The sequence below is a fragment of the Chrysemys picta genome, chromosome 9, assembly GCF_011386835.1.
Source record: "Chrysemys picta bellii isolate R12L10 chromosome 9, ASM1138683v2, whole genome shotgun sequence".
NCBI lineage: Eukaryota > Metazoa > Chordata > Testudines > Emydidae > Chrysemys > Chrysemys picta.
Genome location: NC_088799.1, coordinates 99,396,102 through 99,464,915, shown reverse-complemented (window position 1 = coordinate 99,464,915; position 68,814 = coordinate 99,396,102). Strand labels below are relative to the sequence as shown.

The 68,814-nt window shown below is 41.8% G+C and overlaps 2 long non-coding RNA genes across 2 annotated transcripts in view; one reads left to right on the top strand and one right to left on the bottom strand.

The window, feature by feature from the left end:
- The window catches only part of LOC135973546 (uncharacterized), a 12,226-nt gene extending 1,184 nt beyond the window's left edge, over positions 1 to 11,042 (top strand). The window contains exons 1-2 of the long non-coding RNA XR_010590443.1: positions 1 to 5,184; positions 10,870 to 11,042. The exon at positions 1 to 5,184 is cut by the window's left edge and continues 1,184 nt beyond it. This is a non-coding gene — a long non-coding RNA (uncharacterized LOC135973546). The remainder of the gene's footprint in view (positions 5,185 to 10,869) is intronic.
- Positions 11,043 to 45,008: 33,966 nt separating this feature from the next.
- On the bottom strand, positions 45,009 to 51,463 carry LOC112058709 (uncharacterized). Its single transcript, XR_002887857.3, has 4 exons — positions 51,334 to 51,463; positions 49,629 to 49,698; positions 49,240 to 49,321; positions 45,009 to 47,153 (listed from the first exon to the last, which is right to left on the bottom strand). It is a non-coding gene; the product is annotated as an uncharacterized LOC112058709 (long non-coding RNA).
- Positions 51,464 to 68,814: the final 17,351 nt, after the last annotated feature.

Below are 68,814 nucleotides of genomic sequence, written 5' to 3'. Positions count from 1 at the left end.
CATCTGCAATCAGTGTTAGACACATTCTGTGCCATGCTGGTTGAAAAAGACAAGCAACGTCTTTCAGCTTTAAGAACAAAATCTAGGAACAAATTGCACAGTCTCTAAAGCATTAGGTGTAAATGTCCTGTAATAATACTGAATCTTCACCATTTAGTGATTAGTGAATATTCTATTTTCTGTCAGTAAACACAATTTAAGCCCTTAGCAGTTAAGCTTCTTAGGATTCATAGCTGATGAGGGAGCAATTAGGACATGATTTTAATGAATACACACAAACTCAGGTGTTCCTGCCAGGAAGAAAGGCTAAGCTGAAGCTGTCTTTTTGTTTTAATTTGGAATAGTGTTCAGAGAGATAAATGAGGGTAAAACACAATTAAACAGGAGCCCTTAACTTTTGGACTAATTATATTAATCTTTTCCCCCCATTATGTCTGTTTATCATCTGACTGTCAAACACACACTATAGCTCAAATTTTGCCCTTTGTTACCTCTGCAAATGCACTGAAGCTAGTGCGGCTGCAGGTGTATAACTTAGGGCAAAATTCTGCCCTCAGTGTCTCTAGGTATTTCATGCATGTACTTAGTAAATTCACTGATCAGCTGTAACCGCTAGAAACCACACACAGCAAACCTGGCTGATTTATTAGCTCTGACATCCAGCAGGTACCGCTTGGACAGTGTATTTGTTGCAAGTTAGAAACTAAACTAGCTTTAGCTTTTGCAGGTTTAATCTCCAGTGGAATTGGAAAAGAAAACATATGCAAGGATCAACTTTCCAGGTGACTATCCTAGCTCTTCAGTGCTCCATCTTGGCTATTTGGCACCCTAATTCTATTCTATTTAGGTTCAGGTACAACACCCATCATGATGTCATCTGAGTCCATCTCCGTCAACTATTGTGACCTGTTTCTGTGGGAGTATTTTTGGCATTGATATGGCAGAAACCCACCACTCGATTCATACAGAAAGGAGACTATTGAAGAAAAAAGTATAATACAAGTTTTAAGTCTGCTAATTAGTATAAGAACGGCCATACTGGGTCAGACCAAAGGTCCATCCAGCCCAGTATCCTGTCTACCGACAGTGACCAATGCCAGGTGCCCCAGAGGGAGTGAACCTAACAGGTAATGATCAAGTGATCTCACTCCTGCCATCCATCTCCACCCTCTGACAAACAGAGTCTAGGGCCACCATTCCTTACCCATCCTGGCTAATAGCCATTAATGGACTTAACCCCCATGAATTGAATGACTATTGAAACAACGCAGCACTCATGCTGAGGTTAGGAAAATGAGAACAAGGATGCAAGGCTAGCTCTGAACATAAATATCTGCCAACGTGCTACCCAGGTGCAATGCCAACATGCCATCTTGTGAGCTTGGACTGTGATGAGGAATGGGGAATGGAATGAGGAAGGAGCTGGTGACCATCTGTGTCCATAAGGTATTCAAGTCAGTGTTCATCATACACACTAGTTCTGAATGTACTAGAGATGATTAAGCAGGTGGGTGCATCAATACCTATGACAGTGCATAGGTGTTGCCACAACAAAGGAGTTGTACTGGTGTCAAGAAAAAATAGATTTGGGCCATGCTGTAACAACGGATGGGGTTGAGGCAGGACTAGTTTAAGACTCTAAGCACCTCTGTGGCCTTTCTCTCTGTAGTGTCTGAAGCCCTTGGAGTCACAGAAATGGATCTATTCCTTCTCTAGTTCTATGTATCTTTTAATTTGTTTAATGAACATCTGACTTGAAATTTTTAGGCAGGTGAACTGCTGAAGCAATTAGAGGATTTTTCTGTGCTCCCCGCCGGCAGAGACAAGAACCATGGCAGAAGGGGCCTGGACTTTCTGGAGAGACTAGCCCTTCTGCCAGAGTTCTTCAGTATTTCTGCTTGCAGGCTGTGCTGCTTTGCTTTTCACGGCCTCCTGCTTTCCTCACCCAGCTTTCAGTTTTTCCAAGCAGTACACAAGTATCTTTCCTCTCCATCCTCCTCCCTTTTTTTTTTTGGCACTGTTGTATTTGCATGTAACCTGCTAATTATCTCAGGTTAACAATCTCTTTCTCTTCCAGGTAATGACATGCTGTTTCTCTCCAGCCTCAGCTGAGCTGTAGCTCTATTACAATAATTTGTAATATTTCCTTTGTTAGAGAAACATTTTTGTCTGTGTTCTCCTGTAAGATTTGATAATTAGAGTAAGGGATTCAATAATTACTACAGCAAGGGGCTTGTGGGTCTATCTCAGTAGGAGCTATGCTTTCTGTTGGGTTGGATGCAAGCCCATGTGGGTGTGTTTTGATGAAAACAAAGAAGTATTTTCTTCAGCTTCATAAGGCAAAAGCCTCCACCAAAGGGGTGGTGGTGGTGGTGCGGAAGAGAAGTGCTATGTAATTGGTGGGAAGGCAGCAATTTTGATGAGCAGCATTTCATTCCTGCAGTGTTTATAAAACCCATTGAGATTCTGTGTGGATGAAGAGTGCTATATAAATGCAAATTTCATTCATTTCTCTCATTCCATCAGTTCAGGCACAGGTGAATTGCAGTTCATGTACTTGTGAGTAATACAGACACTTAGGGGATGAATGTGTATTGCAGTGCATATAATTGGTGCACTGTGTGTGTGATGAAAATGTTAGCCCTCAAAGCTCTGCACCTCCTGAGCTGATGGAGGAAATGTCTTCCTTTCCCTGCAGTTCATCTGTGCCTTGGTTAGGTCTGGGGACTGCATGGCATTCAACGAAGCAGAGGTGTTGGCACACCCCTATCTGGGGGAGGGTTTGTTGAGTTCTGTGCTAGAATGCAGATTTCTAATCTACAGGCAGAGGGGTTCCCCTTCTGACTGTAGAGGGGAACTTCACACTGCCTTCGCCAGGGAAGAAATGGAATGTCTCACTGCATGGGGCATAAAATGGTTCCAGGGATTAAGATTAGGGTGGGAGTGTTAGAGGTGGGAGGGAAATGATTTTCCCATTCTGCAATAGCTTTTGAGACTTAATTTTTTTCTCTCCTGAATGGTGATGAAAAGTCAAGCTCGGACACTTTCGCAAATTTATAATCTGCAATTTTTTTAGATCGGGTCAATCAAAATGTTTTTGTTTTGATTTCAGCCTTTTTTAAAAAAAAATCACCGTTTAAACACAAATTAACTCTAATTTCAAAACAAAATTGTTTTGAACAGGGATGTTTTGACAACTTTGTGACTTTTTTCAAAATGTTTTTGTATCAGGGGATTTATTGATGCTGACTCTTTCCTGCAAACAGTTTTTGGTATAAATTAATTGGCATTTTCTGGGGGGTAGAGGGGAGAGGAAACATTTAGTTGGAAAATTCCTGACCAGTTCTGAGGCATGTTGCCTAAACATACATGTATATGCTGCTGCCGCTGCTGCTGTTACATATGTTGGGCCAGATTCTGATACCCTTATTCACATAATGAATAGTATCATAGCTTCAAAACAATCGTGGATGGGGGTCTATCAGGCTTTCTCTTGCCCCTGCCTGAGGCATTGCAGCCTGATCCTCCCTGCTCAAGGAAAATCCATTCAGAGTGACTGACAATGAGACGATCCTCCAGAGGCCTAGAAGGGCCAGGAGGAAATACTGACCAATCAAGAACCAGCAGGTCAGTTAAGAAGGCTTATCAGATATTGTTCAGGGGCAGAGGTAGGTTAGATTGGGATGGGTGAGGAGCAGTGGCTCAGGGCTAGTTCAGAACCTTGCTCTAAGCACTTGCCTTTGAAGGGGAGTAGGCAGCCGAATCCTGAGTTGCTATTTTGTTACTTGATTGTTGCTGTGCCCCGAGGAGAGGGTCAAACCTTACAGACAAAGGTGGGGAGTATCTATAGTACCACACATGGTCCTGAAGGGGGCCCTACAGAGCGTGCATGGTTCCCACACAATTCCATTGAAATCGGCAAGGCTACTTGTGGAGTAAGGGGGTTACCCAACCTGAGTAAAGCTATCGGACTCTTCCCACCGTCTGTGAAAGCTGTTGCCTCCACAAACCCTGCTACTGATGTGGCTGCACTTCCTTGGACAGTGAGTTATGGAGAGCTCTCCTGGTCTCTGTATGCAAAGGTGAGCAACATATGCTGGTTCCAAGGTGCCACAATCTGTCTCATAGGGGGGGTATTATCTTCCCACTCAAGGGTGGGGGGATTGTTTTATGTAACAGGGATATACAGCATGTCATGTCATGTTAAAGCTAAAGTGATGCTACCTTACGGAGTGTTGTCTAGTGGTTAAAGCACGTGGCCCACATCGGTGGTGTATTCTCAGTTTTGCTACTGATTTTTCTGTGTGATCTTGGGTAAGTCACATCTCTCTGCCTCAGTTTCCCGTCTGTAAAAAGGAGATGATGACCCTTAATTCACAAGGAGTCATGAGGTTTAATTAAGATGTACTAAAGTGCTTTTGAACTCCTCAGATTGTGGGCCTATGGAAGCGACAGATATTATTAGTAATAATACACTGACAACTGAAGAACTAAAAAGAAGTCTTTAAGTCCTTGACCAACTGAAGTAAACTGGTGCTTTTGTTTAATAATACTTAGCACTTACAGTGTTTTTCATCTTCAAACCATTTTACAAACATTAACTAACTCTTCCTACATCCATGAATCTGTCTGCCAATTTCTCCTCACACTCTATAGCTTCGGTCTCTCTGTCTACCTTCCTGCATCCTTATCCTTTTGATACTCCATTAGTTCCTTCTGGAATTCTTCTCTGCTGATACATTTTATCTAGCTGCAATCCCGTCTGCCCATCTCAGGCTCTTGATCTCTTTGTTCGCAATAGGTTGGTCTGTGCCCCGGACTCCTGGGGCTGTGTGTTTGCCCTCTGGAGGTGGAGGGACCTTGAAAGGAGAAAACAGGGGGTGCTGGAACAATTTGTATAGTGGGGGTGCTGAAAGCTATTGAACCAAATTGCAAACCCTGAATATGATGGAAACCACTTCAAGCCAGGGGGTGTGGCAGCACCCTCAGCGCCCCTAGTTCCAGCACCTATGGGAGAAAGAGAGCCCATTCATGTCTTACCATGATAAAAAATGTTACACTTTCCCCTTCGTGAAAGGGGCTGCTTTAATTCAAGGTCAAAAGATGATACCTTTTATCAATTGGCTGTATTTTATTCACTTCAGACATTCTTTGAAGAAGCACTGAAAACCATTACACATCATGGTAAGACACACATACAAAATTCAGTTGAAATTATTTCTATTCCTTCATTTTCCTGGATGGTGGTGGGTGTTTGAAACTTAACTAGTAGCAATGGCGGTTGAATCCTTTCAGGCAGGGTAAGCTCTGGAGAACATTGATATTCTGCAGGTCCCCAAGTGGAATCATGATATTCTGTTCCAGACCAGTGTAGACAGCCATCTGTGTATGCTAACGAGAGATTTAGGCAAGTAGTGACCAACCAGCACATCTCAGAATGGAGAGGGCTCATGAGTTACAAATGCAGCCCTAATAAGTAATCAGACTGGAAATAAGGCATAGATTTTTAATGGGGAGCGTAACTAACCACTGGAACAAATTTACTAGGGATCCTGGTGGATTCTCCATCACTGCCAACTTTTAAATCAAGATTGGATTTTTTCTAACAACCCCTGCTGCAGGAATTGTTTTGGTGAAGTTCTATAGCCTGTGTTTTACAGGGGGTCAAACTAGATGATCACAATGGTCTCTTCTGGCCTTGGAATCTGAATCTCTTGGTCAATGGTTGGTTTGATCTGCACCAACTATGCTGGAAGGATTGGTACAATGCTGTCACTCCTCTGATAGGTGAAGTTATCCTCTTCCTAAGGTGACCACTTTTGTGGCAACATCTAGGGCAGGGGAATACGCCAGCATTCTGGTTGCCTTCTCTGATCTGCTCTGCCTAGGTTAGAACTGCTCTGCCTGCAGCTGCAGACCAAATAAACTGAGCCCTGCCTTTTGCTTCCCCGTTTTCTATGGTTCAGGCAACCACAGAGAAGATGCAAGTGAACAACTGAAGGGCCACCAAATGCCCAGCCCCTACCTCCCTCAACCCCACTCCGTGAGGAGTCAGAGCTGGGGTTTTGCCATTACTAGATTTGGCTGTTGACTTCTGTGGTGCAATAAATGGAAGGCAGCGGAAAGAGACTGGGCCTGCCAGAGGAAGGAGAGCCTGTCTGGGGATCAGGGGATAGAGAGAGAGGCTGAAGAGAGGGAAAGATGGAGTTGAAAAGGAAAGGAGGAATAGAGAAGAAGAGATGGATAAACTCCAGCTAAATAACCTGGACCAAGATAGTGCTCTTGGCTACACTGGTGCAAATCTAGAGTAACTCAATTAAAAACCCACTGCTGTGGATTCACACCAATGCTATTGGGCTCAATCCAAAGCCCACTGAAGTCAACTGACAGCTTACATTGACGTGACTGGGTTTTGGGCTAGGCCTGTTGAGAGCCATAGTTGCCCATGAAACTTTCCGGGATTTACCCCCAACCAAACCTTTCAAGATACTGCCACTGCCTGTTGGAGGTGATTATTGGCCTCTCTAGCTGGAATTCTGAAGACTTCAAAAGAACACCCAGGTTGATGAAATTGAGAATGAATATTTTTAACTTTCATTTTAAATTCAGAGGATTGCACAAGGTCCTTATGAAAGAATAGGTGCTGAAAGAATACCATATCCTTCTCTTGATTCATGTGTAGCCATGGAGAGCAGTACAACTACTTGTTGCATACGATTTGTCTTAAATTAATTTCCATCATCTGTATCTCCATTTTTATATGAAACTGCCCTTTATCTGAAATTCACTGCACTTCAAACTAACTCTCCCTCCTCACAAAGGGGAGGTAAATCTAAGTGATTTATTTTTTACATACAATGTCTACCAAGGTCACAGGGGTTTTGGGAAGATAAATCCATTAATGTGTGAGGGGCTCAGGTTCTATGGTGGGTGAGGGCCATAGAAAATCCTACAAATAAACCGAGCTATCCAGAAATCTTGGAGGTGACTGATTAATTTGATAGCTCACAGACTACGCATTGGAGTTCTTGAATCTTCTAGATCCAATTAGTAATTTAGAGATTGGACAGGATCCAACTTCTTCATGGATTTTTAAGGCCAGAAGAGATCATTCTACTTAAACTTGCCTCAGTGTGGAGGGATGGACTCGGTGATCTCTTGCAGTCTCTTCAAACCCAATATTTCTATTATTCTGATAATCCAATCTGACTTGTCTGCATGACACAGACCTTGGGTTTCATGCAGTGATTCCTGCATCATGCTCTAGAACTTGTGGTTGATCATCTCTTTTCGCAAGACAGCTAGTCTTAATTTTAAAGAGTCCAAGTGATGGAAAATCCCCCACGTACCTTGAGCTATTATTCGACTGGCTAGTAATTACCTTCCCAGTTTGATGGGGGGAAGATCACCATATATCTAGTTTGAATGTGTCAAACCTCAACTTGTTACTGGATTTTGTTATGCCTCTAATGCCCCAGTCAACTGAGACAATCATGTATGTTCTGAAAGTCAGCAAATCCCTAACTCCTTTCAGACCAAGGTGGGTAGCAGACATGTAACTTGCTGAAAACTACTTGCCACCAGCGTTTTCCTTTTCTCCTGCTCTCCATTTAAACCAGGGAGCTGGCAGTGTGTGAATCCCAAACCTCAAAGGGTTTTTATGTCAAGATCATCACCTTAAAGTTCTCCTGGAAATCAGATAGGAGCTGGTGTAGATCAGAGCACTCCTAAAACTTGTTCCTGCATAACGTGCTGTTTTAAAGGAGGCAGCTGCATTCCAATTGCAGTTTCCGAGGGGTCTTAAGGCTGTGGCAGGGGCATTGCAACAATCCAGTGCTGTGAGAAAGGCACAGGTAATTGGAAAGCCACATTGGCAGCTGCTGCTGCTACCTGCATTTCTAGGAGCAGTTGAAGGTGTAGTGTCCTCTGCCTGTTCTGGCACTATTCCAAGTTAAGTGGTGTCACAGCACTGAAATTCAAGTGCAGGTGCATTTGAACTTACAACTCCAGTATCCACAGTAGAATGAGCAATTTTATTTGTCTCTATGTACGTTGGGCTAAATCTCGTTCCCACTGAAGTCAAAGGGATTTTTGCCAGTGACTTCAATAGTAGCAGAATTGGGCCCTATGGTGCTAATGAGTAACAGCACTGTAGGTAGGGTTCTGCTATATAAACCCACTAATACATGCACTGTTCAAATACCCTCCTCCTGCAGATCAAATAAATTACTGGGCTCGGTAAAATCCTGCAAGCATCCCTGGGCCAGCAAGAGAAACTGGACTGTATTTCTCAATTTGTCACAAGATTCCTGGTATTTGTGTGCAGTAGAAACACAGACTATCATGGCATCCTTCGCCCCTGGAGGGCAGTTTACTGAATGGTTAATGGTTGGTAAACTGACAGGTTTTTTCCACAGTGTGAGTCTGATGTGATTTGAAATTCACAAAATTGTTGATTACAAATCAGGGCCAGGGAAAGGTCAACTAGAGTCCCAGATGGCTCAAAATCTTCCTCTCTGCTCCAGTGCTTTGAAATAGGCATGAAGCAAAAGTCAATTGTCTATTTTAATCAAATCCCACCTGAATATATGGTGTGCTAGGCAGAGTTCTAGAAGATGATGAGAGAGCCTCACGGTGGAAACGCTTCAGGGCCTAACATACCAATACATAAGGAAAAACCACTGATCACTACAATGGAATGAAGCAACATGGTGGTGAATAAGGAATGGGTTTGGCAAGGATACATTTATTCATAGCCGTAGCCATCTACTCTATTACTGTACGCTGCACTATAACCAGCCATAAATTCAGGATGACATCCATTCATTGGGTGCAGGTCAGTGGAACGCCAGCCATCCCATACTGTACTAGCCTGCAGGAGAGTAGAGGGAGTAGCTGTACAGAGGCCCTCCACACCTTTGTGCACTCAGGAACTGGGATCTGGGCGGGTTTCAAATATTCTGGTGTGGAGGGTTTGAGGGTATGCAGATGCCACCAGCTCCAGGGACCGCCACATAGGGAGGCACAGAGGGGCTGTAGAAAGTATTCCACACTAGGGCCTGGAATGGCACCTGAGGAGGGACTTTACATGCGGGTTGGTCAGGAAGGGTGGGTCTTGGATTCTGTCCTCCCCTCCCTCCAAGTTCCCTGCACAAAATCTCTTTCTGTTCTGGGGTTGTGAATTTCACTTGCTATTCATTAGTGATACAACTACACGCCTGCCAGCCTGTATGTGGAAGGCAGGCGAAGCATTAACCCCTCAGAAGGCTGTGTTACTCTTCATTATTCTGTGGTCCCTCAACAACACAGATCCTATCACTCTTCCTACTGCATTTGCCATACATGGGAATTGGATGCTTGAGGAGATATGTGCAGTGAGTTGTGGTGGCATCTATTTGTCTGTCACCAGAGCAGCCTTTTGGAGATGCAGGATGTGACCCAAATGGGCTGAAACCCAAGACTCTCAGCCCTCCATTGAAATGAGAATCCTGTTCATTGCCATGTTGTTTAATTAAAAAAGAAAAATCAATGCACTTGCTCTGAGTCTAGTCCCTATGGATTTGAGCTGCTGAAAATTTAGCTCACGGCTGCAAATCAGATCTGAGATTCGTTAGACTACTTACTTGTTTTAGTGTGGTGATCCAGGGGTGGAAAGAGAGAGGTCCCAGCAATTCACCTCTTTGTCCCAGCTGCAGCTCTTCGTGGTGTGGCACTGCAGGAGAAAAAGGGGCAAACTGTATTTCTACAGAGTTCTTCAAACCCCCAGTGTGTCTTCCCATCTTGGCTTTTTATAAATAGCTATCACACTAGAATAATAAATCTGGCTCACTGAACCTCAAGGGAATTGGTTTCCTGTTTATCTGTAAAAATGCCTCGAAAATGATCAAACTCATTATTACCTTTTTTAAATTATTATTATTTTTTTGTAAAGCTTTGTTCGCTGCTGTTTCTGGCCACTAAAATACCAGCTAGCCCCAGAAAGAAAGTAGGACACTAAGTCCATTTGGTTTAGCCTGCAGTAGCATTATACCATGTGCACAGGAGAGTGCTGACATGCACACTTACTGAAAACTGAGCTCCTCGGTCCTCTGCACAGCGGCGCTGTCCCTGGGGCCAAATTCTCGGGTGGTTTAAATGGGTGCAGTTCCACTGATGTCCATGGTGTTTCACCCCTTTACTCCAGCAGAGAATTTGGCCCACGATGCCAACTTATATGCAGTCTTTTTTTTCTGTGTCTGTACAGCACCTAGCACAATGGGGTCCTGATCCATGACTGGGGCTCCAAGGTGCTGTGAGAATACAAATATTCCCAAAGTGTTTTCAGGTATGCTTATCTATGTACAAACTGCCATACCTATCCTGTAGACCTCCCATTCTCACTTACCTGGGTGTGCCCTTCTTTGAGAATTTGTTTTAATTCATTAAACTTGGTTGAGTTCTTCTTAAATTAGCTTCACTTGCGGGCAGCTTATTTCTCCTATGACTTCTGTGCCTTCCTGAAGGTTTCCTGATGGGTGCAGAAGCTGCTACATCTTAACTGAATAGCTCTGTAGATGTGGCCATAAGAATTGTTCTAAAAAGGAATGACAATATATTTTAGTTGCCTATTCTGGGGTGATCTAACCATTTCTAATCCATTTCTGTGGATTTTGTGGGCTTGCTTGAATTTCTGCTAGTCAGGGTGTTCTCCTCTCTTTTTTCATACGTAGGTGAGAAAATAACTTGTACTACCAACAATTGTTAACTTTTTAAATAAAAAAAGCTAGTAGCTAAAATAACTTGATTATGGTTTAGGTACTCAGTAGTGCAGTGCAAAATACAATTTTGCCTTTAGATGATTGCCAATGATAATTCTATATTTTCTTCCAGATCATTGATAAAAGCGTTAAATAACAGAGAGCTAAGAACAATCCCTGTGGGACCGCATTGGAAACATGCCCACTCAATGACATTTCCCCATTTATAATGACATGTTAAGACCTATCAGTTAGCCAGTTTTTAATCCATTTAACGTGTTCCATGTTAATAAAAATGTTATGTGGTACCAAGTCCATTTGTCCTAATTCAACAGAGTTCAACTGAAACTTCACGAGCAAGTTGGAGAGTGATATCTACCCAGCAAAGCTGTGAAACAGAAAGTCAATTTTTAATGATTATGGTATGATTCTGCAAAATAGCTTTAGTACATGCTTAAATACGACTGATGTCAGTGGACACTTGGACATTTATCTCAAGTTATGTGCTTAAGTGCTTTGGTGAATAGGGATGGACTTAGGTAGATTTTGTACTTAAGTGCTTTGCTGAATCAGGCCTGTATCCTCTGAATGAACTGTCACTGGCTGAAAATACCTTGAGGGCATAACACTTATGCATCCACAAAAAGCTAGTAACAGCCTTCAAAGAATTATTGATTGCTTGTTTTCCAAGTTAAAAATTCACACTATTGTTCTGTTTAGTGGGGCAAGGGAGCTATACAGAGCCATCTCGCTCTTTAATGTTTATAGCTGGGCTTGGAGGGATTAGATTATTGGTAAATGTCAATTTCACTGTTCTCAAAAACAGACAAAAAAAAAAACCCAGTTCAGTGGCTGATAGAAATTTACAGTCAGGTAAAGTAAGAAACATTCTGCTTGGAAACGGATTGGAGTTTGATTTAAGGATATTTACTTTGAATATTTTGACATGTGATGTTGACAGTTTGTGTCCTAACAGTTATAAGACTTAACTTCAAGAATCTCAATGGCTAGGGTTATTAAATAATTGTCCTTCACCTCACCACCAATTCCCACAACCTTGACAGTGTAAATAACCACCCCCCAAAATAAACATCAGTTATCAAACAATAAAAGTCAAATTCTGCCAAGCCTACTTATAGCAAAAAAGTCTTAAAAGTACCGTTTGCCTTAGTTCCTCCAGTACTTGTTATTGCAAAAGTTACCCCTACACCAGTGCTTAATTTGTGCCAGGGCTTGCCAGAGTTGCACCCTAGTACTGCTAGGCTTGGCATTTCAGAGCCCCGGCATCCGTTGTGAATGTACAACTATTGCTTGAGCCCCGGCACCTCTTTCATTACTAATTAAGCATTGCCCTACATGCAAAGCTAAAAACATTATTACTGTGGGAGCCAAAAAAACTAAACTGCATTCAGGTTGGGAGAGGGAAGTAGAGAGCTATAAAGGGGGCAAACATGAAGCCTGACCTGAAGAATCCTTCCTGTGGTTAGTTGTGAAACGATGAATAACGTGAGTGAGGGTTTGCAGGATCAATTCCCGATGTTTCTAACATTATTGCTTTGTACTGTAGCCTGGGTAACACACAGGGTCCAACCCTGTACCCATTGACTTCAGAGAGAGTAGGAGCAGGCTGTAATGTGTACTGAATCAGTAGATACAGTGGTGTCTAACTCCTTCTGTAGAGAGGGGAAAATACCAATTTAATTGTCCTGGGGCCAGGGCAGAAATTTAGGAGTAGATACTTCCCTTGCTTCATAGGGTGCTCCCTCTGAGGTCAAGAGAGGTGTGCTCAGAGATGCTGAGGAGAATATGGCCTTTATTTAGTAACAAACTTTTACTGGCTAATCCTGCACCTGTTGAAGTAAATCGCAAAGCTTCTATTGATGCACTGGTGCAGGATCGAGCCCTTAGGTTTGCACAGTGCTTAGCACTATGAAGACCTAGCCCTGGCTGGAGTCTCTCAGGGCTGTTGTAATATAAATGATTGTCATCATTATTTATTCAGTAAATTATCATCGCATTCAGTGTAAAGTCATGGGAAAATATGCTCATGCTTAAGGCCACTGCTGTGTTCCTAACCTTTATTTCGTTTCCTTTCCCATCCTACTTTCTGTGTGTCTCTTTTCCCTGTCTTTATGTCCCTTCTACTTTATTCTTTCTGCATTTCCTGCCCTGCAGGAAATCCTTATTCCCAACCTCATCCCACCACTAAAACAAGAAATGAAATACTTGAAATATCACCATTAACGATCATTAGACCTTGGCGTTAACACCCCAATTACATGAATGCGGCCAGGGAAGTTTGAACCTCTCAGAATCATAGTCTCAGGCTTTCCGCAGACTCAGGAAGGCTGCACTGAATCAGCTGCTCTTGGGTCACATTGGAATGGTTTTTGCATCCATGAGGACTGAGCTTGATAAGTTTATGGAGGGGATGGTATCAGGGCCGGCTCCAGCTTTTCTGCCACCCCAAGCGGCAAAAAAAAAAAGAAGACGAGCGGCGGCACTTCGGCGGCAGCTAAATCGCGCCGCTTCTTCGTGGCAGTTCGGCGGCGAGTCCTTCCTCTCTTCTTCTTTGGCAGCAATTCGGCAGCAGCTCGAAGAGGAAGAGAGGGAATAAAGGACTTGCCACCGAATTGCCGCCAAAGACCTGGACGTCCCGCCCCAATACCGGACGGAGTGCCGCCCCTTTGAATTGGCCGCCCCAAGCACCTGCTTCCTACATTGGTGCTTGGAGCTGGCCCTGGATGGTATGATGAGGTTGCCTACAATGGTATATGGACCATGTGTGGCTAGCAAATATCTCCAATGGCTGGACATGCAAGACTAGATGGGAAGGGTTGTGAGTTAAAATTCTTTCCTGTGTCTGGCTGCTGGGTCTTGCCGACATGCTCAGGGTCTAACTGATCACCATATTTGGGGGTGGGAAGGAATTGTCCATCGGATCAGATTGGCAGAGACCCTGGGGGAGGGGTTCACCTTCCTCTGCAGCATGGGGACGGAGTCACTTGCTGGTTTGAATTGGAGTAAATGGTGGATTCTCTGTAACTTGAAGTCTTTAAATCAAGATTTGAGGACTTCAGTAACTCTGTCAGAGGTTAGGGGTCCTTACAGGAGTCGGTGGGTGAGGTTCTGTGGCCTGTGAGATGCAGGAGGTCAGACTAGATGATCTTGATGATCCTTTCTGGTTTTAAAGTCTCTGAGTCTATAGTAGTGAATCTTAATTATTCTAAACCTTGAATTCTGCTTCTCAGTCAGTTGGCAGCTATTAATTTTGCCAGCTATTAATAGATGGTTAACTATTCATTTCGTGTTAGAAACTGTATTCAAATATAACCCCAAAAGAGTCCCTCTGATAGCGTGAGAGAGCGCTGCAGTACTGGGGCTTTCCTTGGGGTATGGAAGCACAGGAAACAGAAGGAGCAGCTTCATCTTGTACAGATGCACTAGCAAAGGACTAGCAACAGAGAACTGTCACGCAGCAGCCTTGTTCTGTCCTTTCGTATCGTCCTGAGCTAACAGCACCCGTCTTAGTGTTCACATCTGGACAGGCGGGGGATTGATTGTGTGTCACTTCAGACTGACTTTCACAAGTCAGGACTGACCTCCTAATTCAACAGGGAAGCAAAGGCATGAGTGGGCCGGAACCACCCTTAAACACAAGCAAAGCAAATGGCCACTTGAGGCCTAGGTCCCATACAAGCTCAGAAACTTCCCTGCTTAGCAGGTGAGGCTACAGCTGGAGGCAGTTTATGGCTTGATTCTTTCCCTGTCACTTCTGAGCTACAGCTTGGAGAACCCAGGGGGTGGGCTTTGGAAAAGTAGGTAATGCGTGAAGATCATGCTCTCTAGGACTGTGGCTACTGCACAGGCTGAAGTTAGTCAAAAAACCTTTGTTGTTGTTTGGGTTTTTTTTTTTAATGGGATATTTCAAAATGAAACAAAATTTCTTTTCATTTTGATCCAGATTGAAAATTTTCCCGTTGGAGTAGATTGGAATCAAAATCTCCGGTTCAGTTTTCAAAAACTGGAACAAACTGGAAAATGCAATTTGTAACTAGACAACAATTTTCAGTTTTGTTTGGGGAAAAAACCTGTAGGAAAAAAAAATTAACGGAAAGCAACATTTTCTCACCAAAATATTTGTTCTTTGACAAACTCTAATTTTTGGCCAAAACATGTTCTGGTCGAAAAACTTCAACTGATTCCATTACTGTGTATATAGAGGGTAACATTTCTAGACTTGCAACAAATGTAATGTGGAGTGTAAGAAGAGGCAGTGTGGACCATTTTAAAAGGCCTGTTCTGTGATTGAACAGTGCTGTGACCTGTGTGTTGTACTTGGTTAAAGACAACAAGGATGTTCTAGCCTTCCAGTGCAATAGCACAGATTAATGACTTTCACTGAAACTGCAACAAAAGTACTTGCTTGAAAATGAACTGTTGAATGTTCCTGTAAAGTGATTTTTTTTTTCTGTATTCTAGACCTCTGTTTAACACAGCAGTCGGCAGATCATAGCAACAATTTTAGACCATTCATGTAGTGGTCGTTTACACGCCAGCAGATGTAGTTCTATGTGTACAGTGCCTAGCACAATGGAGTCCTGGTCCTGGGGCTCAGAGATGACACTGCAATACAAATAAATAATGATGTAGTTACACCCTGTCATGTAGCATAAGATCAAAATATGGCTACGTGCATGAGAATTAATGCACACAATTAATTGAGGCCCCAGGCTTAGCTAATTTCTCATGGCCTTAACTGAAAAAATAAAATCTTAAATATTAGTGTCATTGGATTAAACAAGGTGGGAAATGTACATTCAGTCATGATGCAGTCTTGGCTAATTAGTGACTTAGCCAAATGCTGATAGCCCTGATGGGTAAAAGTCAAGCTGCTGCTATTCTTACAAATGTTGTAATATTGCAGCAAAACAGAACACATTTGGATAAGAAATTTTAGCTAGTTTTATCATTCTTCACAAGTCTGATGAACCTGTGATAATTTGTAATGAATTCCCTCCACTTTTGATTCAGCTGGGCAATGTGGAACCTTAGCAGGGGAGGTAGAGAAACAAGTTTGGTTCTTGCATTCAATCCACATCACAGTTTGGACACAACTAACTCGAACTTAAACTTCATGGTAACCAACTCCTGTCTCAAATGAGCAGGCTAAATAAATGCCACTTCTGGTCTATGGATTTATTCTGCAACAGTCTCTCCAGCAATCTATGGGGTTCTTCATTCCTACTGAGCCATTACTGATTTGTGTCATTTTCAGTAGCAATGCTTTAAGTTTCTTCTTTCCACAGTAGGATATCAAAGAGAGCACCCCATTTGCTTCTGGCTTTATCTCTTGGCTTTCAACATCCTGGTCTGTCCATGTGTTTTCAAACTGTCCCCAGGCCTGAAGGAACCTATGGTCAGCTTCTCCTCCTAACATAACTTTGTGGCACAAAGGATATCTCTTCTACTAGACTAAATGGCCAGCGGGGTTGCTAATGCAAACTTAAAATTATTGCCCTGACTATTGGTGCATGCCATAAGAAGCACACAAGATCAACTGTATTTTAGTACTGAGAGTGGTTAGTGGGCTGCTTGCAATGAGCACACCCCAACCTCATAGAGAAGAGAGGGGAAATGCTTGTCTGTGAAAGCCAACTGCATTATCTACTGCTCCTGTTACTGAGAAGAGGGGAAACCGTGCCTAATGCAGCCATTGTGCTTGCTGCCATTTCTGCCCATGCCTCCACTTTTCAGAGACTAACCGAAGCCTGCATGGGGAATGCTTAGGTGTATCCCAGTAACACTGGAAGGATGAGGTTGGTTAGGAATAGACTTTGTGGGATTCTGAAGGTGTTATTCTTGTGGGGTAGACCATTTCCTTGGAAAGCCAACGTATGCCAGGAAATGGTGTGAGAATGAATGGCCCGTTTTCAGATGTAATTCAAGAAAACTCCCTCTCAGTACACAATACTCATTGGTTTGGTATATGTTTCATAGGCTGCCCCAATCTATTTTCAATGTACTGCAGATTTGCACAATGCCGATTTGGGACAATGCCTTAACTGCTGGACTGTGGAAGCTGGGACTTTAGCAGCTGAGTAGGGAGCAGATGGGGTTTTGGCACCTACTTGGGAAGTTGAGGGAGGCAGTTTGGCAGCCAGGAAGCGGTTGAGGCCTTTGGCCTGAAGTAGAGGGGGGTTAGGTGAGTTTAACAGCATTGCTTGGGGATGTGGATTTTTCATACCCCCTGAGTGACTTGCTTGTACTGACCTAATTCCCTAGTGTGGACCAGACTTCAGGTTCTGCAGCACAATTCTGTGTCAAGAGGTGAGTCCTGCAATAAATTTCCCAACTGTGGAAAACAGAGGGGTTTTCATTTGTCTTGCTCACCGAGATACATTACTTAACACAGTAATGATGCTAAAAAGTAAAGATGAGCCATACACCTAAGTTAACATTCTTGAACTCCCAACATTGAAGATCAACTGATGGACAGCCAGAATAAACTGCATGTAGTTGCATTTTAATGGAGCAACAGTGGCCATTTGGACTAATCGTAGAAGAGTATTGTCTTTCCAATATTATATCTACTACTCTAGTCATTTATACGATATAAGGTTAACAGAATTAATCTGACATCATCTCTACTCTGAGTTTAAGATTCTCTGCTAAAGAGAGAGAGACAAAGTAAATGCAGCTTGTATCTCTGATATTCCTTTATATAAAGTGACTCTTACTCATGTTAACATGAAAAACAGCAATATAGCAATTTTACACTGGATTTCTGGCCCTAGTTGATCTGAACCAATAACACAATTTTAGAACAGCATTCAGAGTAAATTGAATATGATAATCAGTGCTCCAACTGGAGAACACGCATTCCTGCACTAGACAGCAGAAGGCGGATGGGAGGAGGGTTTTCTTGGTTGACTTAAGGTTAAGCCTGTGATTGTGCCAATTTATGTTTCTCTTGTAGTGATGATATGTTCCCTTCTGCAATCTTATTTCACTGTCGCATCAGTGTGTGTCATGAATGAACATTAATTCAAATCAAACACGTAGTGAGGCTTTTGGGAATATCCCAGGATTAATGAAGTGAAGAACAATACAGAGCACACATTTTCTGGCTAGTATGTTCTGGAATAAACTCTCTTGTAGACTTCAGCACAAATAAAAAATGACTAATGTCTCATTTTGTGCTTGATCTTTGTGTGTCTTCTTTTTAAAAATTGCAGAAGGTACATGTTCTGTTTCAGGCTTATTTGTATTACATTAACATGTGGAGGCCTCAGATGAGATCAGGGCCCCATTGTCTTAGGTACTGTATGCACACATAGTGTGAGACAGTCCCTGCCCAGAATTGCTTGCAATTCTAAATAGATAAAGGTTGGGCAGAGAAACAGAGGGGCGATGTGACTTGCCTGAGGTCATACAGCAGGTCAGGAACTGAGCTGGGAATAGAATGCGGGTTGCTTGAGCCCTGGTCCAGTGTCTTAGCCCTTGAACCACACTCCCTTTTCTGGAAGTTCTATTCCTGGCTCTGCTATGGACACAGTGTATTATGGGATTTGCTCTCTCTGCCAATGTGCCAGGTCTCCTTGCTCCCACTCCAGTGCCCAATCCACTAGACAGTGTTGCATCCCAAGTTAATCAGTAGTGCATGTTACTAGCTGTGCATGTAAGAGTCTTCCTGAACACAGGTTAGGGGTGAACAAGATGAAAGCCCTGTCAGTGTTTCATTAAAATAATGGACTAGAATCTGTAGAGAAGATGTCTCCATGTGAGGGGAGATCCTTAAATATTGGGAAAGCAGGACATGTGTAATTTGTATTGGGTTAATTTTTTTATTTTACAAGCAGATGACTAAATCTGTAAACACAGATTACATTTTTCTTCTAAGTATATCTGACTAGACTAGCCAAATACCTTGATTTTCCTGGCACAGTTCTGAAATCACTGCAGTGTGTGACCCACGTTGTAGGGCTCAGTCTAGCACGGTTCAAAATTATCACTGGATGGGCTGTGATTCATAAGCGTTAACATGGTTTTGTTTTGATTTATGCCACTGGCCACTTTGCTGGCCACTGACAGGCCAGACAACTATGTGATTATTTGCCTGACGATGTCTAGGAACCTCAGTGGTGGAAGATGTTTGAAATGGGTGAGATGGAGACGTACAAGAATCTAAGGATGGTGTGTTGGTCAAAGGCCCTCTTTTGCCGTTTCCAGTTCTGTAAGGGTAAAAATAGATGAAACTTTGGCTCACTAGGCAATGGATACCTATACAACAGATGACCCCAATGACCAGGATATCAGAACTTGAGGAGATCCTAATGCAGACTTAATATCATCTGTAATGCTTTGCTTCAGCTTTGAACCTCAATGCCTTCTCTTTAACCCTTTCCCCTTTCCTGGCTGTAGTGTAGGTCACTGAAGGGAGATCTTGTTTTTTCTGTATTGCACCTTTGAAAAGTTAGAACATAAGAACGGCCATACCGGGTCAGACCAAAGGTCCATCTAGCCCAGTATCCTGTCTACCGACAGTGGCCAATGCCAGGTGCCCCAGAGGGAGTGGACCTAACAGGCAATGATCAAGTGATCTCTCTCCTGCCATCCATCTCCATCCTCTGACAAACAGAGGCTAGGGACACCAGTTGGGTCTCCCTGGCAACTGCCGCGGTAGTATGACAGAGTGAGAGTAGCCTAGGGCTAGAGTATGAAGCTGCATAAAAGACATTGTAAATAAAGTACACTGTGGTGTGAGCTTCTGTCAGAATGCATGAGGACTGCTTGCTAAGAGAAATCCAGGGCGAGGGAGCACACCCTGTGACAGGTAGCAATGAGACGGCTGCCATTTTGTGTTTCAGTTCAGATGCAGAACGTTACAGAATGAATCTCTCTTCTGGATATTCGACTTATTCAGTTCTTTGCTTGTTGTTTTTCCTAAACTGAAATAAGCCACCTAGACTGAAAAGTGCTTCTCTTCCTCTTTCTGTGTGAGGGAACTTACCACTGGCAAACATAGAAGTAGAAGTCCTACTACTCATGTCTACGTTTTCCCGTATCACACTTATTGTATCCCAAAGGACTCTGAATCTTGTTTAGTGCAAGATCTTATTCCACCTTTCTTTTTCTCCCAAGAGTTCAGTGTTTTACAGTAACTGGCAGTGTTCAAAGTCTTCCTGTTTCTGAACTGCCATTTCTTGTGGGCTGGCATTGGACCACTCCTCTCTTCTAAAGATCTCTATTGACCCCTAGATTGGAGGGTGGCTGTGTTTTTTTTCTGGGTAGCAAAAGTATCAACAGTGGAGAGTATTACCAAGGGCAGATTTTTCTTTTTCAGCAACTTTTGTAGAACAAAGTCCAACTCTTCAATAAACATAGTAAGACTGCTTACAAAGGCTTGCACTACAACCCATTACAGTTGCAAGAAGACATTTTCCTGTGCATGGGTTTTGAACTGTCCACATGAGTAAATATCCATGGATGAATCCAGAGATACTGCTAGTGTGAAATCCATTACAGGTTTTGGATTTATTTTGAGGATATATGACAGACACCAACACAAACGTGTAGATTTCTTTGAACGTTGACATGGTATAGCAGAAAGCAATGATTGGCCCCTGAGGAACTAGTTTTCAGGAACTAGTCCTCCTAGTGGATCAGTACTCTGAAATTATTTGAATTTTGAAAAAATCCCTTTTGATTCTTTCCTGGTTCATTCCATGGGAGAACTTAGATACTTTGTGAAATGGTGTCCCAATTCACTTTGCTTTTTCTGGTAGCAGCTGGCACTGAAGCTCTGCTGACTTTAAAATATGATTCAGTCAAACTAGTTTGTTTGACTTGCTAAATGATGAGACCTGACGGAATGTTTGCATCCAGAAGATCTCAAATTCCCCCTAACACCCAGTGCCACATTGGCAGTTCTGACCTCCAGGGCCATTCTCTTTGAAACAATTACGGGTTTTAATTTTTGAATGCATTTTTTTAAAAAAGCAGCCAAGTACAAAGATTAACCCGTAGGTTTTGCCCTCCTGAAGAATGTGTGTGAATTCATTGCAACATCCTGCCTTTTAACTGGGGAGAGGAAATTCAGATCCTCTCAGACATTGTGCCCTGTATATTTGAGAGCAAATAATGGACCAATAACACAAAAGTTCATCATGTGGTGTTAGGGCCTCTCCTTTAGGGTGTTTGAAATTACTGAAGTGCCTTAGGTTATGATCTACTTTACTTCTGCGCCTTGTTTCTCTGACCAGATTGGGCTAAAAGTAAAAAGTAAAACAGGAGGTGAAAACCCTTACTTCTGTTTGTTAATCTTTCTTCTTCTATCTTTCTTTTTTCTTCTTCTTTTTATTAGCAAGGCTCTTTTTTTCTCTCTTTTGCCTCAATAGAAAGAAAAAAAGTTTTGTCAGCACTCCTGTTTCTTTTGTTGTTTTCTTTTTCTCAGAAGTCTTTTCTGCTTTTATCCTAATCCCAGTCATGCATGAGAGAACAGTTGTGCTCTGTTGTTTGTCTGTTCTGCTAGTTTTGAATCAGTAGGGCTCCTGCTTTGTTCTCTTTATTTTCTGAACACAGAAAGGTAAAAGAGTAGGAATAGTGATTGAAACTCTTAAGAGAAATTTAGATTTAATTCATTTTTGCCATGTTGGTAATAATTAAGGGACTATGACAAATAAAAAACACCCCCAAAAACAAAACAAAAAACTCCTCTGAGATCAGATTTTCCTTATCCGGAACATTTTTTAACTTGTAACCCTTGAGACATTTCGTTTTTACCCACATCATCCAATTTATTCACTCTGTGGAACCAGCTAACGATTTAACATATGCCCAATTTTTTTGCCCACCACTCGGAATTGTTCCTTTGTAGCAACTGTTTTATGATTCAAACACACATATTTGAAAAGCTGTATTAAGCTGCTTTACCTGATGTGATGTCAGCATGATTTTCAAGCCAGAACTGGGTTTTAAGCCATATATGTATGGCCTTTAAACCCATCCACATTCTGGAGAGCTGTTTGTTTGAGGCATGTATTGCAGAACCATTGGCAATTAAAATTTTTTTAAAATTATTTCTGTAATATTTTGACAAAGTTAATGATAAATAGTCTGAATCATTTAACAAATTAAACTAAGACTAAGCACAAATCCATCTGTTTCTGTTTCATCCTTGCAACACAAACCTTTTATGATTTTGGTATCCAACATGTGCTTGTTCTCTGTTGCCATGGAAATGCTATAGGCCTGAAATTTTTCACAGGCTCTTACTATGAAGTTTTTGAAAACTGTTTTGATTAATTTTTCCTCCACTTCAACTTCTCTCTCACTTAAACTGTTTTCTCTTTTGTTTCACACTTGATTTATGGCAGGTCGCTGTCATTTAAATAGATGTGCGTTTTGAAATTCCGTCTTTCTGTTCTAATGCAAAGAAAAAATAACCCATGCAAGTCATGCTCAAAGACTTGGTTATTGTTGCTTGCTGGATTTCTGCTCTCTGTGGTTGTCGGGCCTAATTCAAAGTAATTCAGGCTACTCAGTGGGGGCAGTGCATAGCTCCACAGGAAATTATGATAGCAAAAGTCTTCCTGTAGAGTTCTGCACTTGGCACTACAAAGTGCCTTAGGCTGCAGTTACCTGAATAGGGTTGAATTAGACCAGACAACCGCATCATCCCACTTCTTAATCTATTAGAGCGATATACAAGTGGCAATTGTTGATTGCAAAAATGGGATTAAGAGGCTCTTCAAGTGAATTGATTTTCTTGTGAGAACAAAAAGAGGAAAGAGAAGCCTCGTTTGAATCACACAGCTAGAAAGTTTCGTGAATGGGTTCCACTCCAAATGTTAGAATTAAAGCAATCAGTGTTTCCCCATGGGGTATGCAGGTGAGAGGAATAAACTGCTGGAAAATAGAAAATTATGTCTAAAACTTTAAAAAAAAAAGTTTGTGGCATTCTTGCCACAAGACGTGCCAAAACCTGGAACTATTCCCCCCCCCCCGACAGCAGCCACAAATCCTTGTTTTAACTGTGGCACACAGGAATTTGTTGCTGTTCATCAGTCTCCATTTATTAGTCTTTAATCTTTCTTTTCACTGGCATATTTTTTTTTTGTTTTAACTCAGGTAAGTTAAAGGGAGCAAAGGAACTATTTTAGTTTCCTTGACACTTTTTTCTAAAATCTTACTTTGCATTTAAAACTTTTTTTATGTACCATGACCAAAGAAATCTTTGCTCTCTAGTATGAGGCATCCAAGGTTTGGTATAGCTGCTGCTCTAGAGAAGAGCCTTTTAGGTTATTTTGAATTGTATCTTCAGAATGTGATAGTAACTCTGCCTTAGCTAATATTTCTGCCATCTCCTGAAGGTCTGTTTAAAAAGAAAAGTATTATTTTCCCCTGTGCAACCAAGTTTTATTAGGGTGAATAATCCAAATCTCTTGTCACTCTTAAAACTGACAATTGGAAAAGTAATTTGGCTGTAATTGGTTTAATGTACAGGCCTTTGCAAAATGAACACCCCGTATTTGTTTTCAGATGACCCTCAATGAAATTGGAAATCATTCTCCCTTGACTAAAACGCCATTGAAAGACAATATACATGATGTACATTCACTTGCCTATGATAATTTCTAAAATGATATTTAGCTCCACTTGGAAGTTAGCTGGTTTGTATGGCATATCATGCATCGCAAATGTATCTGGAATGATCACCTATCTCACAGCTTTAGCTGTCAGAAGTTCCAAGAGTGTGGAGAATAGAAATGACACACTGATGCCAGCTGGGGAAAAGGAACTGACCAGAGCAGATGGAGGGAAGCCTTGTCTTACCTCTGGCTTTAGGACATGTCACATACCAGCTAATAGTAAATTTCCAATTCTTGGACACTGAAATTAGTGGTTTAAGCATTTGCCACATTTAAATAGCATCATGTGTGTGGTCATGATTATAGCTCTGAATGTGAAGATGAAATCTTCACATTCCTGAGACAACTCAGAAGAAAACTCTTGGAGATCACATAAGAGAGAAGTGTGTAGCATTAACTCACGGGTTAGGAGTTGCAGTTAGGAAAGGAGATGATAGGTGATGCCACCTTTGTTTACAGCCATAGAAAGGAGACTGTCTCTTCCATCTTCAAAGATCTTTTGGGGGAAGGAAGAAAGAGGTACAATTTAGCCATTCAGTGCTCCCTATGCACACTGATGTGCCTGTTCTTCTATCAGCACCGCTGGCTAGTGTTTTTTAATTTGTCATTTTGCTTCCTAAGCCCTGGATCCTTATCAGCAAACAGCTCTGTAAGAAATGTATTGGAGCAGAAACATCTGATGGAGTCATTACCGGTTTGCAACTCTGATGGCAAGCAGGGAAGGATGTAGTTGATCAGATCTTGACCTGTGGGTGGCACTGCATTCAATAAGAACTTTGTAAGAGGGGCTTCAGGCGAAAGGGCAGAAGCAAACTCCGAACAAAAGAAAGGCGTCTGGGCATTAATTGGTAATATTTTATTTAAGAAGTTGACTAAATTAATTGATTGCAAAATCTTCACATTAGCAGATGGGGATACATATTTAAAAAGAAATGGTGGCGTTTTGGCAAGGAGAGATCTTTTCTGCGGCAAAAAGAACCACTGAAATTATTTTTGTAAGAGCTCAAAGTTTGAATGACATAGTAAGACAAAATATGTATCTCATAAGGAAAAAAATTACCTACAGTTTTGTTATTTACGTGAAAATGTGATCACAATCAGCTACGGTAATATCCTTCCTGTGGTATTCAAGGCTGTTTCTTCTGCTTCTGTTGTTGCTTCAGTTGTAATAGCCTTCCTTAGTTTAATTCCAAAGATGTAATTTTATTGGGGGCACTGCTTCTTCAGGTGAATTTTTCCAAAATCTTTGTCAGGTGGTGAAAGAGGTATTGGCCTGCAGTTCTGCATCCTACATGGGATACATTGGAGGATAATTGTCTGTTTGTAATAATGTTGCTTTCTCTAATTACTGTACATTAATTGTTCCATATTTAATTACCTAAAATTGCATCAGACTTGAGTAATGTCTTTGCACATGCTATCAATTATGTCATAATAAATTAATTTACTTTTCAGGATTCACCGTAGCTGATTGTTGGGCTTCTGTTCCTGCTTGACTGTTCTGACTCTGAACAGGTTTATTCAGCTGTTGTCTGCTAAGCTCTACAGAAAAGAACAATGGCTTCTGATCTGCCTTTTATGGTTTATTGGAAACTGGTGGTCCGCACTACAGCTTTGGTCAGTGATTAACCAGAGTGAAAACAAACTACACAAGGCTAAGTTGATGTTGGAGGAGGAATGAGCCCACTTCATTAAGGCTTTAAGAGGAAACCTTTTCTTCTTCAATGCTTGTTCAAAACTTTTCAGGTCTCTATTTAATCACGTAATTCTCTCTAAGTAGCAAGAGAAGCTTGCTGCACAGCAAGAGGTCTTTTGCCACATGACAACTTAGAAAGATAAATTATATATAAATATCTTCATGGTTTTGTGCAGAGGAAACCAACTTTAGTTTTACCGTGTGAAACTAATTCACTTCTTTCTTTAAGGGGAAGAGCTAGGTACTTCCTCATGTCAAAATGTACAAGGAAAAGCCTTTAATGCCATTATCTCTTTTGGCATCTATATGTAAGGTGAGCAATTCATATTTGGCTAGAGCTTTAGAAGAGGAAAAAATAAAGAGGCAGCAATAACCACAACACTTTAAAAGGACAGTGGTGCAGATGTAGGCTGAGCTGAAACCAGAGTGCTTACTATGAGGTATCTGATTCTGACTTCATGAGAAATCAAATCCTCCAATGCCACTTCAAGGCTTTTTGTGGGCTGAAACTGTAGGCAGCCATAAGCCTGGGAAGTTATGTATTACAAATATTGTAGCGGGTATGAGATGGATTGATTAGGTGCTATCCGTCTTCATTTCTACATGTGCGTGGTGCATATCCTCCTCAGCTGGCCATGAGGTCCATTCTGGCATTGTGCTGAGAAGTCATACAAAGTGAATAATGATACAGTGGACCACATGCTTTTCTGTACATTTATTTTTTTAATCTGGCAGTTCATTATAATTTGGGGAGCATAAGACTGAAACTCAAAGCAGAGTGATGATAAATCAGCTAGTTTGCATACCCAGGTCATCTAGCAATAGGCAAGCACCTTGCTATGACTGCAGACCCCCTACATTAGCAGCACTTAATCACTCAAATAGCCCACTATAACAAATTGTTGGTGAACGTTACAGAAATAAGAACAAATGGTGAGTTGCTGTACAGACATATTTAAAAAGTCCTTGAACTGTTTTTTTTTTAAACTTTGCCGTCCGTAGCAGGCATTTAACAGCTTATGATTAAGGCTTTGATTCTGCAAATACTTGGAAATGTGAATAGCTTTACAGATGCGAATAAAGGTCATAACTGAAACCCAAGGTCCTAATTCAACAAAACACTTGAGCAGGTGCTAACGTGCTTTGCTAAACTTTGGCCTGCGTTTTGCAGTGTGTTATAAATGTTGAGCAGGTGGTTGGGTGTTCTTGCCGATGAAGGCTGATATTTTGATTTGTGATTTCGCTCTTCTGTTTTGAGCAATTGCTTTTTGAAATGAAAATGGAGAGCTATAAAAAATACTGTCTATAAATAAACCATAGGGGGAAAAAATTAACACACATCCCTATAACCACTAGAGTTTATATGGTTTGCTTTTTGACCTGGGTATTTCAAACTGTTCAGAGACTTATTTGTTAGGGTTCACTTTAGCCCTCCCCTTCCCCATTTTTCACATGAACTTAATGTTTTATGGCATCCATAGATCAAATAAAAGATTTTTCTATGCTACCATGTTAATATGGTGCTTCCAAGTTTGGCTGGAGGCCCCTACTAGGGGGAGAGGGTAGTTCTATTGCTACACCCATTCAATCTTTGCTTTTTCTGTTGAGGCTGCCAGTTGTATGGTTTCACTCAGGTCACCTTACAGATGTGATATAGAAACCACTTTCTGTCCCTGCTGTCATGGGCTGGCTTTGAACAAGCCACCCAGAAGTGAAAAGCATCTTTATTCCGTGACTGATCCTCTGAGCGATCCAATCTCCCCTTGTAAGGTGTTTAAACCACCTGAAAATCTTGGAGGCTCAAATTTAATGCTCTGTTGCTTTTTGAAGGATGTAACTAGTTAAACCAGGTGTAGGGATGGGAGAAGCAAACCAGCTGAGCAAAACATAAGAATGAACAAAAACTGCAGCTCCCACCTGAGCTGTTTGAAGGCTGGGATGAGCATTGCCATATCTGCTCCGAGGTGCCCCAGTGCACCCCTCCATTTTTGTTGATGTTTTGTCAGATAGGTCTCAACAAGTCTAGCTGTCTGCTGGGCTTCAAACCATGCATGCTCCAGGGCTTCCCCAAGGTGAGAGGTGCAGTGTGCACTGGAGGGCACTTCTGATGTGGGGAAAGCGCACAACGGGAAAGAACTGAAGACAGTAGGCAGCCCAACAGGGCAATTATCTGCCTCACTGAATCTCTTGTCTTGGACCCGGTGACTTCCATTCTCTTTCTCTCCATGCTGCTCTCTTCTCCTCGTAACTCAGTACAGACTAGACAATACCCAGGTCTCCTACCAACAGAGTGTCAAACACCTATTCTGACCAGGGAAAATTCAACACCCACCATAAAACAGGCAATCATCCAGCCACTACTAAATAATCCACTGCTTTTGGTAGAGTAGTAGCATTTAAGGCCAGAAGGGACCATTAGATCATCTAGTTCGATATCCCATAAAGCTCTGGCAGGGGCTGGCTGGAAAACAAGAATTTCATTTTGGCAAGAATGTCAAGGTTTTGAAATACGTTTTCATGCCTCATCAGAATGAAAATGTGACCCTTCAAAATGTTCCATGTTTGAGCGCGTGCCTCTCTAGCTGGGTGGTTAGGGGCTGGCCTGGGATTTGGTTGACTTAGGTTCCAGGCCCTTTTCTGTCTGATTCAGAGCAGAGACATGACCCTGGGTGTTCCATGTGACTGCCCGAACCAGCAGGCTGTTCTGTGGTGGATCTCGCTCTCTTTCCACCCTCCAGAAATTCCATCCTGGACCTAAGAAACCTTCCTATCAAAACTGATACGTTCTGTGAAAGTTTGTTTCAATGAATTGGCATTTTCTGATGGGAAAACAAATATTTTGTCAAAGTTCCAGACCAGCTCTAATCACAGACCCTTAAATGTCACCCATGTAACCCTTTGTTAAGCCTAGTAACTTGTGGTGGACTGGAGCATCTACCAGAAAGGCATCCAGTCTTGATCTGAAGAGAAGGAGAATCGACCACTTCCATTGGTAATTTGTTCCAATGGTTAATCACTCTCGCTGTTAAAAATATGTGCCTAACCTCTAATTTGAATGTGTCTGGCTTCAGGGTCCAACCACTGGTTCTTGTTCTGCCTTTCTCTGCTTGATTACTCTGTAGTACTCGGTATTTTCTCCCCATTAAGTGAAAAGCATATATGCTGTGATCAAGTCACTTCTCATGCTTCTTTTTGATAAACTAAACAGATTGACTTCTCTGAGTCTCACTGTATGACATTTTCTCCAGCCCTTGAATAACTTTTGTGGCTCTCTTCTGTATCCTCTCTGATTTTTTTTTTTAACATCCTTTTAAAAAACGTGCACACCAGAACTGTAGCAATATTGCTGTAATGGTCTCAATGCTGTATACAAAGGTCAAATCACCTCCCTGCTCCTTTTTCCTACTCCCCTATTTATACATCCAAGAGTCACACTAGCCCTTTTTTTGCCACAGCATTGCACTGGGAGTTCAAATTGAGTTGCTTGTCCACTGTGACCACTAAAACTTTTTCAGAGCCCACTGCTTTCCAGGATACAGTCCCCCATTCTGCAATTATGGCCTACATGCCTTGTTCCTAGAGGTAGAATGCTACATTTTCACTGCATTAAAACACATTACCAAGCAATTCAGATTGTCTTGTCCTCATCTTATTTAACAGTCCTCCAATTTTTGTGTCATCCACAAACTGTATTGGCGGTGACTTCCAGATCGATGATGAAAACGTTGAATAGTGTCGGGCATAGTACCGATACTTGTGGAACTCCACTAGAAATATCCTGTGGCCCAAAGCCGTCAGGTTCGTCAAAGTTCGTCAAAGATAATGTGTTAGGCCAGGGATCGACAACCTTTGTCACGCAGGCTGCCAGGGTAAGCACCCTGGTGGGCCGGCCCGGTTTGTTTACCTGCCACATCCGCAGGTTTGGCCGATCGTGGCTCCCACTGGCTGCGGTTCGCTGCTCCAGGCCAATGGAGCAGCAGGAAGTGGCGCGGGCCGAGGGATGTGCTGGCCACCGTGAGTAGCCCCATTTGAAATCCAGGCCATAAAATTAAGCACATGCGTGTTTGCAAGATCAGGGCGTATGTATGTAAATGGGCACAGTCCCAACCCAAGTTGGTGGTATGTAGATGGGCTTTTGATAGCAGACAGGAGAAATGTTATCTGTATTTCAGTTCTCTGGTCATGTTTGTTAATAATATTCATAGATTACAAGGCTAGCAGGAACAGTTGTGAGGGATAGTTCAGTGGTTTGAGCATTGGTCTGCTAAACCCAGGGTTGTGAGTTCAATCCTTCAGGGGGCCATTCAGGGATCTGGGGCAAAAATCTGTATGGGGATTGGTGCTGCTTTGAGCAGGGGGTTGGACTAGATAACCTCCTGAGGTCCCTTCCAGCTGTGATATTCTGTGATCTAGTAGCTGCTGTTTAACATCCTCCGGAGATACTAGTGGAATGGAAAGAGTGTTGTCACCATATGATGAGGCTACATCATCTGTTTTTCCTCAAATACAGAACAGAAATATTTCTTGAACGCTTCTGCCTTTTCTGTATTATTACAAATAATACTTTAATTTCCTTCTAGTAATGAACCAATACCCTTGTGAGGATTCTTTTTGTTCCTAATATATTCATGTAATTATTAATATATGTGGATACTGCAGATCACAACAATCCTTTGGGATGGCAAAGGGGAGCAGGATCTGCCTTGTATATCAACAAGAATTAAAGTTAAACTGAAACCCAAAGTGCAAAGACCACCATCAAAGCTGTGGATGTGTCCATTGATTTGCCGGTATCAATTTCCCCTTCTTGTTAGAAGGAGAGAAGCTGAGCTTAGAGCTAGTTACTGTGGGAAGATATGGCCCTTCTCCATGATGTAAAAACAAAATGGGGTAAAAGCCAGCCTACCAGTATTTGTGATGGAATGACCTGAGCTTCCTACTCACTGTAACTAGATCAGGGGTCGGCAATGTTTGGCACACGGCTCACCAGGGTAAGCATCCTGGCGGGCCGGGCTAGTTTATTTACCTGCTGATGCAGCAGGTTCGCCCGATCGCGGCCCCCACTGGCTGCGTTTCGCCGTCCCGGGCTAATGGGGGTGGCGAGAAGCGGCGCGGGCGAGGGATGTGCTGGCCACGGCTTCCCGCTGCCCCCATTGGCCCAGAATGGTGAACCACGGCGAGTGGGGGCCGCAATCGGCCAAACCTGCCGCGTCAGCAGGTAAATAAACTGGCCCAACCCGCCAGGGTGCTTACCCTGGCGAGCTGCGTGCCAAACGTTGCTGACCCCTGAACTAGATAATATTGATGTGGTGTTGCTCTGCCCAGCTTCATTGACAGAAGACTTGGAAAAATCTCATCACACTCCCAGATTTCCAAATCAACTTCCAGAAGGGAAAAGCCACCAAAACTTAGCACTTTAAAATACTGCTCAGCTAACTGATGGTGAGCTGTAATGGAAATGCTATTGGATAGCCACAATAATCCCTAATATGGGTCTAAGGTATGGATAGAGAGAGTTCACAGTGTAAATATGTGCGTGGCACTTTTCCTCCATTATATCCTTGGGTCATACTGTCAGAATCCCTATGGTGTGGGTAGAATAGAGGTGGATCACGTGCGTGTGCACATATTGTATATATTTGTTTCCACTATTTTTACCTCTGTTTGAGGACTGGGAATATTTATACTGCACTGATCACCATGCTATCTAGAAACCTTACCGAGGTTACATAAAGTCAATAATTAAATCCTTAGTTACACTGCGTGTATGATTACAGGTCTAGAAAACATGACCTCACGAGGAAAGATTGAAAAACATGGATTTGTTTAGACTGGAGAAGAAAAGACTGAGGGGGGACATAACAGTCTTCAAGTATGTAAAAGGTTGCTATAAAGAGGAGTGTGATAAATTGTTCTTCTTATTCACTGAGGAGAGGATAAGAAGTAATGGGGTTAAATTGCAGCATGGGGGATTTAGGTTAGACATTAGAAAAACTTCTTACCTGTCAGAGTGGTTAAGCGTTGGAACAAATTACGAGGGAGGTTGTAGAATCTCCATCGTTGGAGGTTATTAAGAGCGAGTTAGACAAACAGCAGTTAGGGATGGTCTAGATAATACTTAGTCCTGCCTCAGAGCAGGGGACTGGACTAGATGACCTGTCGAGGTCCCTTCCAGTCCTACGATTCTATGATTCTGTGTGTATGTGACAGTGATATAAATGCATAATGGGAAATGAAGCCTCTGCTTCATGTTCTCCAGCACAAGCAATACTTAGGTTCATCTGTTCAACTCCCTTGTTAAGAACACAGATACCCTGCTTGATTGTGGTTGCTACTCGATACACCCAGACCTCATTTCAAAAATGACTGCTTGTTACCAAAACAGCAATAAAAAGTCATAGTGTGTATGTTGGGCATGAGTGAATTGTCAATTAAAAATCTGAGGCGATTGGGACTGAAGACATGAACCCAAATAATGGCATTTAATATTGGGTTTAAATTTAAGAACGGTGCACTGTAAAGGACTTGCAAAGGTCTCCGGTGGGGCCTCTCCTAGCTGTCTCATAGGAGGAATGGTGTTTTTAACCCATCCACCCCAGGGCTGTGAAAGGAGACACAACATTTATTCCCCACTCATGATTGTTAAGTGAGGATCACCTCTGCTGGTGGGTAGCTATAGATGTTTTAAAAAGGTCACTTGTTCCAATGTGCCTGGGCTCCTGTGCATCACCTTCCTTGTTTTCCCCACATTTCTTGGCCTCTCCTGGTTTATGATCAAATCAGGGTGACTCCTGAGAGCTTTTATACGTGGGATCTTGCAAATCATTCCTTTGCTGGAAACCTAATAATGCTGGGGATTGCTGTGGAACCCCATAATGTCTAGTCAAGTGGAGGGGGAAGCCAAGAGAATGGAAAGGAAGAAGAGGAGCACTCTGGAAACATATTAATGAAGGCTGATGGCAGCCCTTAATTACACTTAGAGTATTGGGGAGAATCTCCACTGTCAGGGGACAATGGAGAGATGCCAAAGTTTTGGGGTTGGCTGATCCATGAGAACAACACATGAGGTGAGAGCTCTTCAGTTAGGTAGCTCTGCAGTGACTGAAGAGGCCTGTAACTCTTAGCAAAAGGCGGGAGGGGCTGGTTCTCTGGGAGCCCTAGGTGACAGCAAGAAAGTGGAGCAGACAGGAGAGAGAACGGTCAGAGAGAATTACCTTCTCCGCACCATGTAAACTCTGCTTTGAACCGGGAGAGTGTGCTAGGGCCTTGCTGCTGTCGCTCACAGGAAGGATCTGTTCAGATCTTTGGTTTGAAGCTTTAGGGCAGGGGTCGGCAACGTTTGGCACGCGGCTCGCCAGGGTAAGCACCCTAGCAGGCCGGGCCAGTTTATTTACCTGCTGACGCGGCTGGTTCGGCCGATCGTGGCCCCCCACTCGCCGCGGTTCGCTGTCCTGGGCCAATGGGGGCGGCGGGAAGCGGCGCGGGCGAGGGATGTTGCCGACCCCTGCTTTAGGGCAATGTAGTTTTAGTGCATTGTGGTGCAACATATTTACTGAGTACACTGCTCTACAGCCAAAATGCTTCTGAAATAAATGTAGTCAAACTTTACTAATTCTGGGTCACTGACAACGAAAATGATGCTTAAAATTGTTGATTGGCTCTAGTTTTCAAGATATGCTATTGGGTCAGTATATACGACCCTTGACTTGGGAATGGCGGAGGATAAGTGAGTTATAAAGGGAAGGGATCTCAATTTAAACCAGAAATGACTAAAATACATCTTTGACTGGCTCTATGAATAAATCTATGACTGGGTTTGGACAGTACTTGCTTTTTAGGCAAAACAATGAATGATGCAATCTGAAGCTGGTATTGCGTCATACACGATATGAATTGCATCATGTTATTCCTAGAAGTCATGGATGATGCAATCATAACAAAGCTTACATCACTTTGCTGAACAAATTGCCCTATATCAGCTCTAGAAATCACACAGTGTCGTGCTCTCTTATTTGTCAGTGTTTGATTTTGCAAAGGGACACATTTCTGTTTAGCCAAAGCGAGCAGAGATGCCCCGTACTTGTGTGAACAGTGCAGATAACTTCTGCTATGTTTGTGGTGAAGTGACTTTTGCATCACAAAAGTGCAGTATAACCACTATGGTTAAGAAAGCCTATCACCTTTATTTTGGCTGCAAAACTGGAGATCAGGACAAGAGGTGGGCCCCACACATATGCTGCAACACTTGTGCAACAAATCTTCGCTACATCAAGAAAGATTGGCCACTCCAACAGTCATTGGAGCCTGGGAGGAAAAGTGTTCAGCATCCACCACTTGTTGAATCAAGGAAGATTTTGTTGCCACCCTTACACATCAAGCTGGGTCTGATGAAGAACTTTGTCAAGGCCATTGACAAAACACAAGCAGCTTTCAAGTACCTCCATGGAAAATTTCCAAGGTTAAGTGAAGCTAAGATTAAGGAAGGTGTCTTTGTTGGTCCTCAGATTCGTGAACTTCTTCGAGATGATGCATTTGACCATGCACTGCGTGGCAAGGAAAAGACGGCATGGAAAGCCTTCCAATTAGTGGCAATAAATTTTCTTGGAAACAACAAGGCAGACAACTACAGGTTGTTGGTGGAAAACCTCCTCAAGGCATACAAAAGCCTTGGTTGCAACATGTCACTAAAGATACATTTTTTGCACTCTCATCTAGATTTTTTTCCACCGAACTGCAGAGCAGTGAGCAACGAGCACGGCGAGCGATTTCACTGGGACGTTGCAACAATGGAGGAATGCTATCAGGGCAAATGGAGCCCATCAACGCTTGCAGACTATTGCTGGACAGTGACAAGAGATGCTCCATTTAATGAATACAAGAGACAAGCCAAGAAGCGCCGAGTAGACACTGAATAGGACTAAACTATGTACAGAATAGTGTTTTGCCTTTTGTTTCATAATAAATTTTATTTATACAATCCTTTTGCTGATTTTTAAAGTGTTACATAAACAGGACAGGTGAAATATTATCATGTAAAGCAACCATAAACACATGAAAAGACCTAGGTTTACAATTTATGATTAAAACTCTACTATCTACACAATATACATAGACATAAAATGTAAAAACTTAAATATCTTAGAAACAGTAGCCAATCAGTTGTTTTGTCATATTTGAATTCAGCACATCAAAATACATAATAAATAGCACATTTTATCTCTGAAGCAGACGACTTCTCAAAAATTGTAGACCAGTGGTATCATAAGACCTGACTTACCACTGCACATCAGTTCTCATGATAGCTAAATGCATCAGAGACGTGGCCAGCATTTCCTCCATCTGCAGAGTTAACTCAGCTAACAGTACCTGCAGTGGCAGAAACCTTGCATGGGGATACAAAGAGGAATGCAATAACCTACCCACTAAGGCCCTCACTTTGTAATGCAGTTAGCGTGAAACTCACCATGGAGTGGAGAGCCTGAGCAGGGCTCCACACACCATCATGGGAACACCATGGAGATGGTTTGCTTGCCATGCCTATATCAGGTGAGAGGTATCATGATATTCATAACAACACACATTTGGCTGGCCCTGACATCCTGCACAATTGGGGCAGAGGGAGTGTGGCTACTATTCCAGCCTGTAGGCTGGAAATGGGGTGGAGTATGTAAGTGGGTGCTAAGAAGAGCTGTATTGCAGCCCCATGCCCTAGCCTCGGATATGGGTCTTTGAGTTTTGCTCCCCACAACTCCACGCCCCTCACCCATTCTGAAGCCCAGTTAGTTGGTCTCTGTTCAGGCAAAGTGAATTTCACCTGTGCAGTACGAGTGCCCCACCCAGTCCGAACACCCTTCTGATAGGGGAGTAGGAAGAGCAGATAACTGCATCTCTTCCTAAGCAGGCTTCTTTGCTATGGTCCCTGTACTGAATAATGCTGCAGAAGCTGTGATGCTGGGGCATGGGCTTCCTGAGGGGGACATATGTGTCAGTGCAGGGGAAACAAAGCTCTGCTCTAGCTCCAGCCTGAGTTATGGGCTTGATGCAGGAACCACTTGGGGTAATTCTCTGGACTGTATTGTGCAAGAAGTCAGACTGAATGTGGGTCCCTTCTGCCTTACAGTCAATGACAATGAGAACCAGCCAAAGCCCTTATAATGAAACTGAATCAAACTAACTCCCCAGTTGTATTTATGCTATCAGTAACCTTCTTTTAAAAATAATTCTTGAGCGTTTCTCCTTCCTCTTGTCAGGCAGGATGTGGAAATTTCAAAATACCATGGGAGAGGCTAGTCACAGTATGTTTACTATGTTGGGGGTAAAGCAGATGGAAATCACTGTTTGCATACAACTTCTGCTTTAATTCTCCCCTCCTTCAGGATGTTTACATGGGCTAACTGGTATGGGTGAAATAACAGCTGCCTCGAACCTTAGCACCAAACTTCAAGTAACTTTACTGCAACTTAACCAAACTTCTTTTAACTAATAAACAAAACTAAATAATAAATGTCTGGTTTGTTTGTATGCACTTCCTGGCTGTGTGGAAATAGATATATTAGACTGCAAAGGCTTCTGTGAAGAAGCATTTTTGCAATTGTGCATTAGGGTTTTGTTTGTTTGTTTTGGGTTTTTTTGGTATTTCCTGCCTGGATAAATCTAAAAAGTACGGATCTTGTAAGAATTCCTGTCCAGTTTGCAGAAGAAAGAAGTTTCAGATCCAAACAAATATCAGACTTTTTGATGTTTATCCCAACTCAACCAACACTTAGAACCTTTTGACGTGCAGAGACGTGGCCAGCTTCTTGTGAATTTGGGTGGGAGTTTAAAAGCAGTCCTGGTTTTTTTTAATAGGAATAGTGGTTATCCAGAGCTCTTGCTGCTTTTATCCAGTAGCTATTTCTAGCTTTTGGGGTTTTAAATGTGGAATAACAAACTAGCAAAGCCTCTCTTTAGGTATCATCTGTTACATTTTCTGTCTTTTGGAAACAGTGTAGTTGGTGCCAGCTCTTTGCCTGCCTTTCTTTGCTTTATAATTCTATAGAGATAAGAGGTAGGGGTCCCAGCTGCTGTGTGTCTCTCATATTTATAATTTGATGTATTTTGGTTGGTATCTGAGCAGGTTTCTGACTGATGGTTGCTCCTTTTGATTCCTACAAGGACAGAACCTCTTTGTGTCTCTCTATATAAGAATACTGACTTGATGGTGGTTTGACTCAAAAGAGAGCTATGACCAGCCCACTTTGGCCAAATGGCTGGATTGCCATCACATGCGGCCATTTGACAGAAGATGAATGTAGAGGGTGGGCAGTAACTGACAAGATGATCCTTGCAGAAGATATGAAAACTTGTATTTTTTAGAAAATTGAAAAGAGAAGAAAATTGTAGAAGCATCATGTTCTTAGAGGCACAGGTTTTCTCAGATGTACCATTTTTCAGTAGTCCAAGAAAATCAAGGAAAAATACAGGGAAAGTAAATGGGAGTGGGAAGAAAAATCCCAGAAAGAGAATGGACAAGCAGTGTTGTCAGATATCCCAGTCCCTAAGCAGGATCAGCCTGGGGATGAAAAGCAACTGACTGAAGATGCACCTGGGTTAGACAGATGTGGTTTTGGTGAGAAAGAGGGCAATAGAACTTGTTGGAGCAGCAGACATCTTGTTTTGGTGACTGGCCTGTGGTTTATAGAGCTCCCTTCCATAAGACATTGCCCTCAAGCAGTGGTTCTCGACATTACCCATATTGAGATCTCCCTCCTATTTAGCAATATGGGAAGGGCAGGGTGCTCACAATTCTCTGACACCTGTTTGCAACCCCAGTGAGAGTTTTGACCACTCCCTAAAGTGTGATTGACCCACAAAGAGTGCAAGCTACAGAAAGACCCTGTACTGTGTGCTTTGCAGTACTGCTTATCCATGTCAATGCACCAGTATAACACTTAAAGTGAAAGAGAAGGAAAATGGCATTCCTCAAGCTTGGCATCATTACAGGGCAACAGCACCTACCTTACTTTTACTATCTCTCTAGCACTGAGGATTAATAATATTGCTGCTACTGTTACCAAACCAACACATGCACTGTCTTCAAGCAAGAACTACAGGAGGGGAAAGGTCAACTAGATCACCTGAGGACTTTCCGAAGAAAGGCTAGAGGATGGGAGAAACATTTGCCCTTCATCTTCATCCACACTCTGTTGAAGAGGCTCCTGGCTTCCAGGCAGCAAATTCTTCACCATTGCTGTCTTGTGTTTCTGATAGCTCATCAAAGGCATGCTCACGCTCTCAGACGAGCAGCCAAATAATTGCATATCTTTATTTTACAGCACAATATGCCTGCTTTGAGCCTGAGGGAGGTTGAGTCTTTATTTCTAGCATAGCTTCTGGGCACAATGCCTATACCAGGATGCCACTTCTACAATGAAGGGATGCCACCAACAGGGGGTGTATGCATAATCAACTGATAAAAAATAACTGCTTCTCTTTCAAAGTCCAAAGCGGATAAACAACTACATAGGAAACCAGTAGCAATACCTACCTTTCTGGACCTCATAGAGAGGCAAGGATTATGTCACAATATAACAAACAGACCATTATGGATCTCGTTAACAAGATCTGAAAATCCAAACATGCAGGAGCCATGCTTTATATGCAAACTGCATCTTCATTAACTAGAAGTGGCCTTGGACCAAAATAGCAAATCCACACATCCCCATTGTAGTTATTCTATGTTCAGTGTCAGGGGCTGCATCCTAAATGGTACGGCTCAGGCCATTTTGTACCTGTAGCCTTTTCAATGGCAGGGTTATTTAAAACCTAGGTTACAAACTCTATTTACAGGAAAACTAGTCACGGGGGGTATGTACGGTAACACCGTGTCATCTTGACTAACGGCAGGGGAGACCAGTCCACTTATTATGTGTAGCGTTTGATATTGTAGTTACAGGGGTTCCTCTATACGCTAAACCCCTAGGGTGCCAGTCGCGTGCCTAGTGTGCTATGTCTTGGAGGCAAGTACTGGAGGTGCTCCAGCAGCTAGGCCTGCTAGGCATTAGCCCTGGTGGGTCCCATCCCTGCTCAGACACATGGCTAAAGGAAAGGTTTTTACTAGGGCTGGCAGGAAAAGGAAAGGTTGCAGGTACCCTAGGTACAGAGGTTTAAATAGTAGGGTTCAAGATGAGCAATAGCAGTTCCTCTTTGGGTCCCTGGGGCAGTCCAGTTGAGAGTCATGGTCCTCATGCCTGGGGTGATCTTTCCAGTCCAGTGTCTGTTCAAGCAAATAAGCATTTGCGGATTTCCAAGCCAGGTTCAGTTAGTGTCTTTCATTGGGGCCTCTCTGCCCTGGTTCCCTGATTAGCTGCTGTTGGTCCTTTGTAAGTCCCTCACAGACCTGCTCCCATCTTTGATGTCTGGCCATCCCAGCCTTTTCCATACACTGCTCTGTCCACAGTACCTGGGGCTTCTTTTCAGCTCCCTGCTGCCACATGGCTCCTACTCCCAAAGAGCCCAGCCATTTCCTAGTTCAGGACCTTTCCCTGCACCTGGCTGGAGAAGAGCACGTAGACTGGGGAGGTGGCTGATGGAATTCGTAGTCCCCTGTTTGGGAAATCCATCACTCTATATATGCAGTAGCGTTGCAATAACAAGTCATGTATTAAGTTTAGTTTTGGTAGTTTTTCATTTTCTAAGAGCTATAGAATTTAGCCATATAGACAGCCGGCACATCTTCAAAACTGACAGTCTTACTAGTATCACCTAGCCTTGGATAGAGTGGATTCCTCAGTGCTGAGCAGATAGCTGGTATGAAAAATTGAGGGAGACTTTCTCTTTACATGTGGCAGCTATGCTCATTTATGCCTTGGCATCCTGGGAAGAAGCTTGCTTCTGAAATGTCGTGATCTAACATGGTAACACCTGTAGAATCTGTGTGTGTGCAGGTCTGCTTGTTCTTAAACTGGGTCATCAGTAAAGTGAGTCTGTTTGTTCCCCTCTGTCAGCAGCCAACAAACAGGCTTTCAGCACACCCACCTGCCCGCATGTGGACAGTGTTTTGGAGTCTGAGCCCTTTGTAAAACAATCAGACTGAGCAAGTTTAGGAGGTTGTGCCTATTCAGAACACCTACGTGCTTCTGACAAAGAAAGTCAAGCTTTTGGAAACTATCGTCATTTGCCTCCTCCCTAGAATCTTGCATCAAGAACATTGTATCCTGAAGGGTGTGTAGGGCAAGCTACCCTGATCATATTATGTAGTCAAGTATATATTCAGTCACTGGATGAATTATACCCTCTCTGTTCTCTTTATTCATTATTTGAGGTCTGATCCTGCTCCTGTTGAAGACAACAGCAAGACTCCCACTGCCTTCAGTGGGCGTAGGATCTGGTTTAAAGTCCTCAAACAATATTTGGGCCAGTAGAGGGTTACCATTGCTCAAGAGCATATAATAGTATGTCAGTGTGCGTGTACAGAATGTACTATTCCTTCTACATTCTTGTATCCCGGGGCTTTGTTTTGCTTTCTATAAACTGTATGAAAGAAATCAAATGACAAATCATTCCATTCCTTAAATATCTATAAATGTGTAAGATCCACACAAAGAAAAAAGTAATCAGTCTGAGTTATTAGTGGGCTCTAACAAGGTAGAAGCTCCAGAGGGGTTGTATCTAGTGGAAGGCAAAGTATACAGTGTTTTACCATCAGAGGAAATAATGTTTAACTATAAGCATATCCTTCTAATTTCTGCTTACAGTCGTACTTATCAGAAATCCAATTTTGCTAATGCTGGCACTGTAGGGATTTTAATCTCCTTTTTCAGGAGGGAAAAAGTTTCCCTTCTCTGGTTATAATTTCATTCTTTACTATGGTGACTGCACTTGGACTGTTGTGAGACATGAGAGTTCATGCCTCCAGCTCCCACAATGCCCATCTGCACGGATGATCACTTTAATGTCTGAACTGAGCATGCGTGGAGAGTGCTCTGTGTGGGTACTCGGGTAAGAACTCACACTGACAAGGCCACTGCAGATAGAAGTCCTTAAAGGCAAATGTGCTGTTTGACAGATCCCGTCCTCCGTCTAGCTCTGTATCATGATTTATCATAACTAGCTTTGACTAGAGACATTTTGGTATGTGCATTTAGGAAGAGCAAGTGTTGAGGTTACTCTTAGCCTTGCCAAGGCCATGTAGCGTTGGGCAATTATTTCTCTCGGAAACATCTGTAACCCTGAAGAGCTCCCATGGCATGGAACCGAAGTCCAAAAGTCTGGGGCCAAAAGTGCCTTTTCTCTCATCTCCAGGTTAGCAGCCAAGCTCTCAAGAGGTTACGCAGTGCTGTAACAGTGTTCTTGTACTGCCAGCGTCTGAGGAGCTGATGTTGTGTAAAGGTACCACCCTCAAGTTCGGCAAATTAGTATATGTTGGTGATGCTGTTATTCTTTCCTCGTTAGGTTTTGACACCCCACCCATCACCGTGGTGTCCCAAGCAGGGCCAACTCTGGCTTTTTGGCCGCCCCAAGCCAAAAAAACCCCCAAAACACCTGTGGCGCGGCCGGAGCGCGGGTGCAGGGGGACCGGCTGGGGGAGGGGTGGGATTCTCCGCGCCGGAGCGGAACAAGAACAAACAAACAAACAAACAAAAAAAGCGGCCGTGCTGCCCTAGGATTGGGCAGAATGCCGCCTCCAACACTCTGCCGCCCCAAGCACCAGCTTGCTCAGCTGGTGCCTGGAGCCGGCCCTGGTCCCAAGCGCATGTTCTGCACCCACACATAGGGTAACGTTTTTTTAATCTCTTGAAAACTGGCCAATTTTGTAAACATTTCACCTAAGTATAGGGGTCACCTTTCTATGAAAATCTCCCTAATCTCTAACTTCTCTTCTGAAACCATCAGGGTAGATCCTAAAGTAGGATGTATGGTGTTCTATGTGGAAAAGCCAAACAAACTCATTGTTTGCTGTGTGTCACACCTCTCCTGCATTTTCCTTACAAGACAGGTCTCTGAGGGTGAGAAAGTCACCTGTCCGGTACATGCCAGTATCAGCACTCTGTGGCTCTCTCTGGTGTGCAGCAAAAGAAACAGGCTTTACAGTGGCTTGGGCCAGTCCTGGGTGAACATTGTGCCATGTATCTTTCCTTCCCCATGTGCAGATTTCCCAGCACTCCTTACTCAGAGCCCAGCCCTGCAGAACTTTACACTAAATCATGAAGTGGTATTTTGTTCATACAGGCAGTCTCACTGGAGCCAATGAAATAGCTTGCCTCAGCAAGGGCTAATCACATGAGTGAGAATGTGGCAAGTAGGGTGACGAGATGTCCCGATCTTTGGGGCTTTATCTTATATAGGTGCCTATTACCCCTCACCCCTTGTCCTGATTTTTCACACTTGCTATCTGGTCACCCGAGTTGTAAAGTTGGTTTTGTCACTGTTCTACATGGAGGTGAAGTCCCTTTGACAGCAGTGGGAGTTTTGCTGGAGTATGGGGTGCAGAATAGAGCTGTGACACCGCTTAAATAAAGGGGAGCAACACTCATTGCCTATATAATTCTTATAAATCCCACCAATGCAATCCTTCAGTAATGAAGCATGTGTTCCCCACCATCTGGAGAATCTTCCTGGAGCTTTGATGTGCCTCACGGTGTTTTTTCGCAAGCTTGACCCTTGTCAGCTTTAGGGTCTGGCAACTGGCATAAGTGGGCCTGGTGCCACCCAACGTACGTGCATAGTGCAAACCCTGCCAGAAAGTTAAAACAGACATTAGGGACCCGGACCCTCTGTGGTGAGGAGTGCAAGAGCGGAGAGGGAGCAGCACTTAACAGGAGCGGGCCTCAAATTTCAGTATTTGGTTTGTCAGATTCCCATTGAAAATCTCAGCTGGTGCAGTGCCGCATGCCTATGATTAAGGGGACATTGCAGCGAGACCTCTGCTCGGAGCTGGATTAACTTCAAAACCACAAAAAAAAAAAAAAAAAAAAAGCCCCTTCTATGGCCATGTAAGGAGAGATTCTGGCTCTGGTGAATCAGGATTAGTGCTCTACAAAGGGAGGAGAAGACTATTATAGTGAAATCTAGACCCTGAGCAGCTCTCCATAGGAGGCACCCACAGATCTCTGCAAAGGAGAGTGGGGGCGGAGGGGGAGAGCATCTGTGGCCAGGCCAAGTTTGCAGAGGAAGCCAGATCACCGTAGCTGTACCCCAGAGCAGGTGTAAAACTTCCATTGAATAGAGCGCATGGAAATGTGTTGTCAGTATATGAAAGTAATATTCAATTTCAGCTTATTCATAATAAAATCAATAAATGCACTGGATTGCCCACTGGATCGATCAAGCTGATTAGCTTTTCCTGTGACCCCAAGCAGACAGGAGCAGGGGTGGTATGACTGAGATGAAATAATGTAAATTCTCTCACCTCTTTTGCTATTTGCATGAACATTTTTCCTCCACCTTTACAGTGAATTTTAATTACAAGTGTTTTTGGCCTCTGTAAACTGTATCTATATAAGGATAGTCTATTTGAAACTGTATTTAGCAGCTGCTTGTAGACATGCATTGATGAGCAAATATGACATGTAGTCACACACACACACATGCTAAAAATAATAAATTTTAAAAATCCAAAACAAAAAATGCATGTAATGAGACCGAAAAATCCCAGTGTTTTCTTTATCATGCCCATGTGTAATTTTAACATGAAGTATTATGTAGTAGTCTGTTCTGGCCCTACTCTGCGTAAGCAGATCACATAAGCTCATCTGCATAGTAAACTCAGTGTTGAAGAAATTAAATCTGAAATGGTTAGTGTTTCTCTGTAGTGAATGTGTGGTGGGGAGGGTTTATGGAATGGGTTTACCTGAATTTTCTACGTTTAGTTTAATAAGAAAGAGAATGATTCTATTTAAAAGCAAAACAGCACGGTAAAATGATCAAAGTCATTGGGCCTTATGGTGCGTTTTTTAATCAGGTAAAACTCTCATTGACCCTTGAGGAATGAGGGATAGGGTACGGCCGTGTGTCTCTAGCGGTTAAATCCACTGACTGTTGTCTAAGCACTTCTTTCTCCTAACAAGCTGCTCACTGAAATGTGCTGAGAGGAACAAGGTAACTCAGAAAGTACTGCAAATGCTACAGCTGTCTCTCTCCGGTGCTGAAAGAAACTCTGAAAGTCCATTTTTGGGACAGAGGTAGCGTGGCTATAATACTGGCTAACGCTTTCTAGGGGGATGCTCATTGGGCTAGCCCTCGGGATAGGAGCAAAATGTCCACAAACACTGGCAATATCTTCTTGTGGGAGGATTCCACCTACTTTCTGGACTGTGTTCACCCCACACTAGTTTAGAAAGGTCTCAGGAAAATAGGATACAGTGTTGTGGTGTTTAAAAATTAACTAATCAGGCTTAACCCGCTTCAGTTTACAGTGGGAAAAATGGCAATTTTTAAAAAGGATGAAGCCTCTTTGTGAATAGGGACCTTGGAGGGTAAATACAGGACTGAAACCCAAGAATCTTAATTTTGCCTCAAATTTTGGCGATACTGTTTCTATAGAGACCAAAAGGAAGCTTTGGCTCCCCCACTCAGCTATTAAAGTTTAGTGCATTGAAAACTGTCTTCATGCTGTGATACCCTTTCAAGGAGTAGAATAGGGTCTGAGCTAATCCATGAAAGTTGTCATGCTATGAACTAGTAGTCAAGCTTTTTCCTTTCAATTGAGTCTAAAACTATACTGTACTTCACACTTGATTGGCCCTTCAGATGGCAGGACTCAATATCCCTGCTGGAAATAAGCTCGTCTTCACACAGTGATGTTGAACGTGGAAAGATCTTGTTTCTATGGCATAATTACTGGCTCTACGATATGCAAGTCATAAGGAAAAGATTTTTTGAAAAATTTGTCTAACTATATAAATCAAACTTTTTAAAATGCAAATTTAGCAAGATTTTCAGTTTGCCTGTCTCAGTGACACTGGCGTGCTGTCTGCCAAGAGACTATGGACCTAATCAAACATTCCTACCAACTTAAGAGGCTTTTTTTTCTCAGTGTTACATGCATAAATATAGCAAGGGAAAGCTATCATCTGAATACAAGCCTCTGCTTTATCCCATTGAGTGTACTGTAGCAAAGGTAATGAATGGGTCATTTTATTTACCATCAGAGCTATCAAGATAACGGTATCAAGCAAAAGTCTGTACTATGGCAATTTTTATAATGGAAAACACTGCTTCCTTTGACCTTCAGGCTGCTAGTTTTGTTTGTTTTCACATGGGATAGATCAGTAGCTGGTAACTGTGAGATATAACAACAGGTGGAGTAGCCAGCAACAGTCTAAATTAAGACTTCACAAGTTAAGCACTAATGTATTTTTATTAATAATTTTTTAAAATGGAAAGATGCCTTGAGCTATGCAGACCAAAAGGGGGCACCAGGGTATTAAAAAAAGTTATGGTGCTTTTGGTAGTTAACAAATATAAAATTAAACATAGCTGATACTCTTTTTTGTTTTTTTCCCTGGTGTATTTAGTGAATGAAAAAGAGTGATTCTCCTCAAAAGTGGGGTGAATTTCCAGTGTTTTCAAAACACCAACAAAACACATTGATTCAAAGAATCAATGTATGTATTTGGGTGGGGTTTTTTTAAATATTCTGCAAGTTTTTAAATGCAGAAATTTGGAGTTTATTTTTTCGTTTTTGATAAAATGTTGCATTTTCCTCAAAATCATTTTCATAACAGTTTGTTTAATACATTTTAAAATCTTATCAGCATGAACTCTCTTTTCTTTATCATTCAAGATTTGACCCTGCCAACACTTTTAAATGTAAGTTTCCTTTTTGCTAGATTAACCACTTACTCAGTGTAACAGGATCTCTCTTTACTGGGGTGTGTTTTGAAGCTGAATCAATCAGTATGGTACATTTCCTATGGCATAGTTAGCACAAAGTCTACATTCGAAAAGGCAGCATTTATTGCAAATAGAGGCTAATTTATAGATTATACAGACAACAGCAGCAGTCAGCGCAAGGCACAGACTTTAGAAGAAATTGTACACTTTGAATAGTATGACATGAAAAGTATTCATTCTTATGTTGTGGTGAGGTAAGAATTAAGTAGCATAGGACACATTCTATATACATACATTTGCAATCATCAGACTATAGACAGATTTGTTTAAAAGTCGTCTTTGTGTGAATTAATATGACATAGGTAGTGTGCAGATTAATTGTGTTTCTTGGTTGTTGGTTTTTTTTGCTTCCTTAAATTATACACGTTTTTATTATGCATAACATATAAATCTTAAATTTGAAAAAAGCTAAGTATGTCTACTTGTTAAGCATGAATCAGACTGTTAGAACTATTTTGCCTATACCAATCATTGCTTTTTTTATTTGTATTTTTTGTAGCTATGTTAGTTTAAACATCCTTTCAGAAAATTGGCAAATTCAATTATTTTTAACACCAAATTTGAACAAGTTTGTTTCCCTTATTTTCTGACACCTATTTTATTGGATTTTAAATTAGAATTTAAAAGATGAACATGAAGATTTCTCAAGCATTTGACATAATGTTTTATAGTTTAATTTGTATCTGGACCCAAGCTTTATTTTTAGTTTTGTTATGAAATCCTTATTTATTGGACCATATACTATGTAATGTCAGGCATCTGACTAGCTGTTGTTACAGTAATAATTATGATGCATGTAGCTAATTACTTTGTGTAATCTGGAGAACTAGATTATTTTTTAAATTGTTTATATTTATTTAAAATTTATGGATTTCAACAATAATATTAAATTCCAGTTATCAAAATGCAATTGTTCATATAAATACAATACTTGTAGTTTTATTTTGAAATGTAACCAATTTTATATTTAAAAGGGTAAATATCACATGGATATCTTCTGATTTACTTGAAATAAAGATATAGTGGCATTATGGAATCCATACCATTTATTGTCAATGCTTTATGAAAATTGGAGTACACTAAAATCTAATTGTGATTTAAGGAATGGCATTTGGATCATGTCAGTTATTTTGCAAGAAATGTAAACAAATGCCATTTTGTTAGATCACACTTCGAAAGAATGTACGTTCATACATAAATATAAATGAATGAATTATGAGTATTGAGTTACATAAAAACTATTTTGAATAATTTAGTTGAAAAAACTGCAAATATTCTGTTCCGAGAAAAATATATAGTTGGTGCAGTTTTTTTTCAGAATTCATTTATTCCATGTTCAATGTCCTGCACTCTTTATATTTCTACAAAGTGCAGTTCAACTGTATATTCTGTGAAAAATAATCACTGAAAAGCGGTATAATTAACTTGTCCTATTAATATGATTTCTTTAAAAAAAAATTCTGTAACATGCTCACTCTTTCTGCACTGCACAGTTAATCCTATACTGTGCTCTATAGTCATGTGGATTTATTTTTTTTGTTTACAAAAGGGTAACAATGTTCATCAAATTAATTGCTGGACATTTAAAAATAGAGAGGTCTGGAAACCCACACAACTTTGGTTCCTAGAACATAAATTTCCTCAATCAGAGTATATAGAAGGCTAGTTTCTCACATTAAACTGTAATTCTATAATTAGTGACATTTTGCCTTGGGGTAAAAGCATATTTGTGCAATTTTAAAACATATATTTTGCTATTTTTATATGCAACACAAGAGCAGGGAAATAAAAGAAACAAAGAAAATTCCTCAGTGTTGTAAATGTATCATGCGTCACTTAAATACAAAACAAGACTTAGCTTCTTAATTTCATGACTCAAGAGGACAAATTCTGCTCTCTGTTGCATTTGTGAAATCCATATTGAAATTAATTAGGGCTTCATAGGTGTTATTCAAGGCAAAATTTAATGTCAATTATTTTTCCTTGCTTTATATTTTTTCTACATAGCCAATTTATTAATGTTTGAAATTTGGCTGCTGCACATGCTCAGTGACTTAGCTTGTTTTCTTAACCCACATCCGTGTACTGTGTAAGCATAAGTAAGGTCTCCGTATCATGTAATATCACCACTCTGGACTCTCTACTTCATAAATGTAGAGTCACTATAACCGGAATTTCCATTTGCTTGTTGCACTGTGGAGGAGAAAAAAAAAAACATGCTCATTCTACTTCACTGTAATTGCAGTTTCTCTTTATCCAACTTGGCTGTAAGTGGACGTTAGTGAGTGAAGTTCTTGCTGATTTCGATATTATATACTGTATAAATGAATATGTGGGTCCACCCCAGGCCATTTAAAAAAGCCCAACAAGCTAAAAGCAAACAATTTCAAACTCTTGTTAAAAAATAAAGCCTCAAGTTGCTGTAAGCCTGTGATGGTATCATAAGAATCTGTGAATAGTAAGTGAACACTTTTTAAAACCTGGGAAGTATATCTTTTCAATGTTGATACAGGTTATATTTTCATGCCTCCATAATACTGATTTTGTCTCTCTTTAATGCTAGCATAAAATAAGGAAACAGAATCTCCAAAACAATTCTGTTTCTCTTCTTCAACCCACAAAACCCAAGACTTTGGAAGTTAAGGCAGAAACTCAAAAAAGTGACTGATCTTGCAAATCACACAAGGTGTAGTGTTATAGCACACACCTTAACTCAAGTTAAAGATGGATTTCTTTCCCTTTGCCTGTTTAAATCAGATGCCTGATACCATTTCAATGTAACGTTTCATGTATAACAGTTGATTTGTAATAGTCTTATTACATACAGCACCTGAAGATGAGGATTATGATGTGATAAAATCAGTACTTTTAATTAACTGTAGAGTTTTGGATGCCTCATTACCTACTCATAGAGGAGACCTTTTATATATCACCAGCATCCATTTGCAGAAGTAAAGGACCTCAAATTTCAGACATGAATTAAAAAAACCCAAACTAATAGGGTACTCTGAATCAGACAAATTAAACACACTACAGTGGAACAGGTTTAATGCTGCTCTGCATAATTAGAGAATTAAATGTGCATAGATATAGTTTTACTATATTACTTAACACTGATTAACCTAATGTTGATACAGAATAAGTGATAAAAATGGGTAATTGCCAGGTGATTAGGACTCAAGACCTAACTGTAGGACCAAGACCTAACGGCTTTAAAGATATTTTGTCAAAATGGACTCATAGAGGAAAAAAAATGACATTCCATCCCGTTTCTTGCTCTTGAACTATCTAAATTAAATGCAGAGATTCTTTCACATTGCACACTGTTTTTGCTCATTTGACATTTAATACTGTGTTATCAGCACTGCTCATCTTAGATGAGATACAGAAGGAAAACACCCGATTTGAGTGCGATAAAAATTTAGCTAATCCAATAGCTGTATAAGTTCTTAAGGCATGAGTCAGAAAAAAAACGTGCTCACTTTATACACTGTAAAATGCAGAGAGAACCCTAAAAATTTGGCTTATGTGGATGTGTGTAATATTAAAGTGAGTGGCATTTGGGCCAGAACTGGGGCTCCTAATGTTTTGTACATATTGGAAAGGCTCTTCTTTCAGTAACTTGCCTTTCATAATAAACCCAGATATAAAATGGATTTTTCTCTATAAAAATTATAATTCGTTTTGAATAAAAACTATATTTGAAAAGTTTATTGAAAGCTACTTCGTTCTACTGTTTTTATTCTTTTCACCATGGCTGACATGCTAGTGCATTCAATAAATATCATGTTATTGTATGTTTGAAGTTTGCAACTAAAACCTTTTATTTTTAATCTCTAATTAAATCCAGTAGGAAGTACTTCCTGAATGGCCGAGACCTTTCACACTCTGTTACCTAATTCTTTGCAGGTGATTTTTTTTTGGTTCTGTGAAATGCTAGCCATAGCAAAAACTGTTAAACTCCATAACATGCAAATGTTATCTGACAACTAGTAGACACTGAAATGCGGTGGTAAGTAAAGAAATTTGTCAGCTAGAATATGTGCAGAAACAATATTAATTTTAGATTTTCATTCCCCCAAATCAATTTGAGGTGTTAAATGCTAACTAATAATTTTCTAGTAATGCATAAAAATATTCTAATACTCATATAAATATTTTCTATAAAGTTATTTTGTCCTTTTATTTCACAATTCATAAAACATTAATAAAAAGATATTGACAGCACTCAATAAATACTGAAATATCAGAGATTGCTACTATATTTACATCTACTAACCATGTTATATTTGTATCCTCTTCTTAATTGTCTAATAGGGGGCTTTTTTCGTTCTTTAAAGACTGCTAACTCTTAGAAAATGCTGGAGATCAAGACAAAGTAATATTACACAAAAGGGAAAGAGGGGGATTGTAGATCCCCTCCCCCCCCCCCACACACACATTCAAATAAGTCACACACCAGGCCAAAGTTCCAAATATCTTCTTTTTTTAAGTGCACACACTGAAGTCCAGACGAAAGGGCAGCAAATCATGTAAACTACAACACACTAACAATGGAAAACACCCAACTCACAAGAATGCCTTTTCTCTCCCAAAGAAGAATCGGCCCCTCACCTCAAAATGCTTTGCTATAAAAAAGGACTTTCCCAGGCGAAATAACATACTTACATTGGAAGGAGCCTTTTATAGTGTGGCTGTTTTTGTAGTTAATTTAAAAAGTGGCCCTTCTTTTTCCTCCCTGCAGAATAAAACAATGTAAAGAAATAGAAATGACACTGCAATGACTTGGCTTTTCTTGCCCACCTCTTCTTATGTGAAGAATTCATTTGATACATGAGGTCTATATCTCTGTGCTGGTATCTACAATTTAAATCAGTTTCAATTTTCTTTAGAGCTATATAGTGAGATATTTCCTGTAGGTTTTAATAATGCCAGTTGAAACGCAAACAACTCAGTGAGCCAATTAAAACCATATTTCTTTCAATACAATAAATGTAAAAACAAATAAAATCAATTAGTATTACACAGAAATTTTTAATGCTAATGAAATATCATTTTGGGATCAACAAAGGGTGAGATTTTTAAATCATTGATTTATCATCTATTTTTTTTAAAAAGTGATAGATTAAAAAAAGGAGAATTCATTGTATTTTGGATAGAAGATACTATTTTTATTTTAAGGCTGACATCTAAATGAATGAAGTGACTTTTGTTTAATTTAGTATTGGTATTTTTCCTCTCTCCTCCCTCATATATGCATACAGTTTACACAAATACACATCAGCGTATGCGTTGCTAAACCTTTGAAGTTTTTAGCGATCTGTCTGATTCATATAGCTTACTATCTCTCAGCCAACTCTTGTCATTTTAGCCATGAAAAACCCATTCATGATGTTTGCCACTATATTGTTTGCTATTAAGGCCCTGATCCTGCAAAGATATAACACATGCTGAACACATGCATTATCATCTCTTTTGAGATGTGCTGATGAAAAGTGTGATATAAGAGCTAGGTGTTATGATGATGAGTAATCTCAGGCACTGCAATGGGACTATTCGCAGTGAAGAGTGTGTAAATCTTTGCAGGATCAGGGCACTAAATGAGGTAAAATGAGCTACACAATGCATGTATAGCCACAGTGTTCGTGGAGAGGTTCATATATTCTTAAACCCAGGGTCAACTCTAGGCATCTCTGAAGAGTCCTGTCACATGGGGTTCTGCTTTTTCAACACCCAGACCCAGTGGCCCATTGTCACCTCCACACACACCTTGAAAGATGAACCTCATGAGACCACTCTGCTTGTTCCCTTTTAGCCCTTCCAACCTCCCTCTCCTCATGGCTCCCAGAGCGCCCCCATTATTAAAACCCTCCTGGAACCCTTCTGACACCCAAAGTGTCTCCTGACCAATACACATGCCAACTTCTGTGCCCCTCTACCCCCACCGGTTGTGCTAAGCATTTGTGGGAAGTCTGCCACATGGGCAGCATGTCTTATTTCACTCAGGGCTCCCTCTTTGCACACGATTACTGCACAATTATATGAATCATTATAACTTTATCCCCTTGTATTACTTAATTTCAGTGCAGTTAAGATCAATAAACTTACACTCAACACTGGAAATAAACAAGCATTCCCCAGAGCTTGGAGTGATACAGAGTAATGCTTCAGGGCCATATGCTTCCATTGATCTGTATGCAGAAGGAAGAGCGGAATACGGCTGTTAGCCTGCGCTGGAGTTTAAATTACGCTTGCATGCTTGCTTTCTTGCGCTGCTTTTTATCAGTTAGGAGGAGAATGTTTCCTTTTAAATTGTATCTACAGGATCATATGCTCCCCTCCCACATAAAACCATATGGAAGGTGACACTTACCAGAAAAGAGGCAGGATTCCAGTGTCGCCTCAGTTGTGTTCTCCAAGACAACATCGACCTGGCAGCTGTGAGCAAGGATGAGGGGAGCTGGCCAGCAGAACACATGCCCAGCCCTAGGCGCCACAGATACAGGAAGGCCAAATCCCACAACAGTCGAGCCTTATCTGCAAGGCCAGACTGCCATCCAGGCAGTATCTTTACAATGACCCATAGTTTTGAGTATTGCAAGTTTGGGGCCCTTTTTTCCATAGAGCCGCTTGTGTTCTGCAGTTCTATGCTCAAGAATCGAAGCGCTCATTTTTAACAATTAAGTTTCTAGCCCTTATGGTTGCGAAGAAAACCTTAAGAGTAACCAAATGAAAACCGATGCCGTGGAGCCTGCAGACAGCCTGGAACGCGAGCTGCTCTGCTCTGTTTATCTCAGTGAGATAATCCTGAAACCTAATGATAGCAATCTAAATGTCAACATTAACTATCTCACTGCTGCTTATTTTAGCAGAAACATCCAGCTAATACGTTTTGACAATTTGGGACAATGGGATAAAGTCCCAAATTGCCCCTGCCTACCTGTCCAACATCTAGCTTTGTCCTGATAACTTCAAAACCAAAGTTATGAGTTTCCAATACAGAAACTGGGGCTATAACAAACAAAACAACAACAAACTAAAATGCAGGGACAGTTTAAAATTGAAATTTAATATAAAAATAAAAAACATGAAGAGCTGCTATATTGCTTATTTTCACACTTAGCCCATTAAAAAAAACCCAGCTGACCAAAGGAAAAAAAATGAAGCTGCCACAGCATGTCCTGTCTGCAGCACCAGACCATTGCAGAATCGCTGTGGAGCATGTGGAGGCCTGGTTCTATCGCCTTACTGCAGAAGTAACTCTCCAATTGAAATGCACCAGTGATTTTATCATAGCAATGTGACGGTGAAGTCGCCAGAAAATTAAAAACATAAAATAATTTCCCCTGCTCTTCTTCATGCGCCTTTCCCTTTCTTCGCTTTTTAAACCAGTCTACAAAATGTGTTGTATGCAGGACTAGCCTCCTTATCGCAAAGAGGATATTTCAAAACTAATGGGGAACACAGAGAACGGCAACGCAAATGATTAGGAGCCTGGAGAATCTCTACTATATGGGGAGATCGAAAAAGTTGGGATTGTTTACCTTAAAAGGGAGACAGAGGTAACATGATAAAAGTATATAAAATAATGAATGGATAGCGCAGTGGTTCTCAACTAGGGGTACCCCTGAGGGCACGCAGAAGTCTTGCAGTGGGTACTTCAACTCATCTAGATATTTGCCTAGTTTTATGACAGGCTACACAAAAAGCAGTAGCGAAGTCAGTACAAACTAAAATTTCATACAGACAATGACTTGTTTATACTGCTTTATATACTATCCACTGAAATGAAAGTACAATCTTTATATTCCAATTGATTTATTTTATAATTATATAGTAAAAATGAGAAAGTAAGCAACTGACACTTCTGTATTTTTATGTCTGATTTTGTAAGCAAGTACTTTTTTAAGTGAGGTAAAACTTGGGGGTACACAAGACAAATCAGTCTCCTGAAAGAGGTACAGTAGTCTGGAAAGGTTGAGAGCCACTGGGATAGAGGAGGTAGATGGTAGATCATGTTTCCCCTGCCTCAAAACACAAGATCAAGGGGGCTTTCAATTAAATTAAAAAGTGGGAAATTCAAACCTGATGAAAAAAAAAATACTATTTTAAACAATGTGTAATTAGACTGTGGAACTCACCGCCACAGGATGTCAATAAGTGCAAAGCCTTAGTAAGATTCCAAGAGGGATTGGCCATTTATATGGAGTATTCAAAGTTAATGCAAAAGTAGGTTTGGAAGGGATAAAACCTCAGGTTCAGGGTTTAAATAAATCTCTAATTATTAAGGGTTGGGACGAGAACTTCCGGGGTGGGAGAATATCCCTCAGCTACCTGCTGTGGTGTTCTTACGCCTTCCTATGAAGCATCTGGCACTGACCAGTCTGTGACAGGATACTTGGCTAAAGGAACCTGGGGTCTATCCAGCCTGTCAGTGCCTGTGTAGTTTCTTTCCCGCAGAATTGTTGTCAGTCTTTGCTCCGTCAGTCTAACATTTCTTGACTGTTCAGAATTTTTTACTTGTCTTTCCTCCCCTTCCATTTCCCCAGTTATTTGCTCACTTCTTTCCCCATGTTCTTTAATCTCCCTCTCCATCCTTTCTGCTCCCTCAGCTTCTCTTAAAGCTGTCTCTTTCCTTCCTTTCTTTTCCTGGCCTCTTGCTCTCCCTCAGTTTATTTCTATGGTCTCCACAATCAGCTCTCACAGTCCAGGTTCTCATGCTGTCCACACCCAACCGGTCCCATTCCCCCCACTCCACTGCACATGCTCACAAAGCTCAGGCAGGGAGACGAGCCGCTCCTTTTCCTGCGCCTCGTGGAGCTTCCAAAATGCGTTGCTAGCATCTCACCGTGGCTTCCCTCCTCCTCGGTGGATTCCACCTTTGCTTCAGCATTTGCACATGCAGGCTTGTTTTGCATATTGGGAGGGAAGAAGGAAGGCTTAAGTTCAGTCTCACCCACCGCAGTAGGATACAGAGCCAGACAGGTCTTTCTCCCTCTGTGCAGTACGTATGCGTGTAGGGTGGCTGGGGCCAGGCCTGCGGCTCAGAGGCAGGCAGGGTTCTCTCCTCTGGTGGCTGCACTGAAAGGCTGTGGTGACTCTTATGCATCCCAAAGAGGTGGGACCAGCTCTGGTCTATCACAGAGACCAGCCTCCCCGCATATTCCTGCTTGTCCAGCAGTCTGTTCCAGGCTCGCTTGCAATGCGGTCCCCTACGACTGTGCTCTGTGCCTAGCACATGAACCTAGGGAATTCCATATGAAAGTGAGCACAGATTACATTCCACCGCACCCCCTGCAGGGAACAGGGCACCATTAACTTGCAGGGACCATCTCTGGTGCAATATACAGCCATATATGACTGGGATATGCTGTGTAGAGCCCGTGTCCCCTAGTCCTGCAGGGGACATGGGCTCTACACATGCTCCCTTTCCATGCAGAGCTTGGCTTGCATGCAGTTGATGCAGAAGTGCTAGTGACAGTCGCATGGTGATATGGGATACTATGATGCAGCTGGTATTCCCCATATGGTAGCCATTAGCTATGAAGCCATATCTTTCTGCCTTGTATCTGAGGGCAGAACTGGGCCCAGGGTAAATGCCAGAAGCCAAATCCAGCAGTCTTTAGCAGGGCAAAGCTCCATTAGCCTGAGTTAGGAGTGCAGGATTTGGTGCCAGGAGCTCCCGATTGGAATCACTTGGACCCTGAAGCAGGAGAATTGCAACACAGGTAATTACAGATGGAAGCATTCTGTGCTTTGAAGAGAGGAGGTTTGGCTATTGCTAGGGTAGTTTATTATTTTCCCTAACCCTTCTCTCCCCCCGCCCCAATCCCCCAGCTCAGTTTGTGGAAACATGGCCACTGCAGGCGATGTGCTGTCTGTGGGAATGCACTGAGTGAAGGAGGCACTGAGCATCAGAGCAAAGGCCAGGAGTTTTCACATGGGAGCCACTTCCTGTAAAAATCCATCCCCAATAAAATCCATGAGTTTGAGGGTGGAGGACAGAGCCCCCAGATTATACCACATGGGAGAGGAAGGAAGCCCCATCCACGAACAGAAGAATGCTATGCAAAGTTGCTGTCAAAACTCATGGAATTGCCATTACCCCTTCTGTGTCCTTCTCCCCCATAGAGGAGAAGAAGAGGGCGGCTCTTTGTCTGTAGCATACAGATATAGTTCCCCTGACTCCTCCCACATTTCCACATGCCATACCCCCTTCCTTGGAGTTTGCAGATGTTTTGAAGATCTTCTGTGTAGGATGGTTTTGGGTTGTCAGTTGCTATGGTAGCCCACCCTGCAGGAGGGTTTAGCTTGTGTGTGTAGCTTAAAAGCCAGCTCTATAACAAATTGCTGTACTTTTCAGTGCACTAGCATGGAAATTTAGGGCCCCTGATAAGGGTTTTGCCCATATGTAATACTGTTAACAAATAGGGGTCTCTACTTTAAGCTTGTTTGTAGCTACTCTGTTTCATTCTGGCTTCCTGGTCATTTCCTTCGTGGATATAAACCAAACCAACACAGTGCCTGTTCTCTAGGGAATAAGCAATCTCTTTGTTGTACCATGAAGGTCCAAACATCTTGGCTGACCAATGTCTGATCAGAAAATACAATATACTGGGGGTATATTTTGTTATCTATTCCTGGCACAAAGTAGAAGTAGCTCAGCTAGACCGAACCTCACTAAGGGTACATCTACACTACAGGGTAGTCGACTTAAGATACGCAAATTCAGCTACGTGAATAGCGTAGCTGAATTCGACGTATCGCAGCCGACTTACCCCGCTGTGAGGACGGCGGCAAAATCGACTTCTGCAGCTTTCTGTTGACGGCGCTTACTCCCACCTCCGCTGGTGGAGTAAGAGCGTCGATCCCCGAGAGGTCGATTTCTACCCGCCGATTCAGGCGGGTAGTGTAGACCTAGCCTAAGTTACACTTTGCTAATCTGAACACTCCATAATTTACATACACAAAGCAGTGACTTCTCCCCATTTGTTAACATGGACTAATAGCAGAACACTAGTGAGGCCTCTTATTACTAAGACTTCGGTACTTTTTCAAAGTATAGGACAGCTCGCTTACTGTTATACAGTACACTGGGAAGAATTATCAATGATTAAAACCAAGTGACACTTGTCAAAATAAATGAACAAAGTACGGTTTGAGAGGCAACATCCTCTCCCTCTTATTATGTGTCTTTGCCTTGCTAATTTGCAATGATCAGTAACTTGTAATGGAATTTCAAGGCATTAGTGCTACTGAGTGAGGTTCTGCTCCATAGCATGGACTCCATCAGTGTGTATTTTGGAAGCAATTTCCATTCTGTTGTGTTCCGTTATACACTATTGATATTACATCTGTCGCAGATGTAATAAAACTTCATATACAGAGAGTGTAATCCACTCCTTGGTGTACACACCCAGACTCCCATATGGATTGTCACAAATCCATACGGTGTCTTGACACCTGGATTTTGCATTTGGATCTCTGATTTAACTGAACAATGTTTAAAATCATGGAGTTCCCTATGTGCCTAGTTCCCTTGACTATGCATCCAAGGTGGCACAGAAGTGGAATTTATTTCATCAAGGTGTGGAATCAATTATGCTCCTGAAATTTGCTCCAGAACTTCCCGGTTGAGATGATAATATGCAAATAAATGGTGCACGGTGCTGAAGTGTTTTACTCTCCTTCAAATCACTCCCCGTCGGAGGATTTATATTATAGTGAGAGAAGATAATGTGCATCTGGCCAAACACCTAAGACTAGCTTGTCCCATTCTGCACAAGAAAGCATAATGCTCTGCAGCATCATTGCCTCTGGAGGGAGGAGTTAGCGGGTGAAAATCCCTAGGGAGACATTGCAAATGCTTGGTATGGAAGCGGTGTAGCGGCAGCATCGCGCTGAAAGTGCATGGCAAGAGATGCTGCTCCATTTGCTTGCTCTGTCATGGCACTGGAACTGCTCCCCTTCCAAGCCTAATGAGCAGCAAAGAAGATGGCTGTGGGGACCCTTTTAGCATATGAGCCTCTCAGATCCGCTCCAGACAGCTGAAAATTCTGTTGTGAGGAATCAAGGGTAAGCAAATGCTATGTTTACATGCTCCTTACATGCAAAACGATACTAAATACAGCAGGTATGGAAAGTCCAAGTTTTGTCATTGACTTCACTAGCAGCAGGATAGGGCCCTAACTGGAGAATCTAGTAAAAACCTCCACTTGATTTATTTGAACAAAATAAATTATTGTGAGCTCATCGCTGCTAGTTTCTATAACTATCATAAATCGCCGTTGTGTATATAATAAATCATCATGTACTAAGTGTCACATGGTAAACAAATTACCGTGGGGCTAGTATTTTTGCTCTCTATGTAGTTACTTGGAGTTACCTGATTTTACATTTGTCGCATAGCGCCACCTTTTGGATACTCCAGATGTGTAACAGGAAGTGGAGAGACCAGAGGAAGTAAGATAGTGAGAAACCTGGGGACAGACATAGTTTGGGGCTTCTGCGTGAGAACTAAATCTAGCTTCATCCATTATTATTTACTTGTATTGTGCTAGGTGCTGTACAAACATGTAGCAAAGAGCACTCACATTTAGGTGTAAGGTGAGAAAAATCTGGGAGATACCACACGCAAACAGGAGGAACACAAAGAAATAAAGACACTACCTGGATGATCATGAAAAGCAGTGATCTCAGCACACCTGCTGCCTGACCATAGTCAAATTATGATCTTGATGTAATCATTTAATGCAATTCACTGAAACCTGAGAGTCCCTGCTTCCTCGAACACTGCAACATTTATGATCTATTTTAAAGTTGTTGTTATTCAGTCTTGGTAGGGGCCAATGTGTAAATAAAATTTATTTCAAATCCCTAACAGCAGTGATATTATTATGTAAGTCAATATAAGTAAAGAAGAATATGTTTCTTAATTATACAGAAATTACAGTGTCATTGATCATGTTTGAGATGATGGGAATTCTGATAATCTTGGAATCGTTACCCCCAAAATAGCTGAGATAACTAGATACGAGAAGATAAGCTGCAGAATACTATATATTTTTAGGAGTGTGACTATCCAGAGATTATGAGAAGGAAAAAGGCCAAACGGGTATGGTCAAAAATGCTTCCAAATGATACAAAAGACAATTTCATGGTCCAGAAAGTAAAAATCCCCAAGTAGAGGAAAAGTCACGTTGAGGACTAAAGAAATCTAGTGAGTAAGGTGCAATGAGAGGAAGGATTAATATCCACCAGTGTAGAAAAAACCTGGGGATCTGAAAAGACAATGTAATTAAAGCACAACAGATTCTGTGGAACCCTCCCCCCCCCAATGGAAACATGTTGCTGTGTCTTTCAAAGTGCTACTCAAAATACAAGTACAGAGGGGAAGGCAGCCAAGCCACATTACTAGTCAGGTAGGATTGCAAGCAGATTTAGAGCAGGAGAAAGCAGGACAAGTTAATACTGGCCTAATGGGCCAGGGGAATAAGAAGAGATGTTAGCAATGGTTCAAGAGAGAAGGGGAAGAAGAGAAATTCTGGAATTTACCATGTACAATAAGTCCAACTTATATCCCTGGTAAAACTGGAAAAACTTGTACAGGGAAACAAACTTCTTGATGAGCAAAAGTGGTTCTACATTCAGTATCAGATTCTGATTCAGGGTTCAGGCCCTCATCATCAAAACCCTAGTGTGAGAGGGTCTGTTTGCACTACCCCTAGAATAATGCCTTCACCAGGTGTGGTACAACGGAGAGTACCAAAACTAAACTTGCTGCCCTTTGGAGGCAATGCAGTCTCAGTGAAGGGTGTCTGGCTGTAGGGCTCTGCACAGGAGATTATGGTGAACTCATGGCTAGACTCCATTAGGACAACTTCTGTGCCTAATTCTTCTCTCACTTAAACTGGTGTAAATGTGGAGTAAAGCCATTGAAGTCAGTGGAGTTTCTACTGATGTAAAACACGGTGAAAGGGAGAGGAGAATCGCACCCTCTGTTTGTGCTAGCCTTTCCCTGGAGGAGGTGGCCACACATCCTAAATGTATCAATCTACAGCCAATCTCCTGAGTGTGCTGTAAAGAACGAACTAAGCAGCTCCATGCTGAAGTTCAAAATCTGCTGTATCTTGTGCCTAGAATCTACTGTGACTTACAAAATATTAGTGCATAGATGGGTAGGAAGCAGCAGGCAGTGTGTATTTATGGAGAAGAAATTTTGCCAGAGGAATCCAATAGTTTTTTTTTTTTTTTTTTTGGATGGAAGAGAAGAATTAGTAGATGAGGGCAATGCAGCAGATGTAATATATTTAGATTATCTTAATTGAAAAAATTAATTCAAATTGTCTTGGCTAAGTACACTGCAGATTGAAAACTGACTAAATAGCTCTAAACAAAGGACAGTGATAAACAGCATTGTATCAAGTTGAGGAGAAGTCCCCCAGGGAACAGTGATAGGAATGAACTTACCTAGCATATCTATTAATGGTCTGGAAGAGGGAGTAAACAGCCCACTAATGAAATTCACAAATGATCCTAAATTAGGACACCCTTGAACACAATTCAGGACAGAGAAATAATAGAAAGGGACCTAGAGAGATTAGAAATGTTTGCAGGGAAAAAATAGCAATTCAACATAGAAAATTCAAGCTAGTACATCAAGGGAAAACAGTCCATACCAGCCAGTACTCCACAGGAGGCAGCCACTTGGAAAGCAGTAATGCTGACGGAGACACAAGTGGTAGGGGACAGCAGAGTAGACCTGAGCGTGTAACATGATGTTCGGTATAGGTGTAAAAAAACAAAAAGTGTTCTCCTGAGCTGCATACCTTAGCGGAAATGCCAGCAGCCTCCATTAGAATCCTCCATCTGCTCTGTGCTGGCTTTTGCTGGAGGACCAGTAGCACTAGAAACCATGAGATCAACAAATCCATTTTTCTGTTCCAAAACCTAGATACCTATTGGAACCAAATGAAATTTTTCAACAGTAATTTTTAGGCTGCGTTAGCTTGTGTCAAACACAAAAGTAATGATTCCTCTGACTTTTTCTCTTCCAAACATGTAGCAATATAGCATAAGATTCCTAATTTTATTAAAAAGAATTCATAGGAATAAATTGGAAGCATTTAGCAGACACTTGTTTTGTACAGTTTAGCTGCACTCGTTTTGATGGTCTAGCATAAGACTTTTGGAGACTTTAAATATCGTACACAGTTGTATTTGATGATACGTGGTTGGTTGATTTCCCAGCTTAGCACAGTTTTAGCCTGTGCATATTTTTAGTAAGAATTTTAAAACCAAAAAAATCATGTCCAACATGTCGGTCTCCCTTTCCTTTATTGTAACATTTATTTCAGTTAAAGCTGTTTTGAAGTGATAGACACCTTTATAGGTGGAGGTTTCCTACAACATATAAGCCAGTTTATCAAAGACCGGATTTGCTGCTGTTGTTTTTCTATTAGGGAGGAATTACACTAAGCCTGTAGCAGACATTTTGTGTTACCATGGCAGCCCATATTTCCTACAGGGTTGTGACCTCTAATGACTACAGTGGAAAGCTAGGGAAAATGGGGACTCTTTGAAGATTAGTAAATAAATGCATACTTATGCAAACTATCCAAGAGATGGCCAAACTATAGAGCGGGAAAACAAGATTCTTAATGTTGAGTAAATGATTATATGTAAATACCTGTGTGTTAAAAAAAATCACCTTTGATTTCACTGTGTTTTTTAAAAGCCTGTTTTGTTTTCTTCGTGAAAGTGGTATGTTGAATGCATTTTATGAATAGGACATGCAAGGAAACAGAAAGAGGGAGTTCAGAATTTCAGTACAGATGCTTTCTTACCATCTACATCATTTTCTTTTCGTACAGGCTTTTCAAATATTATTGCTGTTTTGATTGAATTTTCAGTGTTCTTTTAGTTCATCACTGCTAGATAAAATAACGCAGCAGAATGTACTGAACTTTTAAACAGACATCTCAGTAGGGGCTGTCTTTAGTCTTTTAAAATAGCACAGTAAAAAAAATCCTCTTTTAAAAAAAACAGGTTGATTTTTATATGAGGAATCTGGTAAAAAGAAAAAAAATGTGTCTACAGAATAGTACTTGTTTTGGACCTTTTAATTACAAAGGTGTTTTATAGGATTTGTTTATGAATTCTAAATGTTTTTGTATTATATTTTCTAGTTATCGCTTACATGGTATATAGCTTCAGTAGAGTTGCTGATACTCTTTGCATCTTAAGTTAATGACCCTTTTCATGTAAACACCACTGTTCCATTGTAATGGGGGAGGGATAGCTCAGTGGTTTGAGCATTGGCCTGCTAAACCCAGGGTTATGAGTTCAATCCTTGAGGGAGCCACTTAGGGATCTGGGGCAAAATCAGTACTTGGTCCTGCTAGTGAAGGCAGGGGGTTGGACTTGATGACCTTTCAGGGTCCCTCCCAGTTCTAGGAGATAGGATATCTCCATTAATTTATTCAAAATAATTTCAGGGAAACTACCTGAAAATTAACTAAATGTATTGCCCCATGTCCCCTTTATTTACTTTTTTTCTGCAATTCACCAGACTTTTTTTTCCTTCAGAGAGTAACTTTTTTGACTTTGCAACACAAGTGCATGGTCTGAAACTCTCAGAGAGAAGCCATCAGCTGAAAAAGGGAACAATCAAATAGATTATTTTCCAAAAATAAATACGGTGAGTGAGTTGTCTGATCCCGAAGCCCTTACTCTCACTTCAGGAGTTTAGGATCAGGACAAATGTCACTCATTCCTACAAAGCAAAATTGAGTATTTTACCCTTTTCAAATCCTCATTTAAGAAAGTAACTGTGGAATTCTCCAGAACCGGGCTCCAAGCACACGAACTTCCCTTAGGTTCCAGGACCTCGGTGGTTTGTGCCATGACTGTAATGTTAAATTTATAAGGGTACCTTTAGATTGGAAATCATATCAAGCTATCCTCATGTCCAACTCCATTCGACTGAACCCAGGCCTGTTTAGGGCTCTGTTTAGCAGAAAAAAATCTGACCATAGCCGGTAAGTCCTTGGAAGGCCGCCTCTTTCCAGCATGATGCTAGTGGGCTGTAGGAACCAATTTTGCTTGCTTTGGGCTGACGCTGCTCCAAGTGAAGTCACTGATGCCAATGGGAGCAGGATGGGCCCGCTGATTTCCTTCTACAGAGAAGCAGGTGGAGGCTTCATATTAATGAGCCCCTCCTTTTCTTTGCCTTCAGCTCCTACCAGGCTAATTTAGGAGGGTCATTAATGGTCTCCTCCCAGAGCAGAACCCTGAGCGTGTGTGAGTTTGTTCATCTCTAAGGCGTACTACTGTCCTCTAATGCTGTGAACCAAATATGGCTGCATTTCATTGATGTGGAAAATGGTGTGTGTGTTTGGGTATTGGGTGTATATAATTGATATATAGTTTTCTTGTCAACTACCGGGAGTGATCCTGTACCCAATGTAATCAAGGGGAGTTTTGCTGTCTGAGTCAGTGGGATCACACAGGAGTTTATCAAGCTCTTTGGGACGTTTCAGAGGGGCAGAAGGTGTTGTATTAAGGTCCGTTTGTTGTTGTGACTTAGGCCCCACACCTCTCCTTGACATTCCATGTTGGCTAGCTTAGGTGGCTCTCCACTCAGCATGCTGACTTTTGGAATCCCTTTTTCAGGTGCCTGTCTCTCTCCCCAGGCATTGTATAGGGAGCCTGGGTGTCTAACTCAGAGTTGTGAATTCCACTAGGTGACAGGGTGCCTAAGTCCTCCTTGTCAGACATATGCACGGTCTCCTGTGCCATGTACATAGCAGTTTTCCTGATTCCCAGGCCTGGAGAACCAAGGATCTGAGCATCACTGCTTGGTCAGCTCCCATTGGTGGGAGAAAGATGGACTTTGGTTAAGAAAGTCATGTACCACTGGCGCTCATGTACCACTGTTCTACAGCGAGCTGTTTGTTCCCTGCTATATGTATTGTCCTTCCACAACAGGCCAAAGTGACCTTGATGGGTCAGTCCATTGCACAGCCAGTATTCATGGCCTTCTTGGCCTAGCTTGACTTGGGAGGTTGCTATAATAACCTTTTCCATGGTAGAGCCCTAAGGGAAGGAATAAATGGGATAAAGTAAGATCTTGCTGTATTAAAGAAGGGAGGCCCCCCCGGGCTCAGCTCTTGGAACTTTGCTGTTCGGTATTTATGTAAATGATATATGCAGCTTATTAATTTTTTCTTATAATCTTTCAGCAGACGGTACCATACTTTACAGCAGTGGATTGTGTCTCATTAAACTGCTGTCAGAGCAACAACTGTATTTATAACGTCTTTCAGTGTGAGCTGGTAAAATAAACGGTACACGTTTCCCCAAAATAAGCTTCTATTATCTGACCGTGCTCTTAGACTCTGTAAGGTTAGAAATAATTACGATGAGCTCTCCTGATGAGACTGAACTTTGAAACAGGGACTCATTATCCGAGTCTAAGATCCTAGTTAGATGCTTCTCTGGCATTTGAATAGCATATTAATCCTTTAATAAAGTAGTGTAGATTTATACTCAGCCTTCGGGCTGTGTTTCTCTGATGAAGACATAGAAGGATAGGTGCCCTAGATGTTTTTCCCTGCATTCTCTACTGACAGCACTAAGAGAAACTAGAGGATTGGTCCACTGGTACCTCATGGCAGATGTGAAAATGTACTTGTTAAGTGTGTGTTACAGGGAGATAGAGACATAAAACATGTTCATCAGTTAATGTCTATATAAGTCAGGTGTTAAATATAGCTTATGCTGGCTCATACATACTTGGTGCAATATGGTTGTATATATGTAGGTATTTGGTGCTAGGCCCTCCATGCAGTGTTTGTGTCTTTGTATTAGAATATGGGGCCGGATCTTCAAATGGACATCACTGCTGCAACCCATCCTCTGCTGAAATGCTTTATCTGCTCTGTCATCTCCTCTTACCTTGCCTATAGTACTGCCCTCCTCTGTGGCCTCCCTGTGCCCTAGCTCTCCAGATCGCAGCCTGTACAGAATGCTGCTTCCAGCCTCTTTGCATGCGTAAAGAAGGGAACCCCATCAATGACCAGTTCCATTCCCAAACAGCCATGCTGGCTCCCGCTTCATCTGAGGATCTGGTTTCCAACTCCCTGGTGTACCTCACCAACCTCATTTCTCTCTATTGCACTCCCTGCTGGCCTAGTGCTGGCCGCCCTCTCTCTGACCCTCGATACGTTCTGGTTGCTGTTGTTGACAGAGGCTTCTCTTCCGCAGCTGCTGCTTTGGGGCGCAGCCTCCATATGTGCCCTGATCTCATTGTCTGTGAGCAGCTTTTCACATCTCACCTGAAAACCTCTCTGGCTTGATTCACTAGTGGAGTAGCCCAGGCTGTGAGCCCAAGAGGTGGGAAACCTGCCCAGATAGGGGAGGTGGGAGCAATGCAAGCTGCCTGAAATCTCTGCTTCTCTTAGTGGGGAAGGACTGAAGCCAGCTAATGTGGCCCAGAAATATGGTGGGACCAGATGAAGGAGTATGACAAGGGCTCCCAGAAAATGCACTGATTCTGCATATGTCCTGGGAAGCCTCCGCTGGCAAAGCTTTTATTGTACCTCGGCTCTATGCTAAAACAGCCGTCCCCTCGCACAACCTACAGGGAGGAGCATGTTCTGCTCCCCGGAGGAGAATTCTCCTTCACAGGAAGCTCCCTGAATAGCCACAAGGAGCAGTATATTGTACCCCTGATGGCAGCAGGATTGACTCACCCCTCTCGTAATTTCTCTCTCCTCCTGCTATGATGTCTGATTGAGCTCAGCCACTGGATTGCTGAACTCTGCAAAGCATTTGCTTTGGGTTACAGTGGGTCTGAAAAACTCTCTCCTAGAGAAAGTTGCATTGTCTAAAGCTATATTTCTGATATCATAATTGGTTGCCATGGAGCTGATTCCAAACAGGCTTATGAATTCAAGTGAGGAACCCGCTGCTGAAGCAGATGAGGAAGCAAGAAGCTGTTTTTCTGCAACCCTCCATAGTGATAAGGAAGGAAGGAGCAAATCATCAAACGTGATCTATAAATCAAACTGCCAGAGCTTATTTGCCGGAGCTTTTCCATACCTGACGCTATGCAAAAGCCCTTTGCTTTTTGCTGGAATTTAGGGGTAGATATTAAAGCAGTTCTACATTTCAAGCAGCAGATGTACCCAGGTTTTAAAGCAAGGTTTGAATTACAATGCAGTATCCTTAACCGCACCGTAAAGAGTAAGACAAAATAAATATTTAGGATGGGGATTTCAAAAGCACCCAAGTGATTTAGGAGCACCAGGCCTCGGGAAAGTCAGTGAGACTTAGGGAAATAGCTGCTCTTTGTACCTTTGAAAATCTCCCTCTTATTTAAGCAGATTTTCTTATTGGCCAGCTCCTATCTATGTCAGCTGTCTTGGAAAAGTGTAAAAAGCCTGTCTGATTCTGCACATGATCCCTTTAACCCAATACTAACTCAGCATATCAATGTTCTACACTGCTGCCAGGTAATCCCAACGGCCTCTTTGAAAATGTTTGTACTGCAGCGTTAATAGTTTGGGGTGAGTGAGTTTGGAAGTAAAAATATTTAGTACTTACCTGGGGACCTGGTCTGTCCTCAGCATTCAGGTTTACTAGAAACTCCACCTATAGCCTTACTGAAATCACTTGACCTCCACATGGAGTAAGATACTATTTAGGATGGGTAGGAGTGGAAGAGCAGGGTCCGTGGTGTCTTATGCGCCTCTGTGAGCTGCTTTAGGTACATGTTGTTCTACTCACTTGGGGGGGAGGGGCGGGGAAGAAGTGAGGCACAGAGACTATAACTTGCATTAGGTCAGGTAGGAACTCGGAGTAGAACAATGCAGTGCTCTTCACAGATCTCTCGACCCTACGGACACCTTTTCCTTATTTTGGGTGTGGTGTTTGTTAAGGAAGTCTTAATTCAGAAGGCGACTGATGAAGTGTGCAATGTGGCTGAAATGAAAACCTCCCCGTTCTTGTGTCCGCTCTGATCCAATCATATTTGCTGCACTCTCTGCATCCAAATTAAACACTCAGATTGGACAGCGGGCTTTTGTGTACCAGGCCCCTTGCTGCGGGAGTGTTCGGCTTCTAGATGAAGCAGCTTCCTCTTTGTAAGAGTTCAAACAACTTGCAGTTGCTTTAAAAAAAAGAAATCAAAGGGCGATTGCAATCATTGTAACTGAAAATTTCCCAACTTTCTGATCTAAATGCCTGCATTAACATACATTTTATGGCCTTTTCATAGGCAGCATTGTTTTAAAAAGCATCTTTGTACCTATTGTTGGTGTTGCTGCTGCTGTATTGTATATTGTATAGTTTATGATCCTGAGACTTAGTGACTTTGTCAATACTCCCCACCTGAAAATCCACTGTGTATATCTCCCATGTTCTTTTATTTAGGTTAATTAAACATAAATAATGTGCTCGGCCTCTTCAGAATTGAACGCTTTCAACCCCTTTCCCTTTTAGCTCGGCTGCATTGTACTTTATTAGCCTATCAGTTGAGTCTTAAACTTGTCCTCATCTTCTTTCCCCCTCCCCCCACATCAGACTTTTCATTTATTGGCATTGGGCAACAGTTTCAAAGGCGCCTAAGTGACCTAGGAGCCTAAGTCTTATTAAAAGTCAATGGGATATAGGTTCCTAAATCATTTAGATGGTTTTGAAAATGTTATGCATTCCCTCTACATGGTTAATCTGATCCCAGGATTTAAGATTTATCTACCAAACCCACTGGAAAAGACCCTTTTGAAACAGTGGCCATTTGTTATCAAAACCATGGGTTACTCTTCGTTTCAAGACCAGCCAATTTGTTGGCATATTATACTTGCTGCTCCTTTCTCTGCCTCCAAGCTAATGATGTTGCTGGCATCAAATAACACATATTGCTGCCTGTTCTGATGGATTTGGGAGGTGTGAAGTCTTATTCTTGATGTATGGGCACTTACCTACATAACTCTCTTCAACAATCATAGGAATTACTATATATGCACAAACCACCAGGAGTCTCTTGGTTTTCAATTTTGATGTGGCTCCACCTAACAGTTTCTCGACACAAAGTAGCCTTGTTTTGCCACGGCCTCTGCTATCACTGCATGTTCTGGCTTATTTCATTTAGGTCCATAAGACTGCAGAATGGAAATTAACTGAGCAGAAGAAGAGAGTAATAGAGAGGGAGAAGAAAGATGGAGAGGTACCTCTGAGGTTGTAATTCCATTGCCATGTGAATTTTTCAAGAGTATCAGCTAGTTTTAGCTATATCCATTTCTGTGGATTTTCCCCCCCATAACATTTGAGATTTTTGTGATGGTTCTGCCAGTGTGTTTCCTTAAATATCCCATCTGTAGGTTACACATTTCATGCTGCATTTTGAATTTTTTAAGCAATTTTATTTTGCAGATCTGGGTCAATGTCATTTGCTTGAGAACTGCATTTATCTATCAACAACTTGATCAGACTGGATTCAAGCTTAGAATACGTTGTTTTTATTAGTATTATAAACATTTGCAAAGTGCCATTGCTTTACAAGGTGCTTTCCAGAAGTTATTGAAATTGACGTAGGGTGGGATTTTCAGAAGCACTAGATGTTTGCCTAATTTTGCTCCTATTGAAGCCCAACTCTCTTCCCATCAAGGCCGATGGTAAAACTCCCATTGACCTGACTGGGAGCAGAGTAGGGCAATGCTGGGTGCTTTTGAAAGTCCTGCCCCGAGTTCCTGCCCCAAATTGGTTACATTCTGAGGCCCCTGCAAACATTTGTAACTTTAAGTGTGTGACTCATTCTGTTGAGTTCTGAGTTACTAACATGTAAATTTCAGGTTTCAGAGTAGCAGCCGTGTTAGTCTGTATCCGCAAAAAGAACAGGAGTACTTGTGGCACCTTAGAGACTAACAAATTTATTAGAGCATAAGCTTTCGTGGACTACAGCCCACTTCTTCGGATGCAAATGTTTGCAGGACTGGGATCTCAATTAAAAAAACTGAACAGCAGTTAGAATAGGTAAAGGAATAGGACGGTAATGGAAGGATGAAGCGTAAAACAAAGAATAATATATAATGTAAAATTATGTTTAGAACGCTTTTGAATAGCGCGTCTGACATGAAAAGCCATAAGAACAAGATAATGTTGTTACTCTTTGAACCCTCCCTCATTCACCTGACAAGCAAGAAGAGAGAACCATTTTGTTATGTCCAGTTATTTTATAGGACACCTGATGCTTCCAGTTTTACGATTCATCCATTTCAACATACAATGTCAGTGGTTTCCTACTGGGATAATGGACCATACACCATTAGCATACGGAAGACCATGGGGGCCTAATCCTGCACTTTAAAATCCTCTGCCTTGCACCCTCCTCTGAAGCACGTGGATACTACCCGTTGTCAGAGGCAGGGTGCTGCTCAAGGTGGATGTTTGGGGTGATTCTAGCAGTTCCTATGACACTGATGGGCCGTTGCTAACACAAGGGCAGCATGATCAAAAGCTGTTTTACAAAGAGAAAAAAAATATTGAGCAGCAGCACTTGGTTGGCAGCAGGCAGCAGATTAGTTTCCCTTTAGGCTGGATACAGACGCTTGGCATCTCCACTGAGCCTCTGCTCGGGCTTTGGAGGCAGCAGTGCACAGAGAGTGCTGGGGATAGGGAGGGTCTGTGCAGGGCTCAGTTCTCCCAGGCTTGTCTGCAAAGTACAGTTTCATTTGTTAGGTGCGGTTTGGTTTTTGTCCCGCTGAAAGTGAATCCACCTGGCCTGCTCCCAGCTGGATGACTGGGAGCTGCTGCATTTAAGTTTGTGGGTTTTTTTAATGGTGCAGGTAGTAGC